Source organism: Meriones unguiculatus, chromosome 9 (genome assembly GCF_030254825.1).
Source record: "Meriones unguiculatus strain TT.TT164.6M chromosome 9, Bangor_MerUng_6.1, whole genome shotgun sequence".
Lineage (NCBI taxonomy): Eukaryota > Metazoa > Chordata > Mammalia > Rodentia > Muridae > Meriones > Meriones unguiculatus.
This window is the reverse complement of record NC_083357.1, coordinates 30,969,598-31,041,686: the sequence shown is the minus strand read 5'-3', so window position 1 is coordinate 31,041,686 and position 72,089 is coordinate 30,969,598. Positions and strand designations below refer to the sequence as shown.

The following is a 72,089-nucleotide window of genomic DNA, read 5'->3' as shown; positions in this document are numbered from 1 at the left end:
GAAGAAAAGTAATAAAACTCATTCATGATCCGAGTTTTTAAAATCTCAACTTCATTTTATGTATTCATAGGCTCTGTTCTTTCCTTCCTGTCACTCCTTTCCCCCTTCTCCCTCCCCCTCCCCCAATCATTGAATAAAGACTCATATTGTAGTCCAGGCTGGCTTGAACTTGAAGCAATCCTCCTGCCTCAGCCTCCAGTATGCTGAGATTCCATGTGTCAAATCACCATGTCCAACTTAATGCTCACTCTGTTCTTAAAACACTGTGAAATCTGTAAGGATGAGAAGAGATGAGCTGTGCTTCCTGTTCCTAAACCCTATGCACCAGTTCACACTGTCAGTGTAAAACAGCTCTCATCCCACTGGGAAGGGCCATTCTGAAGCCAGATATGAGTGGCTATGGCCTGGGAACACAAACTCAGGTAACTCCCAAAAAAATGTCCCAATGTAGAAATGGGTTCATAAAGATTCCATTGCCACAGAGCAAAACAAAGTCATAAATCAAAGCTCTTGATTACAGAGGTTACAGCAAAGCAGTACATTTCAGAGGCTCTCAGACCACAGTCTAAGTTGGGGTTAGTGAAAACTAGTGTTCTAAGCTATTACATTTCAAAAGGATAATCACAAAGTTAGACTAGGTCAGAAGGAGAAACTGTTGAATGGCTAGTGTAAGGAGTAAAGACAGCCTTCTGGATCTACAGCACCCCAGCATCTACCATCACCATGATGCCAATGCCTTGTCTCTGTTGTTTCAACTGCTGGAGCCTTCAGACCTAGGCTGCAAAGCCTGCTGTATGGACTCTTATGTAAGAGAGAAATCACCACAGACTATCACTGAACCCTGGAAACATGCTTTAGTGTCTGCCACACTACCAAGGATACCAGGGTGATAGCATTTGTGTTAGCTACCAACTATGATGCCATCAACCAAGATGGTTGTGTAAGCAAACCCAACTTTCTGTGGAAATCTCAGAGAAAATCCCTTTGGATCTAGAAACTTCTGGGAGCTCCTGGTGGGCAGGAAGAGAACCCATAGCCCTACCCAAGAGGTCTCTTCCCTGGCACAGCAGGGTAACACTTGTCTCTGGGTTGCCAAGCACCCCGTTCTGTACTGGCACAGCAGAGAGGACTTTTGAAATCCTCAAACAGAGGCATCGGTCGTGGGTGGCACTGGCAGGTGGGAATGGTGGGCTGTGGATCTTCAAACCCCAGGGTTGCTATGTACTTAGCAGATGTTCCCACAGTTAATGAACTACATTCACTTTTATCCTGCTGTGAGTTTATCATGCAACACTAAGCGTGTAATTCAGCTTGTGCCTTGGCTTCTCCCTCTGCTAAGTGGGCATGGTGTTTGGATCTGTAAGCAGGCATCTCTATGGCCAGCCCCAAGGGACCCGACAAACCAGATATCAGGCATCTGTGAAGCCCTCTGCCGACCACCTGAAACCACCTACACATGCTCTGGGTCGCCTTATAAGAGAACTCATAGCCCCTCCTCGCTCTCTCTCTCTCTCTCCTACCCTGCTCAGAGGTGGTCGCTGTGACCCCTTTCCTCTTCCCTTAATAAACCAGTCCCACTTGGAACCAGGCGTGTGGCATGATTTGTGAACCCACCATGTAACTTTGCTGCACAATCCTAACACATGGGCCCTGAGAGACGGCCTGTGACAGCACATGCTGGTGAGGATGATGGAAAAAAGGGAACCCTCCTCCATTGCTTTTGGGAGTCCAAACTTGTGCAACCACTTTAGAAATCAATTAGTCTCTTTCTCAGACGATTGTGAATAGCACTGCCTCAAGACACAGCTATACCACTCCTGGGCATATACCAGAAAGATGCTCCACCATACAACAAGGACATTTGCTCAAGTATGTTCATAGCAGCTTTATTCATAATAGCCAGAATCTGGAAACAACCTAGATGTCCTTCAACCAAAGAATGGATACAGAAATTGTGGTACATTTACAAAATGGAATACTACTCAGGTATCAAAAACAAGGAAATCATGAAACTTGCAGGCAAATGGATGGAACTAGTAAAGATCATCCTGAGTGAGGTAACCCAGAACCATAAAGACACACATGGTATATACTCACTTATAAGTGGATATTAGCTATGTAATGCCAGATAACGATGCTACAATCTACAATCCTAAAGAAGCTAAACAAGGAGGACCCTAGGGAGGATACTTAATTCTCATTCAGAAGGGCAAATAAAATAGACATCAGAATTGGTTGAAGAGAAGGAATAGGATGGAAGCGTACCAAAAATGTCCCCTGAAAGATTCCACCAGCAGGGGATCAAAGCAGAAGTTAAGACTCAGCCAAACTTTGAATAGAATGCAGGTAGTCTTATGGAACAGTGAGGGGGATAGAAAGACCCAGAATGGACAGGAGCATCACAAGGAGACCAACAGAACCAACAAATCTAGTCCTATCGTGCATACAGAGACTGATGCACCAACCAAGGACCATGCATGAAGAGAACCTAGACCCCTTGCTCAGATGTAGCCAATAAGCAGCTCAGCCTCCATATGGGTCCTCCAGTAAGGGAAGTGGGGGCTGTCTCTGGCATGGAGTCTGTTGCCTGCTCTTTGATCACTTCTTCCTGATGGGGGGGGGGCCTTGCCAGGCCACAGAGGAAGAGGATGCAAGCAGTCCTGATGAGACTTAAAAGGCTGGTGTAAAATGGTAGGGGAGGAGGGCTCCCCCTTTCTGAGGACTAGGGGAGGGGAATGGAGGGGGGAGAGGGAGAGAGGGTGAGACTGGGAGGAGACAAGTGAGGGAGTTACAATTCGGATATAAAGTGAATGAATTATAAAAAAATAAATTAAAAAGATAAGCTTTTAAAAAAAATAGTTCCCACTGTCAGGCATTAGAAGTGCCTGCTTCAAGATATTGCCTCACAGATTCTGCTGATTGCACTAGGGCGTGAAAAACTTGTTCTGTTGCTACTGTGGGGCCTTAGCAGATTCCACCACAGGTATTGTCTTGTACTGAAGAACAAGACTGTCTAGTATCATCACAGTGCTGGAGGCAGAACTCTTGAAAAGCAACTCAAATTTGGCTTGCAGCCATCTACACATATAATTGCTCTCCAGTGTTCCAACAACACAATGGGAGTTTATATAGTAACAGGGCCACACTAGCCCAGTGAGAGAAATGTTACACTTCGCTTACAAGCCAAAATAGTCAACCACAGCTCTAAAGAATTCAGAGTGCTTTAAAATAACTCTGAAGCAGAACCTGGCATCCCACATCTTCCTCAGTGCTTGGCATGTGGGCAATTTAACACTAACCCTACAATTAGAAAATACATTGTCCTGGTCAGTGGTGGTGCATACCCTTCTTTAATCCCAGCACTCAGGAGGCAGAGACCTGTTGGTGGTACCCTGCTGGTTGAGTTCTTGCCTGGACTGGATAGCCATTGGGAGCTCCCTCCTGTCAGCGGGGTCCCCTGCTCTCTGCCTGACTTCATTTGGAGAGTGCCTCTTTATTACAGATTCCCCTAGTCATACTTGATAAATGGCTTCTGACACAGCTCCCTGCTAGCTCTCCCTTCGCTGCACTTATCTATATGTTAATCAAGCACCAACATTCTACTCTTATGATTAGAGCATGCTGCATAATGCAAATCAAGCATCCTTGAAGTGCCTAGTTTCAAACAATTATGACACCTATTCTTGGAGCCCCCTAACCACTCCCCTAGGGGTATATATTCTTTGTTCTCTGGAAGTAAAGTTGAACTAGCCATCAGCTGTTCCCTGGGGTGTGTGAACTCTACGGTTCTTGTCTCCTGCCTTTGTGGACTGCTCAGAGGCAGCCCCAAGGCAGAAGAATGACAGAAACAAGCCAATCTCTGTGAGTTCCAGGGAAGCCTGGCCTACAGAGTGAGTTCCAGGACAGCCAAGGCTACACAGAGAAACCCTGTCTCAACAAAACAAACAAAAAAGGAAAAAAAAAAAAAACAAAAAAGAAAGTACACCATTTGAAATTAGAAAAACTGAAAGAGTTCTAAATGAGGAATCAAACAATTATGCATATTACAGTCAATTGGTCAGGAATGAATTATCTAGAGCAGTGGTTCTCAACCTTCCTAATGCTGTGACCCTTTAATATAGTTCCCCATGTTGTCATGACCCCCAACCACAAAATTATTTTTGTTACTACTTCACAACTGTAATTTTGATACTGTTATGAATCATAATGTAAGCAGTTTTTGGAGAGAGGTTTGCCTATCTGTCTATCACAGCCCACACATTGAGAACCACTGACCTAGAGTCATTTACTATTAGCCAGAATCATTGAATCAGTTTCATTGCCCTTGTTTTTAGTGACTGATCAGTGTTGTCCAGGAAGACATAAAAATAGAGCTGCATTGTCAGCTAACATTTAGGCCTCTCATCTCCTACTCTGCCTTTTAGGAGAGTGGGGAATCAGCAAAGGTAGCAGAGAGAACAGTCTTCTAGGGACTGTTTCAACCAATTCACAAATTCTGCCCAACTTGCAAGTTTTCATAATATGTACCATTTAAAAAACATTTATTTACTTTTATTTTATGTGCATTAGTGTAAAGATGTTAGATCTCTGGAATTACAGACAGTAATTCTGTATACAGAATTATATATACAGACCGTGTAGGTGGTGGGACTTGAACCTGGATCCTCTGGAAGGGAAGACAGTGCTTTTAACCACTGAGCTATCTCTCTAGCCCCAACATGTACCATTTTCATCTGGGTTAAATAATTATTCTAAAATTCTCTGTCTCAACTTTGAAAAATACTAATGGGCCAATGGACATCTCAATGCAGACTTCTACATTGGGCTTAGATTTCTCCTTACTCTAAAGCAGTTGTGATGCAGTTTATCTACTTTTCCATTACTGTGGTAAGACACCATGACCAAGGCAACTTAGAAAAAGAGTATTTATTTGGACCTTACAGTTTTAGAGGGTGAGTCCATGGCCATCATGATGATAGCATAGCAGTAGGAAGCGAACATGGCACTGGAGCAGTAGCTAAGAACTCATATCTCTGTCCACAAACATGAGGCAGAGAGTGTTAACTGAGGATGGTACAGGCTTTTGAAACCTCAAAGCCCACCTCCAGTGGTACACCTTTTCCAACAAAGCCACATCCCCTAATTCCCAAACAGTTCCACCATCTATTCAAACATTTGAGCCTATGGGAGCCATTCACCATCACAGGATGGTTCATCTTCCTTATCATTTAGCCAAGGTCATATCTATAAGGGACTTGAATATGGCTGGTACTATTTCACAGGCTGTGTCCCACAGGAAATAAAAAGGGAAAAAAAAAGGAACAAGCCAGCTGACACGGGCATGCATCTCTCTGTGTTTTGACTGTGCATACAACATAACCAGCCACCTCATGCTCCCGCTGCCAGGCCATCCCACCACGATAAACTGGATCCCCTCAGATGGTGAGCCCAGAGAAACCCTTCCCTTCTTAAACGACTTTTGTCTCAACTGTGAGAAAGAACTGATACACTGTTTAAAATCCCAGGCTCCCGGATTCAGTTGATTTGCAAATATCTACCCAGTAGTCCAAACTCAGCAAGTGTAACAGAGGACAGGCACATAAAAAATAAAACATGAGGTGGACTGAGTCTGCATAGGGAGGGAAGCAGGACCCGTGCCTTTCAAGTGAGGACCGGTGAAACCAGCACCTCCATTTAAATGACACTCCTGCAATGATCAAGGATTCAATGGGTTTGTGACTCCCAATACTTCACTAGGAGGAAGTGTGCTTAAAACGCTAATGCCTTTACTTGTCAGTGCTCATACCATAGAGGCCACAGTACTTTTAATGACGTTAAGCTTCCATAGTTAAAAGTTGATCTTTAGGACTCACAGGCACAAGCTAAAAGGAATCAAGAGTGTCACAGTTGGAAACCTGTCTGTGAGCTGGTCCAGGCAGCATTCACCATTTGGGGAAAACTATGTGTCAGGAATGGAATCAGGACTTGAAGTGTGAAGAACAGAGGAAGTGCTATGATTCAGTAGAATTTCTGTTGTTTTTTTTTGTTTTGTTTTTGAGACAGAGTTTCTTTGTGTAGCCCTGGCTGTCCTGGAACTAGCTCTGAGACCAGGCTGACCTCATAGAGATCTGACTGCCTCTGCCTCCGGAGTGCCCAGCTTCAGTAGACATTGTAAGAAAATCAAGTGTTTTGCAGTCCTATGTAGAATGTTTTAAAGAGAAACACCAGCTACAGAAACCAAAAGAGGAAGTATGAGGGCTTATTTCTGTGCTGCAGAATTGGAATGGAAGGGGTGGAAGATAGAATGTTTTAAGGAAGACCACATGGGAACTGAGGAGGTTTCAGGGCATAAAGTATTAGTGAAGGGAAGGAAACTGGGGATTCTACCTCAGGTTAACCTTGGAGTTGCTGTGGGATGCCTTCCTGGCGGTGAGGGTTTTTTTTCCCCCCTCACAATGTCTACTAGGATTTTATTAGATAAGGTTAATAGGAACAATCTCTTAATTAACACACTTAGCTCCTGCTAATTATGACTAGCCAGGTATAATATCTGTTATAGAAAGTTGGGATTTAGCAATGTCTTTAAACCTCAGGTTCCTAGGCAAGGTCATCTAGATCTGATCAATGTACAGTTGCCACATGTAAATGTGCCTCCACTGGCAAGAGACAGGAGTTAGAGCTCACTCATCTTGCACAATGCTCAGTCAGGCACCGCCTTTCACAGTCTGTTGAAGCTCTCTGAGCTCTGAAGAATGAATCTCTACAGCTGCATTTTCATACAGCGTACTGCGGCACAGGGAGCACCACTGCACTTAGCCCTGAGGTTTACAGTCACAGGTCCTTGCAAAATCGCAGCCACGGGGCAATGCCAAGCATATGCGCCACACACAATGGAAGTCAGTTCCAACTCTCAAGGTATTTCTTCATTCATCTTTACATCACAAAGAATAGACAGAGGTGACGGGAAGAAAGAGAACTAGAATGCCACTTGTTTGGTATTTAGGTGAGGTTATAAACTTGAGATTCAAAGGTAAAGGGCATCCCTGTGCTCATTGCATTCAAAAGCCCCAGCTGCTTTCACTGGAAATGCAAGCTTGGCCTTGGCGGGTTGATCCTTTTATGGAGCAACTGAACCACACCTGCCACACCTGGCAGGTGACACATGATGACATCATAGGTTGCTAGGCAGTCCAGAAGCAGGCTGCCTAAATACTAACACAAACTCCTCTCCAAGCTGACTGATTCAATCTGGCTTCCCTCAGTTTCTTGCTGAATTGCTCTGCTTGGCCTCACACTAACTCTAGCAATCTGTTGTAATCTTCTGGCTCCTTCTCTGGTTCATTTTTTCTTCACTTCTGTCTAGCTTGTTCCGTTTTCAACCTGTTTCTGTAAAATTCTTCTGATTAATATGTGTGTGTGTGTGTGTGTGTGTGTATGTGTGTGTGTGTGTGTGTGTATGCTTGAACAGCACTGACTAGAACTCAAGAGATCTGCATGCCTTTGTCTCCTAACTGTTAGGATTAAAGGCATATACCACCACGCCTGGACCTAAACTCTTCTTTACCTGAAACTTCCTCTATACCAGGCTGTCCTGGAGATTAGAGAGAGATCTGTTTGCCTCTCTCTCCCGGTATTAAAGGCGTGTTTGAATTCCAGCTGGATCACACAGACCTAGAAAGTCTTTAGATGTTATCTCTTGCCAAAGCAGCCATGTTCTGAATTAAAATTCCTTTACTGTAACCATTGTAATCTCACAAATATTAGCTATTAGTATAGAAAATGGCTAGTTTGTTATGGTTAGGGCTTACAGCATAACTTCTTCCCTGAAAAATGTGCTAGAGTCAGGGCATAGTGTTAGCATTTAGGCAACCAGCTTCTCAGTTGCCTAGTAACCTATGATGTCATCTTGTGTCTACCCACCAGGTGTGTGGCAGACTCAGTTCAGCTGTGCTGCACAAGCTATAAAAGGACCAACCTGCCACTTTGTCTCTCTCTTGCTCTTGTTTCACTTGCTCTTCCTCTCTCTCGCTCTCTCCTTTCTGTCAGGGCTCCCTCTTCCCTCCCCCTATCATGTCTTATTCTCTCCTTCTCTCTCTCTCTCTCCATCTCCACACGATAAATCTCTTTCATATAATATCTGTTGTGTGCGTGGCATCATTTTAAAAATAAATACTAACACATAGTAGCTCACGTCTGTAAACCCAGCACTCAAAAACAGGAGTATTGGTGCACACTGAGTTCCAGGCAGCCTGGGCTACAGAATGAGAGCCTGTCCAAAAAGAAAGGACCATGAGGCTGGAAGTGGACCCAGTGCCGGCCATGCAAGTCTGAGAACCTGAGTCTGAATATTCAGAACACACATAAGGTTGCATGCAGCTACACACATCTGCAAAGACAGTACTCCCGAAGCAAGATAGGAGGCAGGGACACTTTTCCCAGAAAAGTGTAGGTCACATAGCCGGTGTATGCAGGGCCATTCAAGAAAGATTCGAACTCAAAACAAGTGGAAGGCAAGGACCAGGAACTGAGGTTGTTCTCTTATCTCCATGTTGTGTATTGTGGCACCCATGCACCCTTCCTCTCCCTCCCCCCCCACATGCGCACACACACTCACACACACACTCACCAATCAGAGACTTAATAAATGAATGAAATTCGCTAGCCTGAGTCCAGGAATTTTGACACAAAATCACCTGTATGGCCCGGAGGTCTACCTTTTCAATGCCTCCTTCTTCTGGTGAGATGCAGCCCTCATTCTGTGGTGAGAGCAGTCCTGGTCCTCTGTCTATGAGCTGATTGAGCTGATGTGCCTAAACAGCCAGGCTCTAGGCTCCAGGAAAAAAAAAATAACAGAAATAGCAAATGTACACTCTGTAAGCTCTTTTCTTCCTGATTCTGTTTATGAATTCCTGCTGTAAAACATCCACCAGCAGCTCATAGAAGGAATTATTTCACAAACAGTATAATTTACTCTGTATAGCTCTCATTCTGCAATGAGTAAAATAAAAATTGTAAAAATTGTACTTTTAACAGAAAACAAGGTTTTAAACACAACTCTGCATCAATCTGAGAAAAATGATTACATTACACTCACAAAGCAAGCTGAAGTTTCCATAAATGAATAAACTTTGAAAATGCTGTGAGGAGTTTGAGGAGTCAAATGTAGGAGGTTTCTAGTTGTAAGAGCCACGCTTCCTTTGCAGGAAACTGTGAACACCACAGGGCTCCATGGACCATGGTGGGAAAGCCAGTTAAGGGTGATGATGTACCAGGGGCTCAGTTCCTCAAACCCACCCATCTGGAGAGCAGAAGTCTGGTGTTCAGAGTAGAACATGGTGGCACACCACTCCCAGTGGTTGGGAGGCTGAGGCAAGAGAATTGGACCAGGCCCAACAAGGCTACATAGCAACCCCAGCCCACCCCAGCCCCCAAAAGAGGGCAGACATCTGGTTAGGCTTTCACTGTGTCTTTGGGCAGCTCTTGTGCTCCTTGGTGTTTTCAGAAGACAATGTGTGAAGGAAATGCTGGACCATCCCTGGCCACAGAGGACAGGCACTCCACAGTCTGTACCATGAGATGGACTAAAACCAGGCAAAACTGCAGCTTCATTTCCTCAGCAATAAATATCCCACATGCACTGCCTCATGATTCATGTCACAACGCTCTCCATTACCATTTCCCTTCAGCATTTAATGTTTCAAATTTGGGTTTACAAGAAGTGTGAGATTCTTGCTGGCTGTGTTTATTAAGAGGAGATCAAAGGCCCTCTTTGCTTTTTAAGTCTTACATGTGCAAGGGACATCACACCACTTCAGACAACAGCGTTTCTCCACTCAGGAATTCAGTGTGAGAAAAAATGTTTTTGGTTCCAAACATTTGCTTCTCCGAAGCCTAAATATTTTCCAAATTGTAACTCAGTGCAGTAACACATGACATCCAGCTCTTGGTGGTGTTTAACGGCAGCCTTCGGCAGACTGCTCTTCATTGCTTCCAGGCTGCTTTGCTTCTTTCCCACTAAGTTCCTTTCCTAGTTGCAATGGCTTCAGCACTAAGAAAGTGGCGGAAGGTGGTCATTTTCCCAAGCAGACTTTATAGAGGATAGCTTCCACTGTGTGGTGTTTCCTCACAGTCACATCGAAGTTGGAAGAAAGAATCAAGGTGCAGACCCCTCTTTTTTAATTAATTACTTAATTAAATTAGGATTTTTTGTTGTTTTTTGTTTGTTTGTTTGTTTTTTGTAGCTAGACTGGTTCTGACCTCTCAGTCCTGTTTCAGCTTCCTAAGTTCCTGAGTACTGCAATTACAAGTATGTATCACCATGGCCAACTCCTAATGATGATTTATTTTGTTTTATTTTATTTTATGTTATGTTATTTTAATTAAGAGTGTTCTAGAGGGCTGGCCAGCACAGCAGAGATGGTTTCTTGGAATGCAATGGCAATACTCTTTTCAAAACATTCTAAGCCACTCATAGTTTGAATTCAAAGACAGCAACAAAACCCGAGTATATTTGTTTCATGAGCAATTGAAGGAAGTTGAGGAATTAATGTACAGCCTAAATTTTTGGTATTGATAAGAATAATGATTGCCAGAAGCTTAAGCAAACTATTCATGGATCCTAAGCATCCACAATGCCAAGGATTTCTGCCTTTTAAAGCTACCCAGCATGTCAAACTATCTTGCTTTAAGCAACGTGTATTTTAAAGCAATTACATTAAATGGCTGAGATACAAACACATATCTTAAAGTGAATATCCCTGCAGGGCAGAACACTCCTAATCAGGTAACTTTTATATGGAACTATACACAAAAATCAATGATTAAATTGATTGGTTTAGGTTCCATTGATCTGCACGGAATCAGATTATTTAAGAACATAGGTGCTCCTCGCTCGCCAGTGCCAGCCTACATCTCTGCCACCAGCAGAAATGCTTCAACTAACCACAGTCCTTCCCCAGATGAGATCAGCATCTCAGGCACTGGCTCTTTGTCTCACTCTGGCCTATGACAAAGAAGTAAAATTTGGTGCAGATGCTGGAGCCTTAAGGCTTCAAGGTGTAGAGCTTTTCATTGATGCTGTGACTGTCACAATGGAGCCAAAGGGAAGAACAGTAAGTATTGAACAGAGCTGGGGAAGTCCCAAAGTAACAAAAGATGGAGTCATTGTTGCAAAGTCAATTGATTTAAAGGATAAATGCAAAAATATCGGAGCTAAACTGGTTCAGGATGTTGCCAATGACCACTGCTACAGTTCTAGTTCAAGAAGATCAGCAAAAGGGGGCTAATTCAGTTGCAAATCTGGAAAGGTGTGATGTTGGCTGTTGATACTGTGATTGCTGAACTTAAAAAAAATGTAAAGTCATGAAAACCCCTGAAAAAAATTGCTCAGGTTGCTAGTTTCTGCAAATGGATGCAAAAACATTGGAAATGTTGCTGATGTAATGAAAAAGGTTGGAAGAAAGGGTGTCATCACAGTGAATGACAGAAAACTACTGAATTAAAATGTATTGAAGGCATAAAGTTTGAAATAAAGGATATATTTCTCCATATGTTATTAACACATCAAAAGGCCAAAAATGTGAATTCCAACATGCCTATGATCTGTTGAGTGAAGAGTTCTGTAGATTCCTAGTGTCCAGTCCATTGTACCTGCTCTTGAAATTGCCAATGCTCATCAAAAGCCCTTGGTTGTAATTGCTGAAGACATTGATGAAGCTCTAAGCACACTGGTTTTGAACAGGCTAAAAGTTGGTCTTCAGTTTGTAGCACCGAAAGCTGCAGGGTTTGGGGACAATAGGAAGACCAGCTTGAAGATATGGCTGGTGCGATATTTGGAGAAGAGGGGTTGAATCTAAATTTTGCAGGTGTTCAAGCTCATGACTTAGGAAAAGTTGAACAGGTCATTGTTGCCAAAGATGATGCCATGCTTTTGAAAGGAAAAGGGCACAAAGCTCAAATTGAAAACATATTTAAGAAATCACTGAGCAGCTAGACATCACAACTAGCAAATATGAAAAGGAAAAGCCAAGCGAGTGACTTGTTAAACTTTTAGGTGGAGTAGCTGTGCTGAAGGTTGGAGGGACAAGTGACACTGAAGTGAGTGAGAAGAAAGACTAGTTACTAATGCTCTCGATGCTAGGGAGAGATGCTAGGGTTGAAGAAGGCATTGTTGAGGAGGGGGCTGCTTTTCTGCTTGGATGCATCCCAGCCTTGGATTCATGAAAGCCTGCTAATGATGACCAGAAAATAGATATAAAAATTATTAAAAGAGCACTCAAAATTCCTGCAATGACTATGGCTAAGAGTGCAGGTATTGAAGGCTCTTTGATACCTGAGAAAGTTCCCCAGAGGTTGGTTATGATGCTATGCTGGGAGATTCTCTGAACATGGTAGAAAAGGGAGTGACTTCCCAAACAAAGGTAGTAAGAGCTGCTTTCCTGGATGCTGCTTGGGGTGGCCTCCTTGCTAACTACAACTGAAGCTGTAGTCACACCACTTCTTAAGAAAAGAAAGACCCTGGAATGGGCACAATGGGTGAAGTGGGAAGGGGTAAGGGAGGTGGTGTGTTCCAACTCCTAGAATAGTGCTTTGTGCTTATCAATGAACTGTGAAGAGAAGCTCAAGGCAGGTTCCTCACCAATAACTTCAGAGAATTCACCTGAAGAAAATGACTGAAGAGAAGGCTGATCACTGTAACCATCAGTTACTGGTGTCCATTGACCATATATAACGGTTTACTGCTGTCATTGTCTGTGCCCAAGATAATTTATTTCGTATCTTTGAATAAAGACATTTGTACATTCCTGATACTGGATGCAAGAGCCATAGGCCAGTGTCACTCTTTCAACTTAAATCACCAAGGCATTTCTACTGTTCTGTTACCTTCAGGACCATAGTGCTGTGTCACCACATGAAGCTCAGAAGCAGGCTTTCTGTGGAGAGTGAGAATAATTGCATACAAAGTAGAGAAATATCTAATTATGTGACAACCTTTGTGTAGTAAAATTTTGTTTAAAGTTCAAAACCAAAGACAAAATAAAACCAACCAAACACAAAAAAACATAGCTGCAAACATATTCGTGAGACACTGGTGGCAGGAGATATCATTGAAGCTGGGTGGGGACTGAGGTATGGGGGCTTTGCCAGTTAGGAAGCATGGATCTGTACAGATAACTGTGGTCTCCACAGGTCACTTCTCAATATGCACCCAAAATCTAGAATTTTATGTTAAATATCTTCATTTCAAAGTTTCAGTTGAGAAAGATTGGAGACAAATCACCATTGTGAATTGTACACCAAGCTAGAAAAAAGGAAGAAGCTCTTTAATGGTGGAAAATAGAAAGTTGGGAGTGCTGGCACAGAGTGACAAAAAATCCTGAAACTTCCAAAGGAGGGTCAAGAGTCCAAGGCTATTCTGGGTTACCATTGAGATACTGTCTCAAACCCATCAAAGCAAAACAGAAAGGCAAAAGTGAAGTTCTTATAGTATTTTATAATAGCCGTGGTGAATCAAGAGAGTGGTTCTTGCTTACATTTTCAAAAGAGAAAATAAAAATGGAAGAAACTCAAAGGGACACATGTGGCTACCCAGAGAGGTGGGGAGATGAGAAGGCAATGATAGAGAAGCAAGCTTCTGGGCATTCACCTGGGAAATTTTGGAACTATTTACATGTTTTATGCAAGAAAATAACTACTCCAGGGGAAGAAAGAACTTTCTGGAGATAATGAACCTTCATGAGGTGAGTGAGGCAGGGAGTCTTCAGTGGTCTCTGTCTGCTTACTGATAGTGCACCCTTTGGCAAAGCTCAAGCTGAATACTGTGTCCCCCACTTACACTGTCCACAGCCCACCATCCTCTTGGGAAGGAGTGCTAAGAAAGTCTACAGAAAGAGTTGTGACGTCCCAGCTAGCTACTGATATGTTCAACTTGCTCCCCAACCATAAATACAGCAAATATTTAAAGAAAAACCAGTAATGTAGGAGAGAATTGAGATGAACAAAGCACTAGGATACAGAACCAGAAGTAACTCTGTGAGAGGAGAGAGAGCACTAGGAAGCCCCAGTTTCTATTTTCAAGGGCAGAGAAGGTATCACCATTACAAGGTGACAGGACAACAAGCAGGAAAGTAACCGTGAGGAGCCAGATGCTAAACACAAACATCCAAGCAATGAACTTGCAACACAAGAGGTGAAGATGTAAGTGTGCGCACGGGAGAGTCCACACATTATTTTAAAACACTAATGCACTGTTAATATTAACATATAATCTTATTAAGGAACAACGGTAGACAGGAAATTAAGCAGAAAGCAAAAGTAGCTAAAGAGAATGACATATGAGCGTGGTACTGCACTGGATGGTATCTAAAAATCAATCTCACAAAGTCAAGGTAGAAATGTAAATTAAAACTAGATATTTTCATACTCCAGAATTGTAAAAATAGCACTGCTATTTGTTATCGATGGCTTCATAACAAAATCCCTCCATGTGCCTTAAAGTCACTGATTCTTGAGGCTCTGGCACATACTAGAAACACAGCAGTCCTCGTCCTGCGCAGGGTAGCTTGGACCTGTGCAGCATGCCCCCAGAAGCTGCTGTCTCAGAGCCACTCTGAGTGCTGGCTGTTGGAGCAAGGCTTCCCTGCTCTTCTTGAGCTGGCCAGATTATGCCAGTGCCACAGAGATGAGCTTTTCCAGAGTCTGAAATCCAAGACAGCGAAGGCACAAACCTCAGAAGGCTACAAGCATATTTTCATCAGCTGACTGGACACAGAGCCAGCTCTAATTTTGTATGGAAAAGAAAAAAGAAAGGGCACAGGACTGAGGAGGCAGGGAACACTGGCTGGCTGCCACCACTGCAATTTAGCTCTTGCAAAAAAGGGAGGACATAGCTGTTCTTTAACAACATTGCTAAGTGTATAGCCACCAAAATATTAAACGTACATATCTTTGCATATATTTCATGTGAAATATGTATGAGGATGTTCTACATAGTAACGCTAGCAATAAAAAAAGGAAAACAAAAATCCTTAGATAAAGGGACATGCATAAATTACAATAATATGCTGTAAAATGAGATTAATGACTGGAAATAGATTTCTAGAACGATGTTAAGAAAGCTAGCAAAAAGCAGCTGCACATGGATTTTAGATTAAAAAAAAAACAAATGTAAAAACTGATCTGTGTGCACACAGGTGAAGACCCACAGGAAATACTGAGAACAACACATCAGGAATCTTGTCAGTCACTTCTGGAAATAGTGTAGAGTTGGGGGTGAAGGCAGCATGTTTGATTTCCAGGACTATTTTGTTTGAATTTTTTAGCTAAAGTAACTTTAATGAGGTAAGCGTTTGAAAACTGATGTTAGCTTGAGTAGCAAACTCCAGTATATTTAAGTGCCATACCCTGCTAGCCCTTACAGTAGCTATTTAGCTTTTCTGAACTCCTCTGGCTTACTTATGCATTTCTTGTAAATTAAAGTTTGCAGATTTCTAAACACATCTTGAGAAAACTATGAGGCCAGATATGGTTGTTTGTCCTGTAATCCTAGCACTTGAGCGGCTGAAGCAGGAGATCTGTCCTAAATTTGAGGCTACAGAGACCCTGTCTCAAAACAACAAAGGCACGTCAAGAAAGAGGGTCTCACTTGTTGCAGTTACCTTCCACTTAGCTTTTTATTTTGCTACCTATACATTGGGGATAAAACACTCCCTACCATCTAGTGTGATTAAAATGAAGCAGTTATGGCAAATCTAGAGAAAACATCTATTTGTAGTAAATCAGCTGGAATTTGTATTGGCTTAGTCTTCATTTCTCTCAAAAGCATTTAAGGAAGGCATGCTTGAAGCTCTTAAGTTTATGAGATTTTCTCAGAACATAAATAAAACCACAACACCACAAGTTCTATTATTATAGACCCTCAGAATCTGGAATAGCTCATAGAGAACTCCTTGGTTATAAGAACACTATTGTTCACGAATCCTAGAACATCTATAAAATGGTACCCACAAACTCCTGAGTCTATAGCCTTACACTTCAGGAAGAAGGGGCTGGGACAGAATCTTGCCTGTATTGCCATTTACTTAATTTCTTTGCTCTTGAGATGTGTGTGTGTGTGTGTGTGTGTGTGTGTGTGTGTGTGTGTGTGTGTGAAATGAGAAGGGTATAGGGGAGGAGCTAGAGACTTAGACTTCTTTTACAAGTGATTGGACCTCACTCTCTCTCTGGCTTTGAAGCTAGAGGAGCTCCAGGTAAATTATAAAGGGCTTGCAGGAACAACAGAGAAGCCACTGGTAGGACACAGGAAAGACAGAATTCTATGAAAGAGAACTAAGGAGCCCTCTTGGGTTTGGAGTTGCTCAAGAGAAAGGTAGACTAGCTAGATAGAGATTTCTAAAGAGCTAGCAGTTTAGTTGTAGATTCAGGCTTGTAAATAGGTATTTTGTATACAGTTCAAAAACTAAAGTTACTTCGCTGAGCTAACAGGTTTTTACCTCGGTTTACACCTCCCGTGTTTTTATTGGTATAAATATTAGGTAATTTAAAGTTATAGAATGTCCCCTAGATGTATCAGTCATAGGCACTTTTTCCTTGTAAACTGATCAAAGTACCAGACATCCTACTTGCCTTGAGGACACCATCTTTAACAAAACACCAACACTAAACAACACTGTAGCAGAAGTGTGTCGGTAGAACTGGTTGGAGGGTGATAAGGGAATTACAGGGCAAATCGTGACAATGAGGATGGGGCCTGTGCCTAAGCTATCAACGGAACAGGGCCTGGCCTGGTGTTATTCCTGATATCCTCCCGGACATTCTGTAGAAAGTGAGAGCTCAGCTACTCCATGAGGTGTGCAGCATCGTGCCTGGCTGTCAACTAGGCTGTACTGTCTTCCTACCTACCTACCTTACCAGTTCCTTTATAGTTTCTTTGAAACTTCACAAACTGTCATGAGTTTTCTCAGACTTCTATACCATCCCTCCGCTTTTAAATGTTTATACAATTTACTAGACTATCCACACTAAAACTCTCATGGGAAACTTTTAAGTCTGGAAGCTTGAGGGCAGCTCAGTGCTAAAGCACTTCCCTAGAGTTTGCAAGGCCCTGGGTTTAATCTCCAAATGCCCAACTGCCCTTTCTCCTCGTTTTCCTATGTAAGGACTCAGTAAAAACTAAACTGTGTTCTCTCTGAAGATGAAATTGAAGTAGTTGTTTCAACAGGCCTAGTAACATCTTTCTGACAGAACTACTACAAATCTTGAGGTTTCCTCAAACTCAGGATTGATCAATGACTCCCAACTGAGCAGATCCTCTCACTAAGCCATGAGATGGTGTCTATCTGGCTTTGTGTCTGAGAGGTTCAGAAAATTAATATTCAAGACATAGCAACAAGTTCAGATCAATAAGCTACTTAAAAATTAAACAAGGCAGATTATTTATTTTTGAGACAGGGTCTCATACAAAGTTCTTGATCCTCCTCTTTTCAGTTTATTATGAGAAAAAGAGAAACAACTTTTTAGCAAGGGAGTACTCTCAAAACTTAGCCTACTATTTAAGAGCTGGTAAACAGCTAAAGGTGCTGATTTAGATGGGAGAGATGAATTGCTAGTCTTTCACTCTATAAGGCTCCAATATTTTTATTGATTTGGTATTAAATCCTATAACTAGAAACAGATCCATGCAACTTAAACTGTGGCCTACTCCACAGTATATCAAGGCATGTGTGCTTAATGGCTTCCAATCTCATTCATATTACTTAACTTTCTCATATAATACAGTTTCAAAGCCAAGAATATTTTATTCAACAAGATAGCTTATAACTCAAAGGTAAAGAATATCAAGTTCCCATACATTATGGAATTTGCAATGTGTCTTTGACTTTAAGCAGTTAGTGAAAACTGTTTTCACAACCTGTATATACTGAGGTAGTTTTCAATGTTCATCATACCCAGGAAAGCCTGTTTTTAGGCAAGATAAGCACTGAAAAGGTGTAAAGCAAAATAATCTGTTTTATTTTTTAACTGTCATATATTTACAATCATAGCAGCCTCATGCATCATATAACCTAAAGGATACTTGACTTTGATAGTTTTTAAAAATTAAGTGTTAGGAAAATCTAATCAGAAAATGTTAAGTAACTAGTAGCCCCAGTCATGAGCAGCATTTAATCATGAATACCATCATTTTCTTTTACAACCCTACTGCTCAGATTATAATTTCATATGGTTATTTTATGCCAAATATCTTATGCCAAATTACAGTCACAGCAAAAGTGAGTATTTAATTGAAAAGTTGTTATGGCTCACACTATGAAGATATATTTTAATGAGGGTTACATGATGGGTAGCCAGCAGAAAAACTTGTTGGGCAGGGTGCTAAACTGCCAAGTAGACACACCAAGCTAATACACGACATGGCAGGTCCTTGACTGTGGCCAGCTCTGCCCTCAAGTTCAGGCTTTCAAAGGTCACTAAAATTTATAATTATCTCCAAGCCATTTTCTCCACAGTCATTTAAACTTTGTCTAAATAGCTGGGTATGTTGCCAAGCAGCATCTCCATCTCCTCTGCTTAACTCTGCTTCCAATGTAACTTCTGTGGCTCCAGAAAAATCATTATAGGAATGAAGATTTTTATCTGTTGGAGGGAAAAAAGAATTTACACTTGAGTTTTGGTAATTTGAAAAGTACTGAGAGATTTCAAATGTAACTCTTTTAGGACTGACACAATTTAAAATGAACCCTTAAAAAACAGATATTTTTCTTTATGGAAAATATATCCTTTGGGAAAAAGAAATTATTTTTCATTCTTTAGTTGTTTCATCATACACACATGTACACACACAAACAAGCACTCATATGTACAAACACACACACACACACACACACACACCATCAGCCTAATAAAAAATGAGATTAAATAAAATATTTTACCAATTATATTAATAACTCTTTGGTACATCTCAATTAAATGCACGCAGACTACTGAATGGCAGGCAAACAGGCACTTCCTGATGCATGCTCTGGCTGGCACCTACCTCCCTGTAGTTTGACCTGAGCTGTGTCAGACCGCAGTCTCCAACTCACTGATCCAGTCTCAAAGGTTTGGCTACTTGTTCTGATGGAGATGGTATCTATTTTTAGGCCAGCTGACCCACACTCAATCTTCCAGGAAATATAGGCAAAAGATGATCCTTCTTTTCGGGCCAAATACACCTAGAAAGTCCCAGCAATTGGGAGAAATTTTCAGAAGAAATCAAATGATGTAGAAAACTAAAGAGTCTTGTCATTGCAGGATACTTTGAGCCAACAGTAACCAAAAGTGAAATTTTCTCCATTAAGAATGATAGATTCCTGCTATCATTTTTTCTTGCAGTATTTCCTGTGACATCTTTTTGTGTGTAGACAGTTTTTGCAGTACATGTGTCTGTTCAGAAGTACACTACTTTAGGGCAAGCATTGGGAGGAGCAATGCTGACCATCAACATCAGTCAGGGTTTTCACACACACTTCCTCCTGCCGAGCCACAGCCTGTCAACGAGCAGAGCAGAGCACAGCACAGCTCCGCCACCACCAAGCGCAGCAGCAATGATGCACAGGCCTCCTTCCCAGTGCATCCCTCTCCCACCTGCCCAGGTCTACTGGCTGTTTCTAGTGTATCCCTGTCCCAGCCAGCTCTCTATGTGTCATGAAACCTCTACAATGTACCTGAGAGCCCTGTAGGCTAACTCCTCACTCGGGCCTGACCCTAAGAGTCTCACTCTGTTATCCACCCGTCTGTACTCTTGCAAGCCCTGTGTGTCTGTATGAAAGAAAGAAATGCTCTGAAAAAGAGCCCTTCCTCACTATTGTGTACTAGCTATGGAGTGTAATGTTTGCTCTCGCTGCCCTGCTTGACACTGCTCTATTATAGCCATTCTCAACAGACTTGAGTTTTTATGTCCCACTTCCTCAATGGCATCTGCCTAGTCCATTATGTACTTCAGAGATCACGTTCTTGTCTTAAATCTGTAAGCTTCCAAGGTCCTTCAAAATTGCATCATGCCTGAACTTCCCAAACTTTCCTTACTTCAATGTAATTATTTCTTGTATGTTTGTTTAATGTAACCACATCAAAAGAATTCTGGGGGTACAGTATGTGGATTGATGAGAGGGTGTTTCTAATAAATATGAAGTTACTAAGCATTCAAAGTACATAATTATATAATACACACAAATGCGTAGATCCTCAAATTAGAGTGGCTCATTTAGAGAGACAACTGGCACTCATTTAGATGTGGAACAAATGGTTGAAAGGGCCCTATGAAACACATGCACCATGGAAATATCTTACTGTATATATTATTTTGTATTCCAGTTTCTATCATCAGGTAAAAATAACCACTACTAGCATTCTAGTCATTCTAGTCTATTTTTCTTTTGTGGACTTGTTTTTGTTAACCTGACTCAAACTTAGATGTATTTGGGAAGAGGAAATCTTAATTGAGAAAATTATCCTTCCAGAATACTTCAAATGGCAGAATAAAGCAGAATATAAAGAAAAACACATGATTCTATAGCTCTTAGTTGATATTCAACAATATAATTAAAGTTTACATTAATATGCAAGGGGCTGAAAACAGTAACTTAACAGTAGGTAATGCTGCTGAGTATAAGATGAGATAGTATTATTAAAACTGTGTTTATAGAAAAAGATTCAAGAACACTAAATGAAAACATACAATGGAACTGTGGCTAATCATGAAAACTTATTCTGCAACAAAGAATCTGGAAAAATGAAGCTGCATTCAGGGCATGTTGTAGATGAGGAATGACTGGGATATGGTGAATACAAAACTCAATTATAGGATCAGCCTTAGTACCAGGTTATCAATGGTTAGAAATATGGTAGAACTGAAACCAGCATATGTAAACACAGTGCCTGTCAGTGAAAAAAAAAATACTAGAAAAAATTAATATTGAGGAAGACCTCTGGCCTTAACCACATCTCATCTGGAAAGCAGAAAAGCAATTCACTTTTTTTCTTTTCCTTTTTTTTAAAGCAATTTAAGTTCATTGTATGAAAAATATGACTGCTAAATTCTTTTGTTAAAAAGCTGTGGGATAGTGTAGATCTTTGGTTGTGCAGGGCATTGGTTGGGCATTCGCTCAATCTCTGCTCCATCTGCTTTATCTTTATCCCTGCACATCTTGTAGGTAGGGTAAATTTGGGGTTGAAGTTTTTGTAGGTGGGCTGGTATTCTTCTCCCTCTACTAGGAGGTTAGTCTAGTTAGCAAATGTCCTCTTCAGTCTCTATAACCCCGCTACTAGGAGTCATTGCTTGAGTCCCCCTCATATTCTCCCAGGAGCCTACCCTGACTTAGGTCTCCAGCTAGTCACAGAGATATCCCCACCCTCAGTTTCTCTTTTCTCTACAGGCCTTCTGTCCTCTTGCCCTTGCTCTTCCCAGGTCTGATCTCCACTCTCTTAACTCTCTATACCCCCTCTCCTACCTTGTTCCCTCTCTTCAGTCACTACCTCTGTCTATTCTATCTCCCCTTCAGAGTGAGATTTATGCATCCTCACTTGGGCTCCCTTGTTATTTATCTTCTTTGGGTCTATGACTTTTAGTATACTATGGGAGAGTGCCAACCCCTGACACTATGAATGATACTCTGCTAAGCTTGCAGATAGGAGCCTGACAGAGTTGTACTCTGAGAGACTCCACCCAACAGCACCTCAAAACATACTGAAACTCACGGCCAAACATTGGGCTATGCTTGTTGAGTCTTGTGGAAAAGTGGAAGGAAAGAGAAAAGGAACTGAAGGTGACAGGACCTGGACAAGAAGACCAACAGAGCTAACTAACCAAGGCTTAGAGGGGCCTGTGGAGACTGAAGCACCAACCAAGGACCATGCATGAACTGGATCTAGGACCCCTATAAAAATGTAGCAGATGGACAGTTTAGGCTTCATGTGGGTTCCCTAGTAAATGAAGTGGAAACTGCATCAAACAAGGATTCACTTGCTAGCTTTTTGATAACTTCCCCCTGGCTGGACTGCCTTACCAGACCACAGGGAAAGAGGACACATTTCAGTCAAGATGCAACTTGATGAGCTAGGGTGGATGGAAAAGGAGCAACCCTGTTCTGAAGAACAGGCAAGGAAGGAGAGAGGGAGGGTGGGACTGGGAAGGGAAGAGGGATAGGGATACAATCAGAAGGTAAAATGAATGAAAAATGAATAAATTAAAAAGGAGAACACTTTTAGCTAAAGCTATGAAATAAACTGGTTACATAAATATGCATGAAGGTCATTGCCTTGATTAGATGATGTGGAAGGGCCCATGCCTGGACATGTGGTCCTTTGTTGTATAAGAAAGCAACTGAACTAGCCACGAAGAAAAAGCTAGGAAGCAGCACCCTCCATGGGTGCTCTTGAGTTCCTGCCTGACTTCCCTCAGACAGACTACAAAGAAGTAAGATGAAATACCCTTTCCTCCCCAGGCTGTTTTGGCAGTGTTTTATTATAGCAACAGAAACCCTAGTGAGGACAATACTCATTACTTTGAAATGTTATCAAAATTAGAAATTAGAGAGAATGTATCTTCTGAACAATCTTGCTCTAAGATAATGGTCTTGGGGGTTGGAGAGATGGCTCAGCTGTTAGTTAAAAGACTCTTGTTTTTACAGAGGACCTGAATTCCAATCCCAGCACCTACATGAGATGGCTCACAACTTCCTGTATGTCTAGGAAATCCTAGACTAACCAGGGCTTAAAGGTATGTCTGCAAATCCAACTCCCTCTTCTGCCCTCACTGCCATAGGCCACTGACTCACCTGCACTTACCTGCCTAGCCACACACAATTAAAAAAAAAAACAATAATTAAGTCCTTAAAAAAAAAAAAAAGCAGGAGGCAGAGGCTGGCAGATCTTTGCATTTGAGGCCAGTCTAATTTCCACAATAAGTTTCAGGCCAGCCAGAACTAGACAGTGAGACCCTGCCTCAAAACAAACAAACAGGAAAGCCAACTTCTCCTCCTCCAGACTAGATATGTATAGGCAACTATTGCTTTCTGTTCATAAGCTTGGATGTACGGAGCTGTCAAGTGTTCCACTCAAGACCAGGACAATCTCAATGTAACATCCTCTGGTGTTCAAAAATTCCTACTGTATATTCTTCTTGTAGCTATTTGTAAGGAGAACCTGGGACTCTGTGATGGCATCATGTTCCATGCAGTCATTGGTCTCAACCAATTTAAAATACTAGGTCTCCAGTAAAGATAGCTGGAAAGAACAAAGTCTAGGAGAAAGCATTGAAGGGAGAAATAGACATTTATGTCTCAGTATATATTTCTAAGTCAATCCAAAGCATTTTTTTGAGCTCATTAGTTAAGTTTCCCCTAAATTATGGACATAAAGTATAATCATTTAAAGTCCAGTTAATTTCCAATTATCACCTTACTCTAAGAATTACCTTGATTTATTGAGTGGGTCTGGGTCACAACTGTAGCTTTTATTGTAACATAAGAATTATAAAACCTGCTGAACGTACCTTTAAAAAAACTGCTTGGTTATTCATTTATTTTTTATTTTATTTTATTTTTTTAGTTTTAAAAGTAGTAGGTTTTAAAACCATAGACCATAAGATATGTGCTGGAGAGATGGGTCAGTGGTTAAAAGCACTGGCTGCTTTTCCAAAGGTCCTGAGTTCAATTCCCAGCAACCACACGGTGGCTCACAACCATCTATAATGTGATCTGATGCTTTCTTCTGAAATGAAGGTGTACATGCAGCTAGAACACTCATATACATTAGATAAATAAATAATTCTTAACAAAAAGTTAAAAAAAGAAAAAAGAAACTTAACATACATTAGGGTTTCTAGTTTTAATTCATCAATGCCTAAAAAAAACCTCTTCAAACACACTGTGAACAAATAAAAGGTTATTTACACTAAAATAATATAATTTGGAAACAAAGTAGACCCTATTTATATTAAAAATTCTTATATAATTTTTTGTACAACATATTCTTTCCATAGTATTTTTACCCAACTAGATGATAAAAATGATACTTTTAGACATGGAAATATATTAGTTTGGTGACTGGAAATGCACTAAAATAATAGGATTTATATAAAGACTTGGTTATGGTACACAGTGAAAGGAATCTACAGGAGAAATGTATTCAGTTAGCTATGATTGGACATTAAGCTAAGTTTTGAGGACAAGAAGTCAGTCAAAAGGAAAATAAAAGAGGGTCTGAGGAAAAGGCAGAGGGACAGAGTAGTTGCAAAGAGAGCACAGAGCACAGAGAACAAAGAGGCTGGACCAACAGCTAGGGTGACTTCTGGAAGAACACCCAATTCAGGAGCAACTGATGTAGAAAACATTTCTCCAGCATAGAATAGAGTACATGCTTATTCTAGGGACCACACAATGGGGAGATGATTTAGGCATCCATTCACCTTGATTTCAAAGAGAGGTGCTATCACTTGCCTTCCGAAGAGTGTACTGGTCTTCCTGATTTGGCTTTTATGTTCTTTTCAGTTCAGGCATTACTGAATAATGTATCTGGAAACTAGAAACCTTAGTAAGTCTGTATGGCCTTGAGAGGCAAGAATCTCTAATACTGTGAGAACAGGTTGCTTGTTATTTGCTGTGTGGGATGTCATGTATTTGAACAGAGCTGGCAAACAACTAAAGACGGCTGCCGTTTCTAAATGAAAAAGACAGTTTAATGACAATTGCTACTCTTATTTTCCCCTCTCCTTTCCTTTCCTGTCCTCTCTTCTCCTCTCCTCTCCTTTCCTCTCCATCTCTGCCCTTCTCCTCTCTCCAAGATTCTAGTATTTTTATTGATTTAACACTAAATCCTATAGCTAGAAAAAGATTCACTTGATAAAGTATTGTGCCCAATTCTACATTAAAGCAAACCAAGTCTCAAACAGGCATATCTGCTTTCTGTTTAATGGCCTCTGCAACTCATTCACATCATTTAACTCCTCATATAATGTACCCTTTCTGACTACAATGTTCTATTTTGATCCATGTATCAAAACAGGGCATGTATACCTGTTGTTTTGATGAACACCTACTCATCTTTCAGTGTCCAGCTCAAATACTGCCTGTTCTGTGGAGATCTGCCCAACTCCCACAGCCAGAGCTAATTACCTCAGCGTTTCCATAGCAATGCACTGATACCCTTATTATAGCACTCTGCATGGTGATTAAGATGGCTGTTTATATGTTTTCCCTTTTAGACAGTGAAAGAAGGGACTTGTATTCATTCACGTAGCTGAGAACAGACCTGGACCTAACAGGCACTCAGCAAATGTCTACAGACAAGCACATGAGTGTGGAAGACAAAGGACAACTGTGCCAGAGTTGCTGTGCTTCTCAGCACACTGCACCTATGGCATACATCACCATTTCCTTTATTATTATTCTTAGCAACATAGCTGGCTAGGGAGAAACGAGCTTTTTTTCAGTTTAGCCAGTACAGACTAGCTCCTGAGTAGGGAAAATTTCTATTCCATTCTTTCTGCCTCAGAATTTTTAGACTAAAGACAGTCTTTCAGAAGATGCCTATCTTCTACCAACTACAGAATCATTATTTACATACACATGGTAAAATTTTAAGGTTTTTTTTTTTTTTTTTCCTTATTCGAGACAGGGTTTCTTTGTGTAGGTTTGGATGTTCTGGAACTCACTCTGTAGACCAGACTGGCCTCGAACTTACAGAGATCCGAATGCCTCGGTCTCCTGAATTCTGGGATTAAAGGTGTGCACTACCATCACCCAGAGAAATTATGTTTTATTGTGTTGTTTTTATGCATTTCTTAGCTAAGTAAAAATATTTTCAAAATCACAAGTTTAATAATCCCATAGCCTATTCTTGTTTCAGTAAAAATGATGCTCACTTTATCATTAAACACAATCATTTGTTTATTTTTAAAGAGTGTTTATGTGTGTGTGCGTCTGCATGAGTGCAGGTACCTGTGCATGAGTGTGGCTAGCCTCTTCTTTCATGCTCTATTTCTTTTGAGCAAGGTCTTTCCCTGAACCTGGGCTCATTACTTCTCATTTATACTGGAAACCAGAAAGCCCTAGAAATATGCTCCCATTTCTGCCCAGCTCAAAGCTGGAGTTACAGGTATATGTGGGATGCCCCACTTGTTTCATGGGTGCTGAGATTGCATATCAAGTGCTCTTAACTTCTGAGCCACCTCTCCAGCCCCCATTTGATATGATTTAAACTGAACCTCCTAATTATATTTGTGAGATAGTTGCTTTCTGAACATTGGGCTCCCCAGCACCATTTAGTAGGCTGGTAATATATGATTGCAAAGGAATTAAATGATAGCATTCTTACATAGTTATGCAGTAACGTTCATACGAGCTGTTGGTTACTTGATTACTTTTTCTTATAAAAGAATTAAATTCTGATCTTAGTCTATCAGATCTCATCAGAAGTGGCTGCATTGTCTTCTTCTGTGGCCTGGTAAGGCTGCTCCCCCCTCAGGGGGAGGTGATCAAAGAGCAGGCCAATCAGATTATGTCAGAGGCAGTCCCTCTTCCCATTACTATGTAACCCACTTGGATACTAAACTGCCATAGGCATCTGTGTAGGGGTTCTAGGTTATCTCCATGCCTGGTACTTGGTTGGAGTATGAGTCTCTGGGAAGACCCCTGTGTTCAAAAATTTTCTGGTTCTGTTGCTCTCCTTGTGGAGTTCCTGTAAGAACAGAAGGAAGGAGAGGAGGACTTCCCTTATCAGTGGACTTGGGGAGGGGCATGCGTGAAGAAGGGGGAGGGAGGGTGGGACTGGGAGGGGAGGAGGGAGGGGTTTATGGGGGATACAAAGTGAATAAAGTGTAATTAATAAAATAAAATACAATTAAAAAATAAATGGACTAAGAAATTTAAAAAAAAAGAAATTCAAGCAGTGATTAAGAACACTTGTTGTGGGCTGGAGAGATGGCTCAGAGATTAAGAGCACTGGCTGTTCTTCCAAAGGTTATGAGTTTAATTCCCAGCAACCACACTGTGGTTCACAATCATCTCTGATGAGATCTGGTGCCCTCTCCTGGCCTGCAGGTGTACATGAAGACAGAACATTGGATCCAAAATAAATAAATGAATCTTCTTCAAGGAAAAAAAAAAAAGAACACTTGTTGCTCTGCAGAGCACTGGGATTCCCACATCCACATTGTGGTTCATTACTATCCATAACTCTAGTTTCAGCTGAGCAGATACCTTCTTCTGACCTCCATGGGTATCAAGTATGCACATGGTATACATACATATATGCAAGCAAAACACATACATGGAAATAAAATGAATAAGTCTAATAAAACATTTAAAAAGTTATTACATTTGAACCCCAAAGAAAGTGGATGTTCACATGACATAGTGCATGAGTCTCTAGTGCATTTTTTATTAAATATTGAGAAGATGATTTTCTGTTGCCACTTAAAAGAACTACCAAAAACAATTAGATCAGTTTCACATTATATACAGCCAGAAAATGAAGGTACTCTATATTTGTTTAAACAATGACAAAAATTTTAAATGGTTTCATGCGTTAAATTACCATGTTCCAGTCTGTCTCGACTTTTCTGAATATGGATTCCATTTTCCACACACCATTCTCCCATCCAGAAATGTTTGCATTGTTATCTGAGACTCGGATATAATGGTCCTTCACAATATCATAACAGAGATGAAACTGCTTAGAAATCTTCTCATTTTCAGAAGGGTTGAACAGAGTTTCTTTTCTCTTAAAAAATAAAAAAATCAAATATTCAACATTATGAAGACATGAAATCAAAAAGAAGAGATGCTCTGTATAGTAACATGTGACCCATTCAGACTGAAAAGGAAAAATGGATTGCCCCAGGAAAAAATTCAGAAAACATGTTACAGCATGTAATGAGTACAATACGGATACAACACAAGACATTGCTAGAAAAGAAGCATGATTTGAGGATTATTATCTACTGTGGTGGTTTGAATGAGAATGGCTCCCACAGACTCATATGTTTGAATACTCGATCTCTTTTGGTGAAACTATTTGGGAAAGATTAGGCTTGTTAGAGATGGTGTGTCATGGGATCAGGCTTTGAGTCTTCAAAGCCTCTTATGGTCCTCATACAGCTCTCTGCTTCCTATTTGTGACTCAAGATGTGAGCGCTCAGCTGCTGTCTCACTGCCTATCTGCCTGCCTGCTACCATGCTCCCCTCCCTAATAGTAGTAGACCCCCTTCCTTAAATCCTTCCTTCTGTAAGTTATATTGGTCATGATGGTTTACTAATACATCTACCTAAACTTGTTCATTTCATTCTTCATGTCAATTTTTCTACCTTCATGTGTGATTCTGACACTAAAGGTCACTACCAGATTTGCACTCTCACCTTTTCTATCTGTGCTCTACACAGGTAACAGTGGTCTCAAAGCATGAAGTAAAAAGTGTGACAACTGAACTGTCTCCATGTATTGCCAAGGGCCATCAGAAGGCAAAAACACCAACTGGTGAGAATCAGCAGTATGTGTCAATATCTTATTTTGTTTTTTAGCCTTGGCTGTCCTGGACTCCCTTTGTAGACCACTCTGGCCTTGAACTCACAGAGGCTTCTGCTTCCCCAAGTGCTAGAATTACAGGTATGCATTACCTCACCTGGCTCTGTGTCAATTTCTTGATAAATGATTTATTACTCCATCAAGATAGTGAGGTATAATTTTGCATTAAACTTTAGGCTCTTGATATTAAAAAGTATCAAAACTACCTATGTACAAGAAACAATGAACACTATAAAAATATCTAACACTAGTGTGTGTGTGTCACTGTCAATGTTTTAAAACAATAGCACTAAGTGGTATGTTGTGGAGCAAACTGATGCAGGAGGAGAGCAAGTTTGGGGCCAATCTGAATACACCGCAAGAAAATTAGCAAAAGAGGGAGGGAAGGAGGGATGTGGAGGGAACTACTTCTTTCTGTGGTACTGGGGTCCCAGCCCTTGAGAATATGAGGCATAAATTTCTACAACCCCACATTCTCTTCTCTATTTTATAAAAGCTATTTCAAAATACTAACATAAACTGAAGGAAAATATTTGAAATGATTACCTATTCTTACCATTCTTTGAAATGAATACCTATAATTAAAGGATAACTAATTGTCAGAATGAAAAAATATGCACATTCTTGAATATAGCTTGTATGCAAAGAAGCAAGACAACATGTAATAAGATTAATATTTCATTAAAAAAATTTGAGATCAGGCTGGTCTCCAACTTGAGATCCTCCCATCTCAGTCTGCTTAGGGCTGGAACTATAGGCATGTGCCATCATTCCTAGCCTGCATATAATGCTGTTAAGATAAAACTTCCATTTCTATAAACAATATCAGCAATATTTTCTTCCAGCTTCAAGTGACCCAGATTAAGATCCAAATATTTTTAGGGTTAACATTCCCTGATGCTCAGTTTTAGAATACCCATTTGTAAAGCGGGAGTCAGTGGTTTCTGTTTAAATCCATGGCACTAAGATGATCTCCACAACTGAGAAATTTTCAAAGTTTTCAAAAGAGGAAAATAAGCTCATTCTATGACCCAGTTCATAGCTTTACAGTTTAATCAGTATACACACCCATGTAAGAGGAAGCACACTTACTCCAAAGAAAAAAACTGAAGACCTAAATAATGTCCATGCTTTCAGCTGAGCACAGCTGTGAGTTAAATGAGCTCTCTTTAATGTCTTCATCTAGATTCAGATTCCTAACTTGCACAGTGTCAGTAATGATTGGAACTATTTGTTGCACTTGGCTGTAGCTAAACCAACATGACTAAACAGCCTGTCACAGATGATGGGATAAACTAAAACGCAAACACAAAATTTATTGGGGATAATTCTCTTTTGGGACATATGAAAAATGGGTAACAACAATGGGGTATTTGGATAAAGTGTTCAGAACTGCTGAGCTGCCTGGTGATAACATGTGATGGGGCATTTTCCTTTCAAGCACTTTTCATGATGTAGCTTCCTAAGTTATATGTCTGCTGAGTGAACCAGCAGTGCTACTTGAGGCTCCCCAGGCAGAGGTGATCCAGTGTTCTGTGCCCCAATGCTCAAAACAGAGCACGGCCCACCAGCTTTCCCCTGGTCCCGACTGGTAAGTGAAGCCATACAGGTCAGTTCCAGTATTAGTATTTGTCACTCAATTTCCAGACTAAACACATGATAACAGCATTGCCTTCAGTACTGAAGACTGAACCTAGGGCCTCACACAGGCTTGGCAAGTGCTTTACTGCTGAGCTTCACTCTCATCCTTCTTTTTCCCTTTCATTTTGATAAGTTTCAATACATGGCCACATTGAACTTGCAACTTCCCTGCTTTGGCCTCCCTCACATCTAGGGATATAGGTGGGTTCTAACAGGAAGAGCTACATAAGAATTCTTGCAGAGCAAATAAAGATTTTGAAAGCGATAACCACGAAAGCAGCAGATTATTAGAAATGTGTTTAGTTTTACTTAGTTGGAAGAAAAAAAGAGCTTTAAATCTTGTTTCATACAGTAAATCTGTCCCTATATCCCACTCATCAAGGAAGAGAGTTGTTCTGATCTCCTGTCAGCTCAGATTTCAGGAAGTGCACAGTGTAAGCCAGCTTGCTCACTAGAACACATACCTCTAGACCCATCTCACCTCGGGCCACTCTCCAAGCCAGTGACCCAGACACCCTTCCACCAAGTTCTCCGGGTTGAGGGGTTTTGGGAGATATAAATTCAACGAGCTCCACAATTTTCCTCTGGAGAAGCTCTTTTCTTCTGTTCTCTGACAATGACAGCTGTCTCTGTAATTAATGTTTAAAATCAGGGTTTAGGACAGCACAGGAGTCTATCTCTAAGCAAAATAATAACTGATATTTTCAGAGGTCTTGAAAGAAGTGATCATGTTTATTTCCACACTACTTAGAAAATTCAAAACTATGATTAATGTAATTTTATATATTTTATTTGAGGAATCACGTAGCACCATTTTCACCTCTCCATGGACTACATTGCTAAAGTTTTAAAGTGGGGGAGCACCTTCTGTCCTGGTTGTGATGTACTAGCTTGTGCTATGCCAGGGGCGTTGCTAAGAAAAGCTACAAAGATGTTTGCATACGTGCACACATGCACACAGAGAGCTGGGGGATACTGACTCAGTACAGAAAATTGGAAGCTACCAAGGAGACAGGATTTGAGAGGATTCGAAGGGGAAAATGAACTAACGTGAAGGAGTATTCTGAGCCCCTGTCCCCTCCCAGGGATTTGCCAATTAGTAAACAATATGAGAAGAGGCTGAGCACTAGGAACAAACTGTGGGCTTAATCCCTGAGAAGCAACACAGAATTCCTAGCAGAGTCGAAGGCAGAGAAACCAAATCAAATACAAAATGGTCCAGCCATGTTCTCCAGATTTCCAGTCAAGGGTCTCTAAAAAGCTCCTCATAGGACTTAAAAGAGAGTCTGTAGACTGAGACCTCACCACACATATCAATCAAGAGTCAGATTAAGATGACTGGCTTCATTTTTGTTGCCTGGCAGAACTAAATTAGGTGTTTTTAAGAATACCACAAAAACTGCATATATACACAAAATACTACCAGAGGGTTATAAAATAATCTTTCTTTCCATCCCAGGCCCCTAGTTCTTTTTCTCCTATAACCATTCCATGCCTATTTTAGACATTTTCACAAGGAACATGTGGGTACTTTCATATATACATGACTATACACAAACACAAGAGCATCATTATGTTCAAGATACAGTTAGAAAATTAAACAAGACACTTCTTTTTTCTTCAGATGAGGTCTCATTATGTAGGTAGTTGAGGTTGGCCTGAAATTCACTATCCTCCTGCTTCAGTCAGCCTCTCACTGGCTAGGACTGCTAGGATTACAAGCATCCACTAACAGGCCAGTAATGACATAGTGTGTGCACATGTGTGTGTTCAGCATGTGCATGTATGCATTCTTGAGCACTCTCACACATTGTGTGTGTGTGTGTGTGTGTGTGTATGCACATGCGCCTATCATGTGTGCATGCATGGAAGCCAGAAGTCAACATCACTTCTCTTCCTCTATTTTTTTCCATCTTACTTTTGAGACAGGATCTTTAATATAAATCTCATCCTGGGTCCCTACCTGCTGCAAGGTGTGGCTGGCATATTCTGCCCTCTACCCTGAATTCCTTAGCCCAGGGGCAGGTTTCCCCTTTCCCAGAGGCCCTTCATTACATAATCCAGACATTTTGGTTCCCCCCTCTCTCTCCTCTTCTCTCCTTTCTCTTTCTATATTTTTCTTCCTCTTCTCCCCTTTCTTTTCCTTTCCTCTTTCTGTACATGCTTCCCTTTCTCTCCCTCCCTGACACCTCCCTGAATGGCATGAGAGGCACTTCAAATAAACCTTCATGTATATAATATAACTATTTTCCCATTAATTCATTCTGATATTTCAATCATCTGGTACCCAGACTAGTTGGCCATAAAGGGCCTGGGTTCTACCTGTGTAAAACTGCTAAGTGCTGGGATTACAGGTGCAAGCTACCACATTTGTAGTTTACATGGGTTCTGGAGATCTGAACTTAGATCTTCATGTTTATGGTGAAAGTACTTTATTTACTGAGCTATGTCCCAAGCCTACAAACACATACTTCTTATGAAAATGCTACAAATATTGAAATGTTGTTTTAGTAGCTAGGTGGTCATTACCTTTAATCTCCTTTGATCTCAGCACTTGGAAGGCAGAGGCTGGCAGATCTCTGTGAGTTCAAGGCCAGTCTGGTCTACAGAGTGAATTCCAGACAGTCAAGGCTACACAGAGAGACCCAAAAATCCAAAATCAAAACCAAACAAACAAAAAAAAAATGAAATGCTATTTTATTGAATTTTGAGAAGAAACGTGACATTTAACATAAAATATCCTGTAATACTTTAATGAACTATCCAAACTTTCCATGAATAAAAAGACACTAGCTTATTAGGGTTGTCTCTCTAGAAAGATGCTACAACTTTAGGAATTTCATTGGTAGCTGAGTATGTAGCTCAGTTGGTAAACTGTTTGCCTAGGATCCCTAAGGCCCTGGGTTCCATCCTGTGCACTACATAATCCACAGAGAGAATAAGAGACTGCAGAGTTCTCAGCACTCAATGGGACATCTATCTTGGGGATCACTGAAGAAGATGGGGTAGAAAGGTTGTAAGAGACAACTATTGAGGTGTTGACTATAAACAGTGTTTTCCAGACACAGGAGGGAAGCTGCACATATAAAACTCAGAGTAATGACAGTATGCACAAGACCTGCAGTAGAAAGTCAAGACTGGCAACATGCCAGCATGGAGGCAGGGATGTGGGCATGAAGTCCCACCACTAGCTAAGGAGCTATTGGCAACTGACAGTTGCTGGGACAAAGAAAGTCCATTTTCCTTAAGGGTGTGGTTCTTGGTATAGATCAAGCTCCAAGGACAGGCCTCATACCCACATGGCGGTTACCATGCAGGTGAAGCTGCTGTGGGCAGGTGAGCGCCCATGGGATGACCACTGTTTCTCATGCCTGCAATGGGTGTACTTTGGAGAGGCCTGGCCCCAGTAGCTTTGTCTCTGGATTGCTTCTTACTGCTGCTGTGCCTTTTTGTGTTTGTCACTGCTTTCTTTCACATATTTCTGGCATGGTGTGATTGGGTGCAGGGAGACCCTCACTGCCTATAGTCTGGTGTGACTGTTTCCTGGTTGATTGCCCACTCATTTGGGCAACTTTCCTGCAGATCAATATGAAGATAAACTTCCATAAAATAATATTGTTTAGATGAATTAATGATTTTACAGAATTCCTGACTTGATTTAAATAGTTTTAGAAAGTTAGCTTAAGATGTTTTTTTCAGTGACCCTGATATAGAAAATCTTGAGGCATAATTTGAAGTTCAGAAAATTACACTCTTAATAGTTGAGCTAGGGACTTTTTGAAATGGGTGAGTAAGAATAATAGCCCACATTAGCACAGGCTGACATGACTCTCTCAAGCTGGACTGCTGATCAAGGTGATGATTAATTTTTGTGCTCAGATTCCTGATAGGATTTAATAAAAATTGTTAATGAGTAGATATGTACTGTGAAGATTTAAAGAAGTGGCTATTTCTTATATAAAGTTTAGATATGTGATTCTTTAAAGATTTTTATAAACTACTTTTTAAGATAAATAATAAAATGATTTAGTCTTTCTTTGCAACTGCAAATTGCAGCCTGCCAGTAAGACAAACTGGCTGAGAAAATTACCTTGTTTGCTTACACTTTGTTAATCTATAACAAGTTGCTTAGTTACAAATGTATGTGGGTTCTTGGGAATAATTTGTTTTTCACTTTTTTTCACCCATACTATGTAGAGCATTTGACCATGTGAGGGTATTGGAGAGCATGTTTTTTTCTATGTCTACTCATTATAATTGTTCACCTAAAGAAAAATAGAATGAAACTTCATTGTGATTTTTGTACTGCTTGAAAGACTTTGCTGGGATATATATAACTGTGGGAGAAAAAATAAAGTTGATGCAGCTTGCTCTTCAGAGTTTGCTCCATCCACTCAGTATGAATGTGTGCATATGTGTATGTATGTAAAGTTGATTGGAGATTGCTCTTTTGAGTTTATTCCATCTACCCAATTTGTGAATGTGTATGGTTGTGTGTATGTGTGTATATGTATGTATATGATTCTTTTCCCTACTTTCTTCCCTTTTTCTCTTTGATGGCTACAAGGCCCCTCAGCAGCAACAAGCAGTTCCAAAGAAAGTGGGTGATCAGTCACTGACTCTATGACCTGCCTCAGTTTAACCCTGTGATGTCAAAGCTGGCCTTTGATATCCAAAGTATTTAGTCAGAATAAATTAAAACAAAAAAATAAATAAAAAATAAAAAAGAGGCTATGAAGTTGAGTAGGGTGGCTCTAGGAATAGTTGTAGAATGGTGAATATGATCAAAATACACTATATAAAATTCTGAAAGAATAAAAGTAATTTTTAAAACCTAGGTGTGGTGTTGCACATATTATTCTAGTATTTGAGGTCAAGGTTACATGAAACCTTGTCTCAATAAGTAAACTCGGAATTAAAACTGGCTATTCCCGCTTATATGTGGGATTTCAAACATCCTTGAAAGCGACAGCCCCCGCTTATATGTGGGATTTCAAACGTCCTTGAAAGCGACAGCCCCCGCTTATATGTGGGATTTCAAACGTCCCTGAAAGCGACAGCCCCCACACACCTGCTTATTAAGCCTATTAATGGTCTCTCGAAGCAACTCTTCTTTAACCTTGGTCCTCCTGGACGTCACCTCATCATGCTTACAAGAGTACCTCCAGGTGACGTCAACTACCTGGAGATCATGACAAAACACAACTATTTAACAAAATAGCACTGGTCCTTCATTTTTATAAATAGCTACAATACAAGAAACTTACATGTAACTCAGGAAAATATCACCTTTTGTTAAAATTTAAAAACCAGAGTTGAGAATATTACACAATTAGAAAACAAAAACAAAAACTGAGCATGATAGATTACAACCCTAACACAGCACTCAGGAGGCTGAAGTAGGTCCAGGACTTCAAGGCCAACCTCAACTATCACAGTAAAACAAAATGAATGTGAAAGACATTGAAAAGAATACATTTTAGTTTTTTTTTAACACAGTACTGATAAATAAGTCTTCAGAATATTTGGTTTTCATAGGTTAAAGCTGCTGCCACTGAAGAATTAATGAAACAAAACTTTACCCTCAATACTATATTATTACAGAACTGACTTCTGGCAGAGAGGACACAAGTCCAATCTTCCCTGCCAACCACGCCAGAACAGCTCATTATCTAGATACTCAAAATAACTTCAACAAACTAAAACTGTAAAGCTCTCAAAAGAAAATGGGAAAATCATTGTCACGAGGCAGGCAAAACTTTCTTAGATACATGAAAAGTAAAATCTGTACCAGAACATTCTAAACTTGAATTCTGATTTTTTTCTTTAGCACATATCAGGCAAATTTTTGCAACTCATAATTCTAAAAAACAACTTAAGTATATAAAAAGAAACTTCAAACTCAGAAGAGAAGAAAGCACACAATGGAAAAATTGGCAAAGCGGACACAGGTTTGGAAAGTGAAACCTAGCACATGTTCCAACACACTGTTGTCATTAGGGAAGCAGAACTGTGCTCTCACTGACAGGGCCAAATTTAAAAAGTAATATGCAGAAACCAAGAAGTCTCATGTACTGCTGGAAAGAAAATAAAATGATGCTAATCCCTTGCAAAATTTATTGGACAAAGATGGATCCATACTATTTCTAGGCATTAAACAAAAAGAGAGAAAAAAAAAACATGTATATAACTGAATGTTTGTAGCAACTTAACTTAAAATATTAAAAACTGAACTCACCCAATGTCCATCTATAGATAAATGGATACAAACATCTCTTGGTGCACCCACAGAGTAAAACACTGATTACAATGAGTTTATGGGGTATACAAATGACACATATTAAACAGCAGACCACAAATGTATATGATCCTTAGGTCAAATACACTTTAAAAGATGTGTATTTTATTTTTGGATCTTTTTTCCTCTTATGTCCTACCTCATCTTTAGAGAATGCTATAATGTAGGAAAGCTTCTTTCCCCATCCTATTTCATAAAGGAGAGGTTTGTCACAGATGTCTTCACACGCATCACAGTGCAGCCAACGCTGCTGAGCTGGAGAATAGACTTCCGTCCAAACATGGTCTACTCGAGTGCGATAAGAGAAAGAAAAGGAAAACACAAATTAAGTTTAAAGCGTAAGAATGTCTTCCAGTAACTGTGTGTAATCCTCTAAGAATCACATAATGAACTAATTTTTAATATTTAAGTTTTAGTAAATAGCAGGAGCATTTTGTGGCCTCCCAATCCTACCCTCCCTCCCTCATCTCCTCCCTGCCCCTTTCCAAGTCCACTGATTGAGGAGGACCTCCTCCCCTTTCATCTGACCCTGTTTTATCAGGTATCTTCAGGACTCGCTGCAAAGTCCTCCTCTGTGGCCTAACAGGACTGCTCCTCCCTTGGGAGGTCAAAGAGGCAGGCAAAGCTTTAAAAGCATGAAAACTACTAAGCTGTGAAGAGATGAGAAGCTGTAACTTCTGAGATGACAACCTTTCTCTGGACCCAGAAGGAGGCCTAACAGGCTATCTGGTTATTCATGGTCTAGATTTGGTTTTGAAATGGAGTCTCATCAATAGGTAAATGGATACCCAGGCTGGTTTCAATCTTCCTGCCTCAACCTCTCTCCTGTGCTAGGACTTCAGGTATGTGTCACCATGCCCTGCTTAATGCTAAATATTTGATTCTGAGAAAAGACTATTAAACTGAAGGTTTCAACTAATCCTAAAATAACAGTGGAAACACTAGGTAAACCCTGGAACAGGGAAAGAAACATTCAACATGGACATAGCATGAGTCATTTCTAAATGTAGAAATATCAAATACCAAGGCTTCCAAGAGTGCTTGTGTGGAATGCATATAGGCTTACTATGTCAACTACAGCAACCCCTTTAAAAATGATCTCTACAGCACATCATTACACATTCCTAGCTACATGGAACAGGGCTACCATGAATGTCATGAATAGAAGCAGGAACAGAGCAGCTGTGCTACAAATTTTATAGTGCCTTAAAAATGCCTACGAAGCTATTACTGCTGTTCTAGAAGGTAAACAGAAAAGTTGGGTGATAGAAAGAAAAAGAGGGATTTAGGCTGTAAACCTTAACTCCAAGCCTACCCTGTCCTCTCTCCCTTCTTCCGCTCTCCCTTCCTCTCTCCGACCCATGCTGTACCTGAGTAATCCCACACATAGCGAGCTTCAAACCCTAATGCACGGCAGCACAGTGTAAAACAATTGGCCCACTCGCCACAGCGTCCACATCTTGTTTCCAAAAGTTTCTCAGGGTTGTTATATCTGGTTTGAAACAATAACGAAGACAACATCTGTAATTCATGATTAAAATCCAATTTTTAAAGAATTTATATCACTTGTAAATACAAATCATGATTCTTAGTATGTTATTTTAAAATATTAAAATACCTAGCCTAAACAAGGCTAGTCTATATGAAACATGCTTAAACAGCAGAACTGTCTTTATTGAGTATAGTTCACTGTACCACTCAGTTTTAGTATTAATTAAAAATAGGTGCTATCACTTCAAAGGTAAGTGCACTGATTAGCATATCCAAATCATACTCAGAATCAGTAATACAAGCCATGTAACAGCTGCAGAGGAGAGTCTTCATCTTGATTGGTTTCAAAAAATAAGATTTATTTTAGATGGAGCACATCTCGCCCCTGGGGGCAATGGTCTCCTGAACCTACTCAGACCTCGGACACCACCACTGCTAGTTCTAGAACTGATGTAGGATGTTCCAACGAGGGAGTTAAGGCTTCTCATAATATTTCCTATAAGTCCACACCTGTTTGTTTATAACCCCCATTTTTATTCATTATTAGCCAGATAGAGCCAAGTAATTGTGGTAATGATACTTGCTTTTTTGCCCAATGCTGGAATGCTAGTGAATTTAGGTATGCCCTGGTTACTCGCATGCCTCGCTGGGTGCCTGTGCCCGTTGATGCCCCTCACGCTATGACTCTCTTCAGACAGAAAAGGGATCTTGGAATTACAGCCGCCATTGTTACTACCATCTCATTGGCGGCTGTTGGAGCTACCACCGCGGCATTAGCCAGGAGTCATACTATGCAGACTGCTCAGACCCTAAATAATCTTTTAGCCAATGTAGCTCATGCTTTAGATGTACAAAAAGGAGACTTGATGGTGTTCAATCAGAGGATTGACCTCGTGCAGGAGCAAATTGATACCCTATGGCAAATCGCTCAAGTTGGCTGTCAATGGAAGTATGCTGGACTTTGTGTCACTAGCATATAATATGAGAATTTTTCCCGTGCTGCAAATCTGTCTAAACAATTGTCTAGCTATATTTTAGGTAATTGGACTGAAGAATTCGATACTATGATGGAGCAGCTGAGAGTGGCCATTTTTACGGCAAATTCTACCAGAATGGACGCAGGACTAGCCACAGGATTATCATCATGGATTGCTGCAGCCATGAAGGAATGGGCGGGCATGGGAGCATTAGCAGGCCTTCTGGTGTTGGTCTCCTTGGTTTGCCTGTGGTGTATATGCAAGATTAGAGTCTCACAACAGCGTAATGCAGCCATGATCATTCAGGCCTTTACAGCCATTGAAGCAGGACAGTCTCCCCAAGCATGGTTGGCTACCATAAAAAGCTAAAATGCTATGCTCAGGATGCGAGGCTAAGCACTGCACTCAGGGTCAGCCGCTTTGGACCCAGAGAAGAGCATGTCTGATTGCATGCGGGTTGATGCCCCAGGTCCCGCCTCTGAGAAAAAGGTATTGGACGGGTCTGATGCTCTTTGGGTGGATGACACCTAAATGAACATTGGTACAAAGTCCCAATTTATTTCTAATATCAGAGATCAGACTTCTACTCTTGCCTGATGAGTCTAAAACAAAGAGGGGGAACTGTAGAAAGCTGTGTAATGCTGCGCCTTAAAGATGGAGCTGGTTTCCGCCTTCCACCTTCCCGATGGTGAGTGCTCTCTGTCACAAACAACTCCATATTTGGCTAAGGCTGAGGATCTGGCTTGCTTCCATGTATGTGGACCTATCTGCATTGCCCACGAGGCACGCTGGGGTTGGCTACCCAGAAGCTATTTAAGCTGCGGGCTGGCTTTCACCAGGGTCAGAAGATTGTTCAAGGTTCCTGAATAAACTGCATTGAGAAGAACAAAAAAAAAAAAAAAAAAAAAAAACAATCAGAAAGAAGGAGAGGAGGACCTCCCCTATCAGTGGACTTGGGGAGAGGCAGGCATGCATGCAGAAAGGGGGGGGAAGGGTGGGACCGGGAGGGGAGGAGGGAAGGGCTTATGGGGGGGATACAAAAGGAATAAAGTGTAATTAATAAAAGTTAAATAAAAAATTAAAAAAAAAGATATAAGTTTACATTAAGACACAACAAAGAATTGGAGCATTCTGGTCTTGGGTCAAGTCAAATGGACTAGACCAAGAGTGATAGCTCAGTGGTGAAGCATTGTACCAGCAACACTGAGGTCGCAAGTTCTGCTCTGATACTAAAAAATATAACAAAACCCCAAAACGTATTTATTCCAAATTTGTACAAGGAACAACCATAAGTATATCAGGTAAATGATTAGAAAATACACTATACTATGCATAAATACACTAGCCAGTACCACAACTCTGTACTATATTGCTAATTTAATTGTGGTGTGTAAATGTATGCTGAAGAAAAACAAAACAAAGCTGGTTTTAGATAACCACTGGGTATTATATATTCTTTCATGTATAAAATAGGGCTGGTTCCAAATTAGGACAGGACTGAGTCCTAAAGTCCTACAGAACAGGCTTTTCAAACACACTGCATCTTCTCCTCCTGGGCAACAGAATTAAACTTCCTAAGTGTTGCCTCTTAAGTAAATCTAACAAGAGGCTTATAAGCTAAAAGTTGGAGAAAGTAAGTTGAAAATTTCTAATTTCCCAAGTTTAAAATGGAGATATAATTATTCAGGCTCAGTGGCACCTACATGTGACTATAGCAGGTAAGATGATAATGGTTTGAGCTACACAGCAAGACTCAGTCTCAGAAAACCAAACCAACCAACAAACTAACCAACCAAACAACAACAAAAAAGAAAAAAATAAGAAAAAAAAATCAATCAACCAAACAAGAAAAATAAAATGCAGAGACTGAGCTAGATATGAAAGGCTGGGACAGAGAAAGTCCTAATTAAGATAACTTTCCGCCTTTATAAGTTACTTTTACCCCCATAGCTGATGATTAAAAACAACATAAAGACAATACTGTGTTTACTATCATAATGATATCACTATTATTAATATTGTCACCATATACCACAATACTTTCAGAATTTAAATGGTATAAATGTTTAAAATTTTATACTTTAGAATAGGAGTCAACAAACTTTGCATAAAAGGAAACAGTAAGGGCTGGAGATTAGCTCAGCTGGTAAAGCATCTACCTAGCATCCACAAAGCTAAGGGTTTAGTCCCCAACACTGGATAAACTGCACTGTGACACATGTCTGCAATCTCAGCACTCAACAGATAGAGGCAGGAAGATCAAAGTTCCAGGACAGCCAAGGCTGCACAAGATACAGACACAAAGATATACACACACAATGAAGAGACAGACAGAAAAGACAGAAAAGGAGACAATAAATATTTTGGTCTTAGATCTTATAGTCATCAGTGTTCAAAAATTCTGCTGTATCCTGAAAACTGTCACAGAAGCAGTAACTAAGTCATTGTGGCTGTGTTCCAACAAGCCAGAGACTGTGAATATGGCTGGGTCTAGTCTGCTGGTCTATTGTGTAGACCTCTGTCCTAAAGAATTATCAAGTCCAGTTAAGATGGAGAATAAAATCCTAATTTAATAACAAATCCCTATTAACCACCCCACTTAGCTAGCCCCCTAACCTCACTCTGCAGATACCCACCTTGGGAAGCGGTTGCTCAACTGGCAGGCATCACAGTAATGATCCTCCACATTGCTTGCACCCCATTTCAGCTCATCATCATTGGGCAGCAATGCTTCATCTCTAGACCTAGTTTCTCCACCACATTTGGTGCACACGATGTTATTCACCCAGTGAAAAAACTCCTCTTTAAACCAGTGTAGGAGCTCCAGTAGAAGGAAGTCCTCATCGCTTATATTTGTACCTTGGAAGTTAGGAGAGAACCAGTTAAGGTTTCAAGCCCACAAAATCCAAAACTTCTATATATTTTATGCTCAAATTGGGAGTAGAAATATATGAAAATGCAAGATGGTAAAAGCTTTCACAAAGAACATGCAAGGAAGCTGGGCATGGTAGTGCACGCCTCTGATCCCAAGCACTCAGGAGGCAGAGGTAATTGGATCTCTGTGAGTTCAAGGCCAGCTTGGTCTACAAACTGAGTCCAGGACAGCTAAGGCTACACTGAGAAACCCTGTATCTAAAAACAAAAACAAAACAAAACAAAACATGCAAGGAAGAGTGTTTCAACTGTGCAATATACAAGCATCCCAAAAGACATAAACACACAAGCATATCTAGAATATACAAAACAGCCCCAACAAGTAAGAATGACACAAAATATTTTGCCCAATTTATCAATAAAGCACCATTTCCTATCATATCTATTTTAAAAATTACATTTACTTGTGTGTGTGTATGTGTGTGCATGGCCCTGTGTGCCACAACACACTCAGAAGGTCAGAGGACAACTTGTAAAAATTGTTTCCCTCCTAATATGTGGGTCCTCAGAGAAAATACTCAACTTGTTAGGACTGGTGGCAAGTGGCTTAACTTGCTAAGATATCTTGTCAGCCCCTCTGACCATACTAAAGACCATTGCTTTTCTCAAAATCAGGGAGGCACAACACAAGAGGTTCTCCTGTCCTGTGTGTATAAGCTTTGCATCTATTTGCTTGGAGGTGGGAGTGGCTTTGCATCCATCTGGAGGTGAAAGAACAATTCTCAGAAATTAGAGCTTTCCTCCTATCAAGTGGCTTCTGGTAACTGAACCCAGGTCATCAGACTGGAGGCAAACACCTTTACCCACTTGGCCATCTTGTGAGCCCTCATCTGCAGTGAAAATTTTGGATTCTTTAAAAGACACAGAAATATAAGAACATGTTTTTATTTTAATCCTGGGTGTGGGGATCTGGGGCTACTTATTTGCCTTTGAATCTAGGTGTGGGGATATGGGCTACTTCGCAGAAGCTGACGATGATTTACCTCTTGCTCTGGCAGGGTCGTTGTTTTGCCAAGTGCAGATAGTTTCTGTGATTGTGTGGTATCTGGAATTCTGGGGACTTTTCTGAGGGTATATAAATGCTAGGGCCCTGAGAAGTGGGGTGTGTTGTAGGTTGGTTGCCATTGGTCACAGTTTAAGTGGTGTGCAACGAAGAAACTAAAGAAAATTAGATATCCTGACTTCGAAGATGAAACTTGTTCCAAGGAATTCAACAGCCCTACTCAGCAGGAAGTAGTCTAATGATAATGATGTCCCCTTTCTGACTTCTGACCTTACTCAGGAATCTCTTTCCTTTCGATTCTGTTTTGGCCTCTCATCTAGTGTTAGGAGGTTGAAAGGGTTGGAGAAGAGTGGAAGAAAGAAGAACTCATAAAGTAGCTAATGTTGGCTACACTTATCACTACATTTAATGTTTTGTTATTAAAATAAATAAAAATATTAATGAAGAAAACATAGTATAATGTTAAAATCTAAACCATATGATGTTAGTCACAGGTGTTTGAAATATTATTCCTTAACACTAGGAGTGCTGATATTTGTTGGTTTTATTTTATGTTTTGTTTTGTTTTTCAAGACAGGGTTTCTCAGTGTACCCTTGACTGGCTGGACTTGCTTTGTAGACCAGGCTGGCCTCAAACTCACAGAGATCCACCTCCCAAGTACTGGGATTAAAGGCATACACCATAGGACACCTGGCTTGTTTTTTCTTTTTAAATATTTTTATTTCACATAGTTCCAGACAGTTGTGAGCTGCCATTTGGGTGCTGGGAATTGAACCCAGATCCTTTGGAAGAAAAGCCAGTGTGCTCTTAACCACTGAGCCACCTCTCTAGCTCCTGCAAAACTTTTTAAAAGTCATCTAAGCCCTTTATTAACAGGTATTTGCAACGTACTTAATCTTTTAAAATCAAGTAGTAAATTTACATTAAGTTCTTAAAAATCTCAACATGTGAAGTAATTTAAAAATCTTCAAAGGCATATAAAAAAACAAGACTTTAAAAAGAAACATACTCTGATTGCTGAAAGAGGCCTTTATAGGTACAACGAAAGGTTCTGTTTACTGCACTTGGCTGTCAATGCCATCCCATTACTGCTCCTTATAAAAAGCTGGGACACTTGACACTGACACTATGGCTAACATTAGGCAGTTACAGTATTGCATCTTTATATTTGCTTGAATTTCTCAAGTATGATTGGCATCATTGTAGTCTGCTTGTATGAATTAACTTTTGATGGATTACGCTTTAATATTTTACTGATAAGGATAGGTCTCATACATGCTAACTAAATACTGAACCACAACCCAAACTAAGTTTAACTTTTAAAACTGTATTTATGTGTACAGAAAAACAGAACCAATGGTAAAATGAACTATGATATACATGTACATGCATGTGACATATGAAACATTTTCTTAATTTATATATCCATTTATAAATGGACATGTATAGTTCAAACTTATGTTGACCAAGGGTCAACTGTACTGTATTCTCTCATAGCTTTGTTTGATATATTTCAAATATCAGCAATACACAGTGTTCCCTGATGGGAAAACTTGTTGCTTTTAAATTTGTTAATTCTCCACAAATTAATTTGAAATTAAATAGAACCCCAATTAAAATTATAAAAGGTTTTTTCCCCCCACAAAATTCTATGTACTACAGAATTCACATGAAAAAGAAGATACACTAAAAATGCAACAGAGTCTGGCAACTTAGGTCAAACAGGCAACACTTGCCTGATATGTGCAAGGCACTGGGTTTCACCCCAGCACTGCAAAAAAACAAACAAACAAACAAACCACAAAACAAAACAAAACAACAACACAAAAACAGCTAGTACAGTTCTCATCAAGAACCACAATGGCAATAAGTGCTTGTTCAGTGGTTGACAAGGTAATCAGCACTGTGCATATTATCTACACAGTACAGGATTACTTGTCATTTACCCAAAGACCATTCTAATTAGTGATGATGTGCATATTTATGAAATAGCCTAGTTTTTTTTAGTGCATTGTGAAAAATTTTTAAGGTAAATTTAATTACAATTTTGAATAAATATTTCATTACTATAAAATATATCAATGAAACAAGAAAGAGTACTTATAGACAAACCTCTATTCTTTTTAAGCCAGGTCCTTTGTATCAGTAAAAAGAGTTTTAAAGTGAATCAACAGTATTTGATAAAGTTGGCACCGCATGTGATGGTGCAGGCCTGTAATCCGAAGCCCTCAGGAGGCTGAGGCAAGAAGCACTCCAGGCCTGTCTAGATACACAGGAAAACAGTATCTCAAAACCAATAACAAACACAGGAAAATGCTAAGAGAATGGGCCACCCATTAAATTGAGACAAGTAGCTACCTGGATATCTGATACTGTTAATGCATTTATTAAATGCATTTATTAAAGAAGTCAGCCTTTCTCCAGAGTACTACAAAAAGAGTTATAAGGCAGTATGTTTATAACTGGATTAGAGAAGGCCTTGCAAGTGCACACAGGTTTGCGTGTGATACACACGTACGTATGCTTGTGTCATGGTGCACAGAAGACAAGCTCAGGTGTGGATCCTAGCCTTCCACACTGTTTGAGTCAGCATCTCTTTTCTGTCACTATGAGCTTCTAGTATTCCCATCTCCATCAATCATCTTTCTATAGGTGTTCTGCTTACAGGTATATACTACTACATCAGTCTTGTGTGAATTCTGGGAATTCGAACTCAGGAACTCATTCATGTGTGGCAAGCACTTTACTCTCAAGCCATTTCCTCAGGTTGAGAAGGCTTTCTTAAAAGAAAGATACAACCAATAATATAAAGCCAGTAATGGAAAATTATGTCACTTAAAACTTCTGGTTTCAGAAGATACACCAAATGAACTAATAAAGAACATTGAGGTCAGGGGTAGCAAAATTCTAATGTGTCTAGCAAAGAACACATAAAACCTCCTCACAAATAAGTGATGACTGACCACCCCGTTAAAGTAACATCAGTATCAGAAGTACAAATACTCTGCCCTTCTATGAAAGAAGACCATAGGCCATTGGCAAGAGGAAATTTCTTCAATGACAAGGAGGCAAGTTTCATTAGCATTTCACCAGGTAGCTTTCAGCACACATGCACACGTGTGCGCGCATGCACACGAGTGCGCGCACACAGACACAGACACACACACACACACACACACACACACACGAAGCAGACAACAATCCCAGTGCCCATCCATAGGTAACTGTAGAGATTAAATATATATATACTACAGCATTTCAATATACATGTACTACAGTGTTTTATAGAGACCTAACAAGATGTCCCTGATATATAAATAAAAACTATCACGGAACTGAATATATATGAGACAATACATCTTTATAAATCCCACACAAATTAATTACTTTTATATAGAATGAATTTTGAAGAACTACACTATATGGGGGGAACAAGGACTGACTGAGAGAGCATCTTAACTTTTCCTCAATAATGTAGAAGTTTTCCAGTAGAACGTTCATGGCATAGTCACATTAAAAATAAACTGTGTTGGAGGTTGGTCTAATGCTAATTACTGGTGCTCAAGATCTGGTTACTGCATGCAAGGTACACCTATCCTTGTTTGTGTAAACCTGCCTAAAACATGATACCTGACTGGTTCATTAAATGGCCTATACTTGGATAGGGAAGAATGGGGTAGGTGTGGCTAGTGTTCCCAAAGTTTTGAGGCTGAGAGAATCATGAGAATCGGGAAAGAGACAGTAGGGAAGAGAGGAAGAAGGAGGATGCCATGATGGGTTAGCCTAGAGAAGAAACCTAGTGGGGCTGGGAGGAAGGACTCCAATAATGGCCTGAAAAGGCCCAGATGAAGAAAAAAAAAAAAAAAAGCAAGTATTTAAAAAATTATGGATGGAAGATAAGATGGTTAAGGAGAATGGCATTGGATGGGGGCTGGGATATGGATGGTGAGGTGATTTAGACAGTGTAGGTAGGAATATTTGCCAGGAGCAAGGTAAATAAGGCAATTATAAAATTAACAGGTGTCTGTGTCTTATTATTTGTGATAGTGGCTTATTTGTGATAGATATTAGTGCCATGATAAATTTAGGAGTAATAATAAACATTATATAGCCTAACATCCGTTTTATGTTTAATTTACAACAAAACTGAGAGTTGTCAGCGTCTTTCTCAGCTTTGTCCCCACACATAACAGTGTTCTCACTGAGAACACAGGGCTGAGGTGTAGTGTAGTCAATTTGTCTAGCTTGCTGGAGCCCTTCTATCCTTAGTCTGGGGGGTACTATGGAGATAAGGGATATAGTTATTCAAAATAGGATGTTATTCAAAATCCTTCAATATATTTCTCATCTTAGAATAGGAAAAAAGAAAATGATACAGATTAGAAACTTACACGAAGAAATGAAGAGCATCATGGAAAGAACACATTAAGGCTAAAAAAGAACATTACTTTTCCTGTTTTTGATCTAAAAAAAAATAACAGCAATACGTTAAGTAATCACAATATACAGAAAAGTGAAATCAAAGATAACACTATCACTATGGACAGAAGAAATGAAACCATTTGAAAAGGTGTCTGCAGTGTATGTAAATGAGTACTACTTTGAAGACAGATTACTAAAAATGCTCATTATAAAGGAGAAAGGACAACCACTTTCTCCAAAAAAGTTCCTAAAAAAATAGTTCCAAACAGTTAGATAATTGGATAAATATCAATTACACAAAAAAGCAACAGCCCTACAGTTGCAAAAATTAACAACTAAAATCCTGAGACCATTAATGTGAACAAATGATCATAAGGGTCAAACTATTTTTGGGGGGCTGTTTAAATGTACCACCTCATTTGTTCTTTTAATTATTTTTATTTCCAAATGAAGAAACAGAGGCAAAGAGGTTGTTTGGTTTAAGTAGCAACCCTGAGATTATACAAAGACAACTGTAGCAAAATTATTCTGCACCAATAAATAATATCTAATAAACAAAAGTGAACCTGCCTACCTTTTGGGATTAAATTCTGTTAAACTCACTAAAGCCAGACATGATGGAACAAGCCTGCAATCCCAGGACTTGGGAGGCAGAGGCAGCAAGATCAAGAAGCTATTGGGACCTTACTTTAAACACTAAAGACTGTGGTGGACCACTTGTCTAACATATGTAAGACAATAGGTTCAGTCTGAGCATAGTAAAAAGACATTCATCAAAATACCATTTAATACTTGCTGTATATTCCATAAAGTCCCACATCCATACATATACCAATATTAAAATAAAAATGCATGTTCAGGTTAAAAATACCTTTAAGAGAAATGTTAAATAGACATTTTTTTCAAGAAGGATACACAAACTTTCATTAAAAGATGTTCAACATCATTAGCAAATCAAAATTAAAGTGAGATGCTACCTCACCTCTACTAACATGGTTATTATGTATGAAAAAAGCATCTGATGGAGAAGATGAGAACAAATTGAAATTCTGTGCATTGCTGATGGGAAGGGCAAAAATGGTACAGCCACTGTGGAAAAGTTTGGTAATTCCTCAAAAATATTAAAATTAGAATTAACATATTAGCACTTTCAAGTTAAAACACCAAATAACTAAAACCAGGTCTCAAAGAGCTATCTGTTCGTCCACGTTCACAGTATCACAAGACCTAAACATGAAAGCAACACAGATCCACCATGGATCATCCATCTTCACAACAGAAGACAACTCTGTGGTATGTTTAACATGAATAAGTCCTGGGTAACTTTCACTAAACCAAATAAGCCAACCACAAAATACTTATATGTAATAGAGCAGTCAAGATCAGAGACAGAGAGTAGAACACTGATTGCTAGTAGCTGGGGGTAGCAAAGGGCAGAACATAACCATTTAGTGGGTAGACTTTCCATTTTATATGACAAAAAGAAAGGATGGCGATAAGGGTTATGTAACAGAATAAAAGTACTCAATTGCAAGGAACTGAATGCTGAAAAGGGTAGGATAAGAAATTTTTTACATTACTGTTACCACAACATATTTTTTAAAAAGCAAATATGTGTCCATTATTGTTATACTTCTTAAAAATCCATACATATATAGGTTATCTATTTATATTGTACACACATAGCTAAAGGCACTACTATTTAGCAATGATGGCACAATTAACAATAAATCATTACGGAAGCCACTACCTTTATCTAACTTTCTAGCTCTGAATAACTTTTCTTGAGATTTTCTTTTTAGTTCATTGACTGGGATACAAGTCAATGCTTTCTCCTGAAGGACAGGATTTTCATAGAGCTGCACATGTTGAATGTTGGACTGAAGAACTTTTAAGATGGTTGAATCACCAACAACCTAAGAAGAAAAAAAACTAAAGTTAGCTTTTTATAATGCTACAAAAGTAATATACTAGAAATGCTGTGGCTCTATGATTTCATAGATACAATATGGATTCAACAAAAACAATTATGTGGATACCTTTACAATATTAGTATTAGCTACATCTGTGCTTGTCTATTTTCTACTGTGTATGTATGTACGTCCTACTAAGGATATACATTCGCTGCTGAATTCCTAATCACATGCTCTGATCAAGATAGTGCTCAGAGCAATGCATCTTTCAACTCCAAACCCTTGTAACATACAGCATTACAAAGAAGACATGATTTTTATGAGATCATAAATCAAGAATGTCAGTACATACCTAAAACAGGAAAGGCATATGTATGGACTAAAGAAAAAAAAAGCAAGACAGAATGCCCACCTGCCAAGTGTTGACAGAAAGTGAAAAAGTTTCCAAAATAATTGTAAGGTGTGAGGAGCCAAAGGACTGTGCAGCAGGAAGGAAAATGGATGGGCACAGTCCACAAGAGAAACAGTGTTTCTTCCTCCTTTTTATTACCACAGAAGCCTGCCCCTTAGCAGTGACACTGCATGCTTAGAGTCCCTGTCTAAGATTAGCCATCAAATCCATAACAGTGTCTTCTGGTATACTCCAAAGGTAGCATGTTTTGTCCTCACTACAGATGCTGGAAGTGAATGTAGCTGACAGGCTTGTAAGCTCTGCCAGGTGTGGAAGGGTCTACAAAACTGGCATGAGCTACCAGGGAAAAGATGTGTTATAATTAGTATCAGAGAAGCAAATCCTACAGTAACAATGGAAAACACAGCTGAGACTGAAAAGAAGTATGCTTCAAAGATGAGAGCACATATCATACAGATATTCCTTCAATGGGTAATACCCTGGAAAACCTATCACAAGTTAGTAATATCTTGAGTGAAAAGGGATTTAGTCTCCCTATTGTATCACAGCTTAGTGACATGGTACACTGGACCTCAGGATGCTGAGACTGGTGGAGCTGCAGCTCACTGGCCCTGTCCATCACTGCTAGAGTGTCTGCTATGTATCTCCAGTCCAGGAAAACACTGAACACACTTCAATTCTAGAAATGGTTTCTACTGGATATGTACTGAATTTCTTTCATATTACTGTAAAGTAGAAAATTCATATCAAACTTGTAAGGTGAACACTTTAAAGTGGGAACCATCTGTATTCAAAAAGCTCTAATACAGACCTAAGGAATAAAAATTTAAACACTGAAATAAAGAAGGCCCTGGTATGATCAAACAATAGAATAATTGTATAAAAGAAAGATAAAAAACTTCAACCCAAAACTTAACCTGCCTACAAGATGTACAGGGAAAAAGATAGAGCAGAGATTGAGGGTATGTCCATCCAATGCCTGGCCCAATAGGAGACCTACTCCATTAGAAAGAGCCAACCCCTGACACTATTAATGATACTGTGCTATGCTCAAAGACAGACCCTAGCAAAGCTGTCTTCAGAGGTTTCACCCAGAAGCAGATTGACACAGATGCTGAGACCAACAGCCAAACATTAGATGAAGTGTAGGGTGTCTTGTGAAAAGTGGGGGGGGGGAGGGTAGAAGGACCCGAAAGTAACAGGAGCCAACTAACCAGGGCCCAGAGAAGGTTGTGGAGACTGAAGCACCAACCAAGAACCCTGCATGCTCTGGACCTAGGCTCCTACACAGGTAGCCAATGGGAAGCTGAGGCTTCATGTGGACTCCCTGGTAAGGAGAGTAGGGGCTGTCTCTGACACAGACTCTGTTGCCTGCTTTTTCATCACTTCCCTCTGGAGGGGCTGCCTTGCCAGGCCACGGGAGAAGAGGACTCACTCAATCCTGATGCAACTTGATGAGCTGGGGTGGATTAATGGGGAGGTTCCCCTTCTCTATGGAATAGGGAAGTAGGAAGGGAGAAGGAGGGACGTTGGAACTGGGAGTAGAGGAGGGAGGGACTAAGATCAGGGTGTAAAATGAATATAAATAAATAAAATATAAAAAAATAAATAAAATACCAATCAAAAGATAAGACATAAAAAGAGAGACACCTAGGATAAAACAAAGTTTCCAAATCTAGGAGGAATTCTAGAAAAGAATACAAACAATGGAAAACAGAAACATCTCAAAGAAATAACAAAGCAAATTACACATAGCTGAATAGCTAGGATGAACAAAAAACAAAAATAACTAGACTACAACACTGCATAACAGCAGGCTTAAAAAATAAAACCATAAAGGCCTTTAAGTAGTAAGAAAAATTAAATGTGTATGAGGTGGAAGGTGGAGAGTCTGGTATCAAACATCTCACAGAAAACACATCAAGCACATGTTTTGAAATCCTGATGAAAAATTAGGTACAAGGAACTTATACCCAACCAAACTAATCCTGTAGAAGGGTAAAATTAATATACTTTATAAAATATCATAACACAGAAACGATTAATCAGGAGGCAGATGCTACTTACCAAGATACTACCACAAACATAAAAGGAAAAAAAAAAGACAAAGTTCCAAGAACAATCACGGTATATCTAACAAGATTAGCAATTCATTACCAAATATACTATGCCAGGCATTGTATTAAGCACTGGGATATTTGTACAAGAAAGAAACAGTAGCTAAGCTCAGTGGACCAGGCCTGCATCCCAGCTACTGCAGAGGTTCAGGTCAGAGAATTTTTAGGGTCAAGGCCAGAATGGGCAACTAAGTGGGTCCCTGTCTTAACATTTTTAAAAGGTAAGAAGATTTGAGGACAGTGATACAGCACTTGCCTAGCATGCATGAAGCCTATGTATAATCTTCAGTATCATACACATACAAACACGCACACGCGCACACACGCGCGCACACACGCGCGCACACACACACACACACACGAAGATGAGAAAAAAGAGGAAGAGAAAATGAAGAAAGGGAAAATGAAGGAACAAAGGAAGGACAGGAAAAGAATGAATCACATATTCATAGATCCACTACAGTGAATCAAGTATTTGTCTGTGAATGAATCAGACACTGGAAAAATAACTGAGACTGACACAAACAAGGCTACTTCCTGAAGGATCACGCAGCCTACGTGTATACAGGAATCCAATTGTTTACTTCCATCAATGTTTACTGATCCTCTACTGACTAGGAACGTAACAGTAAGTCACACTATTTATTCATTCATTCATTCATTCGCTTGTTTGTTTGGTTTTGTTTTTTCAAAATAGGGTTTCTTTGTATAGCCTCGGCTTTCCTGGACTTACACTGTGATCACAGGCGTGAGCCACCACACCTGGCTCACAGTTGATTCTTAAGTACCAAAGAAGGATGGGGATGTAATGAAGCAGTAGTAAAATTAACACGGAGAACATGCTGACCGACATAAACAGAAATTGTTACAAAGCAAAACTGATATAAAAGCAAAAACAAAATCCTCCATTTTTATTTGAAAGGATTCTTATTAAAATAAAATACTTAAAGTGGTTTATTAAAATACTAAAGTACTTTCTCTTAAATGCAGATTTTTATTCACTGAGGGGTAAGGACTCATTTAGAGTATTTTTATTTTCAATTTATTTCCTTTCTATCTGGAAATTACCTCATTCATTTTAGTTTTAATGGCATTCTAATGATCTTGAATAATAAAGTTTATTTTCTTGCCTTATTTTGTTACATACTCATTGGCCCAAGAAGGGGGGCTTAAGCCATAAAAATAGAAGGCCGTTGATTGCAGGGCAATTATGGCAGCTGGGTAACCATGTACTAATGCTACATAAGACAGCAGCTAATTGCCCGACAGAGGAAAAGTTATTTGGAGTATAAATGGAAGTTTAAAATCTGAAATCTGTTTGAAACCAAAAAGGCTTTTTCTTCACTATTCATACTTCCAATTATTTTGGTTTTCTGATGTGAAATATTTAGGATTCTATAAAGAAAGTGCAAAGCTTGCAATTCAGTAAAATCAGTAACGCAGGCAGAGCGCCCTCAGTCCTCCAGCAAAGAACCAACAATTTCCAAGCCCACCAGCTCTCTTCCACTTTAATACCATCCTTCATGTTTGTGATTTCTAGATGTAAAAGTATGTTTGACATTTATGAGTGGCAGATCAGCAACTTACTGAATATTAAAATTCTTATACCCAAATAGAGTAGTTCTCTTATTAAATAGATCCAGACTAAGAAGTTGCCTTATTGTTGGTTTATGAGATAGACAGATTTAAAAATTAATGAACTCCGAGAGTCTACGACTCAGTAGTGTAACATCTGTTTACCTTGGCTGCCAACCTAACACCATAAAAAAAAAAAAATATATATATATATATATATATATATATATATATATATATATGTGTGTGTGTGTGTGTGTGTGCGATTTTACTTTGTCATTATTGTATAATTTAATGGAATAATCACAAATTATAACAATTATTTTAAAATATATCCTTATATAAAACAGATAGTAATTTCTAGAGGGAAAGAATTTATGAAAAATTCTTAACAATTTTATATGAATCTTGATTAAAACTTTAAAAACTTACTTGAAATAGCTAAAATAATAGTTGCAAAGTTTACTAGAATTTATTTAGCTTCTATGGAAGTTAAATTTTTTTAAAAGTATGTCTCTTATGCCTTGATGTTAGTTCATTATAAATTTCTATTGGTCTTACCACTCAAATGATGATAGTAAAAATAACTGCTAAGTTCTCCTACAGAAAAAAAAATCTGATCATTAAAAGTTTAAATGAAATGATATTTAAAGGGCAAGTGTATTCCAGGGCCTAGAGAGAAAGCTGAGTGGTAAAGTGTGCTTACTGCTTTTGCAGATGATCTGGATTCAGGTCCAGCACCCACATGGCAACTCACAGATGTCTGTAACTCCAGTTTCAGGGGCCCTGATACACTCTTCTGGCTTCTCTGGCCCATGTATACATGTGGAGAACATAAACTCATGCAGGCTCACATACATAAAAATAGGTAAATAAATCTTTTTTTAAGAAGTGTACTCCAGATGCATGTCTGTAATCTCAACACTTGGGGTGTGGGAAGAGAAGGATAAGAAGAGCTGTATACCAAGTTTGAGGTCAACCAAGAAAGGTCAATACAAGAAAAAGTGTATTATAGTAATTCATGGACAACCAAGAGCTGTTCATAACAAAATAAAAACCAAGGAGGAGTTGATAAATACTATCCCACTAATAGTATTTAGCTCTATAATTTTTGTTGGTAATAATGACATTTTGTTTTGACTGATCTTAAAGCTGTCATTATTTATGCCTTACATAATGCCTGAACTGCACAGTTATGAACAGGAGTAAGAAGAGATAGCCTGAGCTATAACACTAAAGAAGTACTTAGTTCAGGAATACATATAAATATTTTCAAGCTTTTTTGTAAGAATGGTTAGCACTGAGCATTTTAAACTTTTAATACTAATTAAACAAAAGACAGTAGGAAATCCTAAAAAGATACATTCTGACACTATAATTAGAAAACTTCAAGGCTATAAATCAAAGAAAGGCCAGCAGTGGTGGTGCATGCCTTTAATCCCAGCACTCGGGAGGCAGAGGCAGGCAAACCTCTGAGGTCACACACATCCCGATCTTCAAAGTGAGTTCCAGGACAGCCAGGGCTACACAAAGAAACTGTACTGAAAAACAAACAAAAAAAAAACAAAACAAAAAACAAAATCAAAGAAAGGTGTTAAGTGAGGCTCTGTATCTATACCTACATCTCTAGAAACTGATAGACCTAAGTTGTTATTCAGTGGACTGCTTACACACATGGAGAAGACATGAGAGTTCATGGGGGCTTTTACATTTATGCTCAGTTTACCCCTTCATATTTACAAGAGCTGTATATGAAATATTATTATAGAAACATATAATGTAGAAATAGGCAGCCAATTGATTCTGTAGTCAACATTGTATTACAGTAGGTAAAATGCACACTAAAAAATGAATGTAGGGGCCAGGCAAGGTGGCCTATGCGTATAACCTCAGCAGTTTGTGGTTGGAGATAAGAAGATAGTGAGTCCAAGGCCAATCCAGGCTGAAGTGAGGCCTTGTCTCAAAAAAATGGTGTTACTAGTCTGCCAGTCAAAATTTTGTACTAAAGATATGAAACTTTAGATAAAGAATAATTGTTTCATTAAAAAAACCTCTGAGAGCTCCAGAGTTTACCTTCAATGATCCGACAGTCACCATTCTATGAACCATTCATAAGCACTGGCTAGGTTTGTTACTATAAACCAATGACATGTATGAAGATAAGAGAAACAAGTACTTTAAGGACTTACAGGTTTCATAAACTGAAGGACAAAAAAAATGAGAAAGGCTAGAGGAATTAAATTTTCAGTAGAAGACCAAGGAGTTAAATCTTTCAACAAAAATAAATGAATGAATGAATGAATGAATGAATGAGAGAGAAAACTACTCAGTAGGGGTTACAAGAGAGAACAGAGTACATCTGTCTTTTAGCTGGGCAGAACCTACTACCTTTATTCAAAGGAGCAGCTTGGGGTCTTCCAGGAGGAGACAAAGAAAAGACTCTCAATCTTTTTACTGCCAAGGAAAAAAGAGCTTAAATGGTCCAGAATTAGCCAATTTGAGAAGATGATGGGGGGATTTAAGAATCGATCATGTGAAGGTCTACTGTATGGAGGCTAGAGACAAGGTATTCTGCTAAAATTAAAATACGTAAATAAAAGGTTATAAACTCATTATTCATAAAATTACTATGGAAATTATCACAAAATTTCTGACAGCAAAAACTGAGAATATTCAATAACCTCTAGTAAAAGGAATTTTTGCAAACCAGGTATTTCCTGTTGTTACAAAATATTTCCTGTTGTTACAAAATATTTCCTGTTGTCCTCCAGGCATGACATGGCCACTACTATCACAGAAGCTGTGATGACCAGCACTCAGGAGACCTCCAAAAGACTGGGCCAGTTCTCCACAGAAGAAAAGTGTACAAAGGGTATTAGAACATGTGCTGGGTTTATTTGTTTGGTTGTTTTGTTTTATTTTGTTTTTTTGATACAGAGAAAGTTTTTTGATACAGAGTTTCTCTGCATAGCACTGGCTGTCCTGAAACTTGCTCTGTGGTCCAGGCTGGCCCCAAACTCAAATATACTCCTGCCTCTGACTCCCCAGTGCTGGGATTAAAGGTGTGTGCCACCACTGCCTGGCTCTGTGGTGGTTAGAATGCGATGTTGTCACCCATAAGTCTTGATATTGAATATTTGGGCCTAGTTGTTGGCACTATTGGAGGTTTAGAAGGTGTGGCCTTGCAGGAGGAAGTGTGTCACTGGGGGCAAGCTCGGAGGTTTCTGCTTCTTGTGTATAGCTTAAGAGGTGACCTGTCACAGCCTCTGTCTCCCACCTGCTGCAATCTTGTTATTTGTTATCATGGACCCTAAGACTCTTTAACTAGAAGCTTGACAAAAAAAAACCCCTTTTCTATAAAGCTGCCTTTATAGTAAGGGTCTGTAACAAATACAGACTCTTACCTGAGATTCTACCTTCTCTCCCTCTTATGCCCTAACCTGCTACAAGTGCTACCAGGAATGACCAGAGTAAATAATCACCGGAAAACTAACTGAAGAATAGATTCCTTTTGTACAACTTCTGGGAGCAGCTCACCTATGACCCATGCTGAGTGGAACTTTTCAGTGACACAGCTAATTAGGCATCATTCATAAGCCCAATACACTCATTAGTTCACCCAGCTGGACTTTGGATGGACTCATTTTCTTAGACTGCTGCTAGAGAACTATCTGAGGTATACAGACATTGTTTATGTTTAAGTATAAATAAAATAGAGGCAGTCAACTAATCACCATAATATACACAGGCTGGCATGACTGTACACAACTATGATCCCAGAACTCAAGAGGCTGAAGTAGGAGGACTAATGAGTCAAAGGTCAACCTGGGCTACAAAGCAAGAAACTGTCTAAACTGTCTGAAGGAACTAAAAGAAGAAGGAAAAGAAAAGGTGGACACTTCCCCCACATTTGCTGTAACTCTGAAACTTTTCAAAATGCTTAACAAATTTGAGGCGTTAGAGTTTCTAAAACAAGAACATTTGAGAAATGACTTCAGGAATAATTATTTTTTGCTGTTTCAATACTGACAGAAAAAAATGAATGTTGGAATCTAATATTACCATCGGAGCAGAAGGCAGAGTTGGTAGCTGCCCTGCTTGGTTTCCTGAGTGCTGTGTTAACCTAGTAGGATCTTCAGACTGCTCTGGAGGAGGCCTGACGACAGCAGGTTGTTGAGAAAATTCCACCTTCTTATTCGATCTACTCAATCTGCTGCTTCTCTCTACGGCAATCAGGTCACGGATTTTCTGCAGCTGTTCCACTGAAGCTTTTTTAGGAAATATAAGATGTGTTTCTCCCTGGAATTTACAGAATAGAGAAAAATCTTAACTTCTGCTTTAAACCAACAGTCATTCTTTATACACAGTGAAGTTGATACTATTGAATGCATCATATCTTTTTTTAAAAATATCTTTCTTATATGTTTTACCTACATACCTAGTCTTGTACACTGTGTGTGTGCCTGGTGCCAAGAAGGCCTGAGGAGTGTGTCTGCTCCACTGGAATTGGTGTTGCAGATATTTTTGAGCTGTCGTGTGGTGTTGGGAATCAAACTCCAGTCCTCTTGAAAAGCAGACAGCACTCTTAACCATGCTGCCATCTCTCCAGCTCTGAATGTAACATAGCTCAACAAATATACTAGCTTTTAAACAAAATTAAGAAAATGTGGGTTTTTGCCATTACATATAGCTTGGTATATATTTAATGTAGTTCAAGGGACCTTTATTTATTTATTTTTGTTTTTTGAGACAGGTCTTTTATATTCCAAGCCAGCCTTAACTTTGTTCTCCAGCTGAGGACAACCTTGAACTTCTTGTCCCCCCTCCCTCCACTTCCTAAGAGCTCAGGTTATAGACATGTGCCACCAAGTCCAGTCTCTATAGTGACAGCGCTTGAACCTGTGGCTTCGTGCATGATTGACAAGCAGTACCCTATCTACTGAACCACATTCCTAGCTTTAGGAGAGGGTTAGAAAATTGTAACATTTTAGAATAGGTCATAAAAGTAGCAAAATATGTAGTCCTATATTCTCTGAAATAAAATAAATATGGTTGACAACAATTAATTGACTGTCTTAAAATAGTTAAGAGCATTATTGATATTCTCAAAGAAACGATGTATGTCTGAGGTGATATATATGTCTGTTACTTTGACCTGGTTTAGGAAATTATATACAATAATAATAATAATAGATGTGTATAGTTTTAACTAAAACATTTTTGATAAAAGTTATATGACAATTTTAAACTCAAGTTTTTAGAAAACAGTTATATGATCAGAAGTGTGTTTTGGGTCTACCATTTTCCCAGTACAGTTAAAAATATATATTGATTTATAGAATTTGAAAATATAATTATATTTATAATATATATTATATAATTATATCATTTGAAAATATGGATGTAATGTTTTGTGGTCCTAGGAGTCTTGCATACACTAGAGATAGAAAAGAGTAGTTCATAAGAGTGACAAATACATATATTCCTATATTCTCTGCAATAAAATAAAATACTATTTTTTCTATTAAATTTCATACAAAGTAATGATAGTAGAAATACTGCCATAAAAAAGGCCTGAATCAAAAGGCCAAGGCCTGTAATCCCAGCTATTCAGGATGCTAAGCAGTAGAATTCCAAGATCAATGAAGGCAAGTCCTCTACCATCAAGTGATACCATTAGTCCCAAACTATAGACTGATTTCTGTCTTTCATTTTTAAATTCAGTTTTACTGGATAGCTCTGGCTGTCTACAACACATTACGCAGACTGGGTGGGCGTCAAATTCACAAAGATCTGCCTACCTCAGCCTCTTGATTGAAAGAATATACCACTATGCCTACTGTTATAGATTATTTTCTTAAAGATATACTTTTTAAAGAAAATTATCTTTATGTGTCCGTGTTTGGCTATGTGCACATGAATGTGGGCACTCACAAAACTCTTACAGGGCACTGGATCTCCTGGAGCTGGAGTTACAGACCTTTGTGAGCCACTGCATGTGGGTGATGAGAACCAAACTCAGGTCGTCTGCTATATAAATGTATGATATATAATTATGTAATATAATAATTACCATTTTAATTATATGTTAGTGCTGTCAGTCACTGTAGGTTGCAGGTCTCTCAGAAAAAAAAAAATGGCCAGCAATTTTTCTAATTCAGTTAGGAGTTTTGTTGAAAATAATTCCTTATGGAATTTCCTTATAAACTTAGGAATTATGATAGGATTATTTTGTCTGTTTCTGCTTCCAGTCATCTTTAAACATCTAGGATCTGCTGTGTGTTCTGCCCAGAAAAAAAATCCACACGCTTCAATTAACTAATTTAAAAGGCAGAAATGGCAGATGCCATGCCATGTAGGAGGAGCTGTTGTGGGCAGGTGAGCTCCCTGGGGAAGACTACAGTTTCTCATGGCTGGGATCGGAGAACTTTTCAAAAGGCCCAGCCCCAAGAGCTTTGTCTCTGGATTGCTTCTTACTGCTGCTGTGCCTTCTCGTGTTTGTCACTGCTGTCTTTCACATATTTCTGGCATGGCATGATCAGGCGTAGGGAGACCCTCACTGCCTATAGTCTGATTGTGATTGTTTCCTGGGTGATTGACCACTCATTTGGGCAACTTTCCTGCATATCAATATGAAGATAAACTTTCATAAAATAATATTGTTTAGATGAATTAATGATTTCACAGAATTCCTGATTTGATTTAAATAGTTTTAGAAAGTTAGGTTAAGATGTTTTTGTCAGTGGCTCTAATGTAGAAAATCTTGAGGAACAATTTGAGGTTTAGAAAAGTTTTTGAGGTTGGTGAGCAAAACAGTACCCCAATTGGCACTGGCTGATGTGATTTTCTCAAGTTGGTATGGTGATGAGTAATTTCTTGTACCCTTAGGTTCCTGATATGATTTAATTAAAACTGTTAATGAGTAGATGTATATTTTAGGATTTAAAGTAAAAATGGCTGATTGTTTTTATATAAAAGTTTAGACTTATGATTCCTTTAAGATTTTTTAAGACTACTTTTTAAGATAATTCTTTCTTTTTAGCTGCAAATTAAGCCTGCCAGTAAAGAAAGACTGGCTGAAAAAGAAATTACCTCACTTGCTTATATTTTGTTAATCTATAACAAGTTGCTTAGTCACAAATGTATGTGGGCTCTTGGGAATAATTTGTTTTTCACCCATAATACGTAAAATATCTGATTATGTGATGGTATTGGAAAACATGATTTTTTGCAACTTATAAGAAACATGGAATGAAACCACATTGTGATTTTTATACTGTTTGATTTTGCTGGAATATATAAGCTGTAGGAGAAAAAATAATTGTTGCAGCTAGCTCTTTTTGAGTTAGCTCCATCCACCCAATATGTATGTGTGTATAAGTGTATGTATGTAAAATGGTTGGAGCTTGTTCTTTGGAGTTTGCACCATCCACCAGTTGTCCATATGTTCACACACACACACACACACACACACACACACACACAATGGTTAGAGCTTGTTGAAGCTTTGCTCCATTTAACCAATGTGCAAATGTGTATATACCTTTCTGTCTGTCTATATGTTTGAAGTTGTTGAAGCTTGTTGGAACTTGCTTACTAGAGCTTATTTTGTTTCATCCACTAAGTGTGTGTATATGATTCCTTCGTTCCTTTTCTTTTTTCCTTATCACTGGCCAGCCCCTAGAGTTCAGACTGGGACAATACTGGTCCCAGTCGCCAGTTACAAGCAGACTGGCTCCCAGTTGCCAGGAGCCATCAGCTTTGGCCCCTGCCAACTCTACACATACTTTCTCAGCATTTTCTGACCTGTTGAAACTGGTTTTTGACACTTCAGATCTATACATACTGTCTGGTTTGCACTAATGGAGCCATCTAGTAACTTGATATTAGTGAAGCAGCACTGAAAAAGCAGGAGATAGTTTGTAGAGGGAATGGAACTGCAATTGAACTCTGTTACCAAAACGAAAGTGACATGGATTTATGGACGCAAAACAGCACCTAGGTATCTGGATCTACATGTCAGTCTACACCTCAGAGTCCCAAGAGGACAGCTGTCGCTCATGCCTTACTTTCCCCTCTAATGACTCCTAAAAGTGGTAAGTATGGCTAACATGTTCATACTAAAAAATCCAAAGCACCACATTTTCATAAAAGGTCAAAATTACAGGCTAAAGGTAATAGATCCAAAAACATTTTTAAAAAATCAAGGATTCTAAAATTCAACAACCCTGCTTATCAAAACATTTTTTTCTAAGGCAATTCTCACTGCAGGATGTTTAGCAAATTTAACCCATGACAACTAAGTGCCTGGCCCCTGGCTGAGAATTGTCCCGCTATACTAAACCACAGGGTCACAAAGACATTTGGATCCCAGTTTTCCTCATCCTCACTCATAATTTTCAAATTTTAATATACATTTGCAAATTTCAGGGTAAATATTAGATGTACCCTTCAACTTAAAAGCCAACCAAAATTCCCAGTACATTTTCATATATATCAGTCAATCATACAACTTAGTCACACTGATGAAAGTTACTTCAAATCTGTCTTGAAGGGTGGAATCTAAAGACAGATTATATTTTGCCAGAAAGCAAATAAAGTTTGTTTTATCAGAACACTGTGACTCCAGTTACATCAAAAACTATTCCAAGTTTCAGAACAGTTTGTTATCTGGCATGGAGGAGACCAACGCAAATGCCTGACACTGGGGCATTTTCTTAGCAAATTAGGTCAGAGGGTTTACCCTACCTAACACACAAACATTTGTGAAGTAACAGATGCATATGATTCCCTTGAACTTGTGACTTCAACAATGAGAAACTGATTCAGCTTGGAAATGTCAATAATTATGTATTCCTGTCTAATTTTAAGTTTTCATTTCCTTGCAGATTCAGCAATGCTCTCATTTTTTCCCCCTCTTTCAAACTATAGGTTTGAAATTCTCTATATTCAGATGTTTATATATAACCTGTAATCAAATGACACCATGCTTTATATTTCTGGCCAGATCTCTTCTGACTTTTGACCTTATTTTATTCAAGTGACTAATCAATATTTTTACAGTAATTTTACAGTATTTAACAGCAAAGTGGTCAAAACTGACCAAAAGCAAGACAGTGCTTTCTCCTGTAAAAACAAAACAAACAAACAAAGAACAGCCACTTTCCAAGATTTTTTCATCTCAATTAGTGGTACTCCTATCTACTTAGTATCTGAAACCTAAACCTAGATGTCCCCAATTTCTTCCTTTCCCCTGTACAAAATGTTTAATTAATCAAGACCTATGGGTTCCTCTACACACATACACACATACTATTCCTGAATCCATCTAGTTCTTGTCTCTCTGCCATCAGAGCTTAAATTCAGCAGATAGCCTACTATCTGCGGTAATCGCAAAATTCTAGGAGCTAGGACCACTAAAAGCAAATAGACACAGGCTCTTCCAAAAATTATATAACTATTGTCAAGCCTTCTTATAGCAGTTAACAAGCTAAATTTCTTTCCCTGTACCATCACCCCTTGCCTGCACTCCAGATTATATAGAATATTCTTTTTTATTAATTTAGTTTTTATATTAATCACAGGTTATTTACTTTGGTTTTTTTAATATTTTTTATTTTTAAATAATTTTATACATTCACTTGTATCCCAGCTGTAGCCCTCTCCCAGAATATTCTCTTTACAGTAACATAATATTTGAAAATATTCTTCCCTGTCTCAAACTTTCCAATGGCCACAATATTAGTTCTTTTTCTTGTCTCTGACACAAACAATATAAAGGAGGGTTTATTTTGGCTCAGGTTCAGAGGGTTCAGTCCTTAGTCACTCCCCAACATGTTTCTGGGCCCATGGCCAGGCAGAATATCATGGCAGTAATATCATGTGGAGGAGGTGGCATGTCTAGGCAGACAGAAGTACAGCAGAGGAGCAACAGGAAGAGACCAGGATAAGTATCCAAAGACATGTCCCTAGAGACCTCTTTCCTCCACTGAGGCCCCACCTTCATAATTCTACTCGTTCTAAATAATCTACTCAAAGTTTGAATCCCTCAAGAGATTCATTCTTTTAGTCATGGACCTCCTTGCTTTGGTCTCTAGAAATAGTCTCATGGATTAGAAGTGTGTTCTGCTAACCTCCCAGGTGTTTACCAATTGAATCAAACTGATATTCAAGATTAACTACCACAGCTTCCTATCTCATTTAAAAATCTGTCTTTACCTTGATATGGCCTGGTCTCTGTCTATGTCTGTGTCAGCGCTACTGCAGCTAGAAGCTGTTGCACATGCCAATCCTCTGCATGTAGTTTCCTGCCACTCAGGTCTTACCTTTACCTACTCAGGTAACTACCTTCCATAGTTCCCTCACTGCTACAGTGCCTGCAACTCTAACAGCTGTGAGTGCAGTACCGTGCCTTGCTTTCTTCTTTACTTCTGTTGCCTCTTTCATGTTTTCTAACCTATTAGAACCTAAGATCTGGGTGAGATAGGATTGTATTAACTTACTTCACTGCTACACCCTCATGGTGTGCAATAGAATTTAAGTAGGAAGGGCAGAGAGGAAAAAACTATATCCTATTTCTTTAACAATATCTACAAATGCTGACTCAGACTGCCACTGGCAACTGTAGTCCTACTCAACTTCTTTTAATATCCTACACACTAGGAATAGGGATCCACAGAAGATTCAAAATTGTCTGTCTGTCTTTTAGAGACAAGGGTCTTACTATGTAATCCAGGTTGCCCTGAACTTAAGTTTTCCAGCCTCAGCTTCCCAAGTAGACAGATAGTATACAGCAGACAGCATGCCTCACTAAAATTAACAATTTTAATAATTACATTTACTGTATTAGAATTTAATTTACTATAATAGTAAACTCTGCCACAAGGCTTGAGAGGATGGAAACAACAAAAATTTCTTGTGCAATAAAAATGATAAAACACCTTAAGATTCCTTTCACAGAAAAAAAAAAAAAAACAACCATTCTCTGGGCAATTGACTTCATATTTTCTGTGTTTATTTCACTTTTTCTACTTCTTACTGGAGACAATGGTGATATCTTATGCATACTTACAGATTGAGTATGCAGCTGGAAGACTGAAGGGATACATTTGATCCTTGGGTTGTATTTGACCTTCTTTATTCTAAACATGGAGACTTAAGAATCCTTACCTGTGGAGACTTGTTAAATTTTATCTTGATTTCATTTTTAAATTCATTGAATTCATACTTTAAAAATGTACAACAGGTTAAAAAATAGTTTTACACGTTTCTAAAATGATCAAATATTTCACTCAAGCGAGCATTCACAGCGCCGCTTGCTTTACAGGTATATAGTGGGGAGGAGGCCCTTACACACACTCACCTCTTCAAAGCCCATTTCAAACAAACACTCAACAGCTCCTCTGACAGGCAAGAGTCTAGTAGAAAAAGCTGTGTTTCCAATACGGATGGATCTGTATTTTTCATCATTTGGGTTTCTAATAAAAAAATAATAGAACTGGTAATATATAGCAACTTTTTAAAAAAGTGTGCATATATTTCTTTTACATTCTATATCAGTTGCACTCCTACATGGCAGTATGGATACTAACTTAAAGAGTGAGAAGTCCAGACAAGCATTTACATTTTATGTTGTGGCAGTCCTAGAATATTTTTCTTCCTTTTTATAAGTAAGAAAACTCAAACTTGGAAATTATATTGCCTATGATCACTTAAAAAACATCTGACTAGAACTGAAACTTACTGCTTTGCTTATAAAGTCTACACATATTTCACCATATAAGCTGCTAACAAACTCACCAATTCTCAACCATTCATACTCCATTTCTCTATGTGTCAGTGGCAACCTACATTAAAAATCAGAAGTCAGAGCCAGCTGCAGTGGTTAACACCTGGAATTCTAGCACTCAGAGAGGCAGAGGCAAGAGGATCCCTGTGAGTTCAAGTGAGTCCAGGACAGCCATGGCTACACAGAGAAACCCTGTGTCAAAAAACCAAAATGAAAAAAAAATTAAAAGTCAGTTTTATTATTTATGTCTTCCATTACTTCTTGCATTGCCATTGAAAATGATCTTTCTCAGCAGGCCTACTGGTGTTGGTCTCCTTGGTTTGCCTGTGGTATATATGCAAGATTAGAGTCTCACAACAGTGTGATGCAGCCATGATCATTCAGGCCTTTACAGCCATTGAAGCAGGACATTCTCCCCAAGCATGGTTGGATACCATAAAAAGCTAAAATGATACGCTCAGGATGCGAGGCTAAGCACTGCACTCAGGGTCAGCCGCTTTGGACCCAGAGAAGAGCATGTCTGATTGCATGCGGGTTGATGCCCCAGGTCCCGCCTCTGAGAAAAAGGTATCGGACGGTCTGATGCTCTTTGGGTGGATGACACCTAAATGAACATCTGTACAAAGTCCCAATTTATTTCTAATATCAGAGATCAGACCTCTACTCTTGCCTGTTGCGTCTAAAACAAAAAGGGGGAACTGTAGAGAGCTGCGGAATGCTATGCCTTAAAGATGGAGCTGGTTTCCGCCTCCCACCTTCCCGATGGTGAGTGCTCTCTGTCACGAACAACTCCACATTTGGCTAAGGCCGAGGATCTGGCTGCTTCCATGTATGTGGACCTATCTGCATTGCCCCCGTGGCACGCCTGGGTTGGCTACCCAGAGGCTATTTAAGCTGTGGGCTGGCTTTCCCCGGGGTCCGAGGATTGTTCAATGTTCCTGAATAAACTGCATTGAAAAAAAAAAAAAAAAAGAAAATGATCTTTCTCCATTCCATCTGCATGTATGGTTATGAGTATGCAATGGCTTCACAATCACTGCCTGTTTCTTGTAATGCTATTCCTCATGAAACTCCACTCCAGAAACTGAGTTCCCTTTGCATGTCACTTCACGTAATGTTACTCCATCAACTGGTTCTACTTTTATGAAACCTCTATTCTTTATTATCTCATGTTGGGTATTCCTGCTATCTCCTAACATAAGAGTATAAATACAGAGACATAAGCAATGTCTTGGAATTGTTCTTTGATGTTATGCTATAGCTGTTTTTCAGACCCATCTTCTCCCAAATATATTTATATTCTTTGAACAAAGAAATTTGACTCTTGATTCTTCTCATTAACACCCAGAACAGTTAATAATCAATAACTGCATGTGCTCTGTAAACAAAATAGTAGACAATCAAATAAGTATATTAAAGAATAAATAAATTAGGGACTAGGGATACACTCAGGAGGTAGACCACTTGCCCAGCATTTGTGGAGACCTGGCTCAATCTGCAGCAGCTCATAACAGCAAGTATGTTAGCCTACACTTATAATCTAGAGGTGTACGTAAGAGGATAAGAAGTTCAAGACTATTCTTAGATACCTGACAAATTCCTGGCCAAACTTTGATACATGAATCAAATTAGCTAAACAGCCCACCTGTGATGTCAGTGAAACTAAAACATAGTTATTTGCTTTGCTTTTGAGAAAGTTGACAGTTATGAGTTCATCTTGTCTAAAACTGGGTACAGTTTTTGCATACAAATTAGCTCACATTTCTTTCTGAAGTTTAATTATACTTATTGCTAGGAAATTTGATAAACATCATCAAGCAGAAATTTAAAAGTATTATATCACTGGAGATTACAGTAGCAAGTATCAGTTTAAAATATGCTAATGAATTTTTATTTGCACATCCACTCTATAAACTATTCTGAGACTGAGCCAGAAGAGATAGTGGGACAATATGCCTTCAAAAATGTCTTTACCCTGCTGCAGTAGATTAAGAAAACAGCAGTGGTAACAGACACCCCTTTCTCTTTACTCAAATTAGAAAAGTATAGTTATAATGTATGGCCAGAGACCAGGAAGACATGTGGAGCATTTCCTTAAGAGTTAGGAAGTCACTGGATTTGGACATGAAGGATACTACCTCCCAACCAAGCCAGACCTTGAATTCTAAGAACACAAGGACACTGCTGTTGAAAACAAGCTACAAACACGTATTTCACACACAGAATCATTTTCTTTTTAGACAAAAACTCAAGATCAGTAAAGGCTGTAGAATGAACCACAGCTTCTTTTAGTTTAGTAAACATTCATAATGAGGGTTATAATCTCAAATCATTGTCTGCATAGAAAGCTTTCAAAGTATCTTAGCATCTTTGCCTTCAGTGTACTGAAAGTACAATTGAGATGTCTTTACAAATCCATCTCTTTTCTGTACAAGGAGTTGGGGGGTGGGACTTAAAGAATTCAGGAGGAAACATCAGCCATGGGCTCTGGAAAATCAAGCTTATGAGTTCTTTCACACTCCACAAGAATCACACTCTGAGGTGCTGTAAAATCTTGGGCCACAAAGGTTAAACTGAGGTGTCACAAAGAAGGAAGGTGATGGTCACACAGGTCACAATTATGTACCTGAGAGCAGGGCCAATGCTGCATAACATCTGGCACAGAATCACATTATGTTCTCGCTCGATTTATTTTGAAAGTCACTAATGTTACCTAAATGAACAGTTTGGGTTATGGTGGCGCAAACCTCAGCACTTGGAAGGTCGAGGCAGATGGCCTGGCATGGGTTCTGGGCTACAGAGCAAGTTCTATGCCAGCCTGGGCTACAGGGCAACACAAATCCTTTCCAACTAATTCTCTAAAACTGGGCCACATGAATTGTACAGCCTTGAAGCTGGGAATTCCTACAGAGTTCGTGTCGGCGTATTTGTAAGAGCCAGTGCCTGGAGACATCAAGTCAGTCACCCCTCAAACTCTTCCTCCACTGTTCGCCCCTCCAGCACACCTTCCCTAAGGAGCTCCAGCGGATCCAAAGGGCTACAGGAGGGAGCTGACTCAAACTTCCAACTGGGCCCCGAGAGGAGCGGCTGTGGAGAGTGCTGCACAGAATCAAGGTGACTTCTCCAGCCTGCTTTCCTTCAAAACTCTTAAGGAGTCAGGCTGAAGTAAACCCCAGAAATCAAAACAAACTTCCTAACTCTGAACTACAAATGTTTTAACCACCGAACACGGCGTGAATACTGAAGCCGCCGCACTCGGGCAGGGGCACAGAGCCGGGATCCGGCTGTGACGGGCTGTCAGAGGCGGTGACAGCCCGGCGAGCCCTCGTCGCCCTGCCCGCCCCGCCTCAGGCCGAGCGCCGGCGGCCCCGCCCGCCTGCGGCCCTCAGCTCCAGGGCCCCGGCTGCACCTCAGGATGTTGTCGGCGTAGGTGAGCAGCAGCTTGGAGGCCTCCAGAAAGGTCTCCGGGGTGTTCTGGCAGAGCTCGGCCACGGCCGGGGACGCCGAGCTCGACGAGCTGCCCAGAGCGGCCGACGCCATGGCTGAGCGGCAGCCTTCGCCACCACGCGCGCCGCGGGCCGACTGAGCAGGCGCTGAAGCGCCTAGGCCGCCGCGGAGGCCCGAAGCCGGGGGGCGGGGAGGGGCGGGGCCTCGGCGCCAAGGGGCGGGGCGAGTCGCGGAGAGGCGGGATACGATCTGACTGGCGAGGTAGAGCAGTCCTTTCAGGAGGAAGTGATCAAAAATCAGGTGACATAGCCCCAGGGGAGGACAAGGAACTCAGTCCGCGCAGAATAGTAGAGTTTGGGTGTCTGGGTAGGGAGGCTCCCCTGAGGAATAGTAGAGGGGAGTGATACGGGGGGTGGGGTGCTGGTAGGAGAGGAAGGAGGGGCCTATGACCGAGATGTAAATTGAATTTAATTAATAAAAAAAAAAAAGAAGAAAAATAGATCTGGTCGACTGCCTACCATGCCTCAAATTCTTGAATTCGTTGCAGCCCTGCCCAATCTATGATTACAGTTGCCTGGCTTCAGAAACAAAAGCACAGAAAAAAGTCAACTGCAAGAATTGAAGCGCTTGAGGAAATTTGTGTTCTGCAACAAGACCCAGAGTAAACTCCTAGATAAAATGACGTCTTTCTGGAAGAGGCGCAACTGGTTTGTCAGTGATCCGTACCAGATGTACCACGATCGAACAAACCTGCGAGTATAGTTCAGAGCTTTCATAGGTTCCCAAACTATCTAATGTAGATCTTTGTGTAAAAGTGAGTATGTGTTAAACTGTAAATGGTACCAACTGATAGGCAAGCACAGAATACTACCATTGTGCTTTAAAACTCAGTGCATTAAACACTGCCTTGGTCATGGAAAATAAAAAAAAAAAAAGCATGGCTCTGAACTCTGCTGGGTTTCTGACGCATGTATTCTTTCGGGATTATATTGAGGAACATCACCTAAATTCCTTGCTCACAGGTGTGATTCTGCTGAAAGGAGCATTTTCTGTTTTTTCGAGTGAGAGTTTCTCTCTGTAGCCTTGGCTGTCCTGGACTGGCTTTGTAGACCAGGCTGGCCTTGACTTCAGAGGTCTGCCTGCCTCTGCCTCTCAGAGTGCTGGCACTACAGGCATGCACCGGCTTGTAAGGAACATTTTTAAATAGCATATTGTAGCCCTTTAAGGAGTTGGGGACACAGTTTATCATGTGGCAACCCACATAAAACCCATATACAGTAACAGAATAAAATGAGGAACAAAGAAGAGAGTTTATCCACACATTGCATCTTTTGACGTATGCAGGCCTGTCATCTACCACTGTCCTTTATCTTAGAAACCTCTTTCTTGATAGACTACTTTACCAGTGACTTCCCCCCCCCCCCCAGGAATTCCAGACTTCAACACATATGTATTGTTCTCGTAGGGTCCTTGAACCTTGGAAGTTTTCTACGTGCTAGGTAGCCGCTCTAGCACTGACCTACATACTCAGACCTTTTTTTTGTTTTGTTTTTCAAGACAGGGTTTCTCTGTAGCTATCTGGAACTCAATCTGTAGGCCAAGCCAGCCCTCAAAGTCAGAGATCTATCTGTCTGAGCTCTGCCTCCTGAGTACTGGGATTACAGGCTGGGCCTCTACCACCTGGCTTTATTACTTTTTAATGTTGAGGTGTTTCCAAGGGTGGACTTCTATCCACAGCCCAGTCAGACCTGGAGCTTTCCATACTCAAATAGCTTCAACTACATGTATGAACTACTAGGCTGGCTAGCAAGTGTTTCTTGGTCTTGTGTTTTAAAGATATTTCCTTATGTGACCTCTTTTTTTGACTCATTATAATCTGTTGCTTTTTAAAATTTAAAATCTTCTAGTATTTTTGCTCAATTGTTCTGAGAATTCTAGAACTTCTGAATAATCACCTGTCAAATATACCTAAACTTTTAGCATTTAGGTTTGAGGACCAACTTAAAAAGTGTTCTGTTCAGCTGGGCTTGTTGGCAAATCTCAGAACTTGGAAGGAGAGGCAAGAGAATCAAAAGTTCAAGGTTAACCTTGGTTTCATAGTGAGGTTGAGGCCAGCCTGGGCTACAGCAGACCCTTTAAACGTATACAACACATACACACTATCACCGCCACCACCACCACCAAAAGACATGAAATTAGGAGGGAGTCTTAGGGAAGAAGAGTTTAAAGGGGAGGGCAAAGGTGATGTAAGAATAATGGATGGATCATGGTCAAAGAACATCTATGGGACTGTGAAAGAACAAATTTTTAAAAGAGAACAGTATGTTCAACAGAGATTATCTTATTAGCTGTTGTTTAAAACTTTCAGTGGAAGCCAGGCACAGTGGTGCACACCTGTAATCCCAGCATTCAGGGAGGCAGCGGCAGGCAGATAGATCTCTGAGTTCACGGCCCAGCATAGTCTACAAAGGGAGTCCAGAACCGCCAAGGCTACACAGAGAAACTCTGTCTTGAAAAACTAAAAAGAAAAAAAAAATTTCCAGTGGATAACCACTGGAAACTTTTCTCTGGCTCATAACCAAGTAATCAGATTTGTGGTCCAACTTCGAAGAGTGCTATGTTGCCAGCTGAGTGCTGGGAGTGCTGACTGATATTTGTAATCCCAGTATGTAAAAGGTTCAGGCAGGCCAGGTGGTGCAGCCTTGTTGGAAAAAGTGCATCACCAGAGGCAGGTTTTGAGATTATATACCCAGCCCTACCTCTAGTCCACTCCTTCTGCTTACACTTGTGGTAAAGAATGTGAGCTATCAACTTCTTGCTCTGGCTGCTATGCCTGCGGCCATGCTGTCCTGCCAATACGGACTCCAATCTTTGGAACCATAAGCCAAGATAAACTGTTTTATAAGTTGTCTTGGTCGTGGCATTTTATCACAGCAATAGAAAAGCTTAGCACTGACAAACATTGGTACTAAGAGATTAGGACATTGCTGTGATGAAATGTACAGTTTGTAGAGAAAAAGAGCTATGGGCAGCTTAACATTACAGCCAAGGTGTGTGTTGCAGAGAGGAAGATTAGTATAGCTGAGAAGTTCGCCTTAACTGGAAGAAAGGAAGAGTACTCTCTGGGTGAGACCCTGCCCAGCCAAGCTTCCAGCTTGTAAAAGACAGCCTAAGGCATTTTCTGATCTCACAAACCATCTGAATAAAAGCATTGCTGCTAATGTGATTCAAGGGACTCCATCACAAGCTGGTAGCTACATGTGGCTGTGTGATGCTAGCTTTAGACATAAAGGATACAAGAGTGCGGGGTCATAGATATTCCTTCTGTGGCTTCAGAGCTCCTCGTAGGCCAGGCAGGATGTGACAAAGAAGTCTCTGCCTTGAAGGTCCTGAGAGAGTAAGAGGCCCTGAGAGACCATTGTGTGGAGCTGTGAAAGGGAAGCTTGGGTTGCAGCGGAGACCACAAGATGCTAGAGGTGTCAACGCCATGAGAAATCTGCCAAGGAGAGC

General features: G+C 39.8%; 1 protein-coding gene, 1 long non-coding RNA gene and 1 pseudogene across 4 annotated transcripts; 1 reads left to right on the top strand and 2 right to left on the bottom strand.

Annotated features, from left to right (window-relative positions):
* Window positions 1-10,525: 10,525 nt before the first annotated feature.
* LOC110555073 (60 kDa heat shock protein, mitochondrial-like) lies at window positions 10,526-12,584 on the top strand (annotated as a pseudogene).
* Window positions 12,585-17,988: 5,404 nt separating this feature from the next.
* Window positions 17,989-68,762, bottom strand: Ngly1 (N-glycanase 1). Of its 3 annotated transcripts, XM_021648067.2 has the most exons (12): window positions 68,542-68,762; window positions 64,707-64,821; window positions 57,407-57,643; window positions 49,078-49,243; window positions 41,604-41,826; window positions 37,870-37,991; window positions 36,639-36,784; window positions 35,273-35,383; window positions 30,666-30,830; window positions 27,574-27,759; window positions 19,034-19,211; window positions 17,989-18,633 (listed from the first exon to the last, which is right to left on the bottom strand). In XM_021648067.2, the coding sequence occupies exons 1-12, from the start codon at window positions 68,670-68,672 to the stop codon at window positions 18,458-18,460; spliced, it is 1,956 nt and encodes a 651-aa protein (XP_021503742.1). In that variant the 5' UTR covers window positions 68,673-68,762; the 3' UTR covers window positions 17,989-18,457. The 3 variants fall into 3 exon arrangements, with proteins under 3 accessions (XP_021503742.1, XP_021503743.1, XP_021503745.1); XM_021648068.2 differs by lacking the exon at window positions 30,666-30,830; XM_021648070.2 differs by lacking the exon at window positions 19,034-19,211 and having other exon boundaries at window positions 18,568-18,633.
* LOC132656428 (uncharacterized) lies at window positions 44,217-49,066 on the bottom strand. The gene is made up of 2 exons (XR_009594174.1): window positions 47,297-49,066; window positions 44,217-45,168 (listed from the first exon to the last, which is right to left on the bottom strand). It is a non-coding gene; the product is annotated as an uncharacterized LOC132656428 (long non-coding RNA).
* Window positions 68,763-72,089: the final 3,327 nt, after the last annotated feature.

Bases quoted from the DNA above. Each gene is read 5' to 3' on its own strand.
- Ngly1 (XM_021648067.2), bottom strand. From the start codon at position 68,672: ATGGCGTCGGCCGCTCTGGGCAGCTCGTCGAGCTCGGCGTCCCCGGCC. The intron at 64,822-68,541 runs GTGCAGCCGGGG...TTTTTTTATTAG, and splicing joins TACGCCGACAACATCCTGAG to AAACCCAAATGATGAAAAAT. The intron at 18,634-19,033 runs GTAGGTGCCAGC...TCCCTCCAACAG, and splicing joins TCAGGTCAAACTACAGGGAG to ATAAAAATCTTCATTCCTAT.